Source organism: Eucyclogobius newberryi, unplaced genomic scaffold (assembly GCF_026437365.1).
Source record: "Eucyclogobius newberryi isolate DKJ021-1_F unplaced genomic scaffold, fEucNew1.0.hap1 SCAF_22, whole genome shotgun sequence".
NCBI classification, from domain to species: Eukaryota; Metazoa; Chordata; class Actinopteri; order Gobiiformes; family Gobiidae; genus Eucyclogobius; species Eucyclogobius newberryi.
In genome coordinates, this window is record NW_027315857.1 from 380,852 (window position 1) to 452,940 (window position 72,089).

The following is a 72,089-nucleotide window of genomic DNA, read 5'->3' on the forward strand; positions in this document are numbered from 1 at the left end:
TGTTACGGGACTGACGCATGACGCGATGATGTTACGGGACTGACGCATGACGCGATGATGTTACGGGACTGACGCGATGATGTTACGGGACTGACGCACGACGCGATGATGTTACGGGACTGACGCATGACGTGATGATGTTACGGGACTGAGGCATGACGCGATGATGTTACGGGACAGAGGCACGACGCGATGATGTTACGGGACTGACGCACGACGCGATGATGTTACGGGACTGACGCACGACGTGATGATGTTACGGGACTGACGCATGACGCGATGATGTTACGGGACTGACGCACGACGCGATGATGTTACGGGACTGACGCACGACGCGATGATGTTACGGGACTGACGCACGACGCGATGATGTTACGGGACTGACGCATGACGCGATGATGTTACGGGACTGACGCATGACGCGATAATGTTACGGGACTGACGCACGACCCGATGATGTTACGGGACTGACGCACGACGCGATGATGTAACGGGACTGACGCACGACGCGATGATGTTACGGGACTGACGCACGACGCGATGATGTTACGGGACTGACGCACGACGCGATGATCGATGATGTTACGGGACTGACGCACGACGCGATGATGTTACGGGACTGACGCACGACGCGATGATCTTACGGGACTGACGCGATGATGTTACGGGACTGAGGCATGACGCGATGATGTTACGGGACTGACGCATGACGCGATGATGTTACGGGACTGACGCGATGATGTTACGGGACTGACGCACGACGCGATGATGTTACGGGACTGACGCATGACGTGATGATGTTACGGGACTGAGGCATGACGCGATGATGTTACGGGACTGAGGCATGACGCGATGATGTTACGGGACTGACGCACGACGCGATGATGTTACGGGACTGACGCATGACGCGATGATGTTACTGACGCATGACGCGATGATGTTACGGGACTGACGCACGACGCGATGATGTTACGGGACTGACGCATGACGCGATGATGTTACGGGACTGACGCACGACACGATGATGTTACGGGACTGAGGCACGACGCGATGATGTAACGGGACTGACGCATGACGCGATAATGTTACGGGACTGACGCATGACGCGATGATGTAACGGGACTGACGCACGACGCGATGATGTAACGGGACTGACGCATGACGCGATAATGTTACGGGACTGACGCACGACGCGATGATGTTACGGGACTGACGCACGACGCGATGATGTTACGGGACTGTCGCACGACGCGATGATGTTACTGACGCATGACGCGATGATGTTACGGGACTGACGCACGACGCGATGATGTTACGGGACTGACGCGATGATGTTACGGGACTGACGCATGACGCGATGATGTTACGGGACTGACGCACGACGCGATGATGTTACGGGACTGACGCACGACGCGATGATGTTACGGGACTGACGCATGACGCGATGATGTTACGGGACTGACGCACGACGCGATGATGTTACGGGACTGAGGCACGACGCGATGATGTTACGGGACTGACGCACGACGCGATGATGTAACGGGACTGACGCATGACGCGATGATGTTACGGGACTGACGCACGACGCGATGATGTTACGGGACTGACGCACGACGCGATGATGTTACGGGACTGACGCAAGACGCGATGATGTTACGGGACTGAGGCACGACGCGATGATGTTACGGGACTGACGCACGACGCGATGATGTTACGGGACTGACGCACGACGCGATGATGTTACGGGACTGACGCGATGATGTTACAGGACTGACGCACGACACGATGATGTTACGGGACTGACGCACGACGCGATGATGTTACGGGACTGACGCGATGATGTTACGGGACTGACGCACGACACGATGATGTTACGGGACTGACGCATGACGCGATGATGTTACGGGACTGACGCATGACGCGATGATGTTACGGGACTGACGCATGACGCGATGATGTTACGGGACTGACGCGATGATGTTACGGGACTGACGCACGACGCGATGATGTTACGGGACTGACGCATGACGTGATGATGTTACGGGACTGAGGCATGACGCGATGATGTTACGGGACTGAGGCATGACGCGATGATGTTACGGGACTGACGCACGACGCGATGATGTTACGGGACTGACGCATGACGCGATGATGTTACTGACGCATGACGCGATGATGTTACGGGACTGACGCACGACGCGATGATGTTACGGGACTGACGCATGACGCGATGATGTTACGGGACTGACGCACGACACGATGATGTTACGGGACTGACGCACGACGCGATGATGTAACGGGACTGACGCATGACGCGATAATGTTACGGGACTGACGCACGACGCGATGATGTTACGGGACTGACGCACGACGCGATGATGTTACGGGACTGTCGCACGACGCGATGATGTTACGGGACTGACGCACGACGCGATGATGTTACGGGACTGACGCGATGATGTTACGGGACTGACGCACGACACGATGATGTTACGGGACTGACGCATGACGCGATGATGTTACGGGACTGACGCGATGATGTTACGGGACTGACGCACGACACGATGATGTTACGGGACTGACGCATGACGCGATGATGTTACGGGACTGACGCATGACGCGATGATGTTACGGGACTGACGCGATGATGTTACGGGACTGACGCACGACGCGATGATGTTACAGGACTGACGCACGAAACGATGATGTTAAGGGACTGACGCATGACGCGATGATGTTACGGGACTGACGCACAACGCGATGATGTTACGGGACTGACGCGATGATGTTACGGGACTGAGGCACGACGCGATGATGTTACGGGACTGACGCACGACGAGATGATGTTACGGGACTGACGCGATGATGTTACGGGACTGACGCATGACGCGATGATGTTACGGGACTGACGCATGACGCGATGATGTTACGGGACTGACGCACGACGCGATGATGTTACGGGACTGACGCACGACGCGATGATGTTACGGGACTGACGCATGACGCGATGATGTTACGGGACTGACGCATGACGCGATGATGTTACGGGACTGAGGCACGACGCGATGATGTTACGGGACTGACGCATGACGTGATGATGTCACGGGACTGACGCATGACGTGATGATGTTACGGGACTGACGCATGACGCGATGATGTTACGGGACTGACGCACGACGCGATGATGTTACGGGACTGACGCACGACACGATGATGTTACGGGACTAACGCACGACACGATGATGTTACGGGACTGACGCACGACGCGATGATGTTACGGGACTGACGCACGACGCGATGATGTTACGGGACTGTCGCACGACGCGATGATGTTACGGGACTGACGCACGACGCGATGATGTTACGGGACTGACGCGATGATGTTACGGGACTGACGCACGACACGATAATGTTACGGGACTGACGCATGACGCGATGATGTTACGGGACTGACGCGATGATGTTACGGGACTGACGCACGACGCGATGATGTTACTGACGCATGACGCGATGATGTTACGGGACTGACGCACGACGCGATGATGTTACGGGACTGACGCGATGATGTTACGGGACTGACGCATGACGCGATGATGTTACGGGACTGACGCACGACGCGATGATGTTACGGGACTGACGCACGACGCGATGATGTTACGGGACTGACGCATGACGCGATGATGTTACGGGACTGACGCACGACGCGATGATGTTACGGGACTGAGGCACGACGCGATGATGTTACGGGACTGACGCACGACGCGATGATGTAACGGGACTGACGCATGACGCGATGATGTTACGGGACTGACGCACGACGCGATGATGTTACGGGACTGACGCACGACGCGATGATGTTACGGGACTGACGCAAGACGCGATGATGTTACGGGACTGAGGCACGACGCGATGATGTTACGGGACTGACGCACGACGCGATGATGTTACGGGACTGACGCACGACGCGATGATGTTACGGGACTGACGCGATGATGTTACAGGACTGACGCACGACACGATGATGTTACGGGACTGACGCACGACGCGATGATGTTACGGGACTGACGCGATGATGTTACGGGACTGACGCACGACACGATGATGTTACGGGACTGACGCATGACGCGATGATGTTACGGGACTGACGCATGACGCGATGATGTTACGGGACTGACGCATGACGCGATGATGTTACGGGACTGACGCGATGATGTTACGGGACTGACGCACGACGCGATGATGTTACGGGACTGACGCATGACGTGATGATGTTACGGGACTGAGGCATGACGCGATGATGTTACGGGACTGAGGCATGACGCGATGATGTTACGGGACTGACGCACGACGCGATGATGTTACGGGACTGACGCATGACGCGATGATGTTACTGACGCATGACGCGATGATGTTACGGGACTGACGCACGACGCGATGATGTTACGGGACTGACGCATGACGCGATGATGTTACGGGACTGACGCACGACACGATGATGTTACGGGACTGACGCACGACGCGATGATGTAACGGGACTGACGCATGACGCGATAATGTTACGGGACTGACGCACGACGCGATGATGTTACGGGACTGACGCACGACGCGATGATGTTACGGGACTGTCGCACGACGCGATGATGTTACGGGACTGACGCACGACGCGATGATGTTACGGGACTGACGCGATGATGTTACGGGACTGACGCACGACACGATGATGTTACGGGACTGACGCATGACGCGATGATGTTACGGGACTGACGCATGACGCGATGATGTTACGGGACTGACGCATGACGCGATGATGTTACGGGACTGACGCGATGATGTTACGGGACTGACGCACGACGCGATGATGTTACAGGACTGACGCACGAAACGATGATGTTAAGGGACTGACGCATGACGCGATGATGTTACGGGACTGACGCACAACGCGATGATGTTACGGGACTGACGCGATGATGTTACGGGACTGAGGCACGACGCGATGATGTTACGGGACTGACGCACGACGAGATGATGTTACGGGACTGACGCGATGATGTTACGGGACTGACGCATGACGCGATGATGTTACGGGACTGACGCATGACGCGATGATGTTACGGGACTGACGCATGACGTGATGATGTTACGGGACTGACGCACGACGCGATGATGTTACGGGACTGACGCACGACGCGATGATGTTACGGGACTGACGCACGACGAGATGATGTTACGGGACTGACGCGATGATGTTACGGGACTGACGCATGACGCGATGATGTTACGGGACTGACGCATGACGCGATGATGTTACGGGACTGACGCATGACGCGATGATGTTACGGGACTGACGCACGACGCGATGATGTTACGGGACTGACGCACGACGCGATGATGTTACGGGACTGACGCATGACGCGATGATGTTACGGGACTGACGCATGACGCGATGATGTTACGGGACTGAGGCACGACGCGATGATGTTACGGGACTGACGCATGACGTGATGATGTCACGGGACTGACGCATGACGTGATGATGTTACGGGACTGACGCATGACGCGATGATGTTACGGGACTGACGCACGACGCGATGATGTTACGGGACTGACGCACGACACGATGATGTTACGGGACTAACGCACGACACGATGATGTTACGGGACTGACGCACGACGCGATGATGTTACGGGACTGACGCACGACGCGATGATGTTACGGGACTGTCGCACGACGCGATGATGTTACGGGACTGACGCACGACGCGATGATGTTACGGGACTGACGCGATGATGTTACGGGACTGACGCACGACACGATAATGTTACGGGACTGACGCATGACGCGATGATGTTACGGGACTGACGCGATGATGTTACGGGACTGACGCACGACACGATGATGTTACGGGACTGACGCATGACGCGATGATGTTACGGGACTGACGCATGACGCGATGATGTTACGGGACTGACGCGATGATGTTACGGGACTGACGCACGACGCGATGATGTTACAGGACTGACGCACGAAACGATGATGTTAAGGGACTGACGCATGACGCGATGATGTTACGGGACTGACGCACAACGCGATGATGTTACGGGACTGACGCGATGATGTTACGGGACTGAGGCACGACGCGATGATGTTACGGGACTGACGCACGACGAGATGATGTTACGGGACTGACGCGATGATGTTACGGGACTGACGCATGACGCGATGATGTTACGGGACTGACGCATGACGCGATGATGTTACGGGACTGACGCACGACGCGATGATGTTACGGGACTGACGCACGACGCGATGATGTTACGGGACTGACGCATGACGCGATGATGTTACGGGACTGACGCATGACGCGATGATGTTACGGGACTGAGGCATGACGCGATGATGTTACGGGACTGACGCATGACGTGATGATGTCACGGGACTGACGCATGACGTGATGATGTTACGGGACTGACGCATGACGCGATGATGTTACGGGACTGACGCATGACGCGATGATGTTACGGGACTGACGCACGACGCGATGATGTTACGGGACTGACGCACGACACGATGATGTTACGGGACTAACGCACGACACGATGATGTTACGGGACTGACGCACGACGCGATGATGTTACGGGACTGACGCACGACGCGATGATGTTACGGGACTGATGCACGACGCGATGATGTTACGGGACTGACGCACGACGCGATGATGTTACGGGACTGACGCACGACGCGATGATGTTACGGGACTGACGCACGACGCGATGATGTAACGGGACTGACGCATGACGCGATGATGTTACGGGACTGACGCACGACGCGATGATGTTACGGGACTGACGCACGACGCGATGATGTTACGGGACTGACGCACGACGCGATGATGTTACGGGACTGACGCACGACGCGATGATGTTACGGGACTGACGCGATGATGTTACAGGACTGACGCACGACACGATGATGTTACGGGACTGACGCACAACGCGATGATGTTACGGGACTGACGCGATGATGTTACGGGACTGACGCACGACACGATGATGTTACGGGACTGACGCATGACGCGATGATGTTACGGGACTGACGCATGACGCGATGATGTTACGGGACTGACGCGATGATGTTACGGGACTGACGCACGACGCGATGATGTTACGGGACTGACGCATGACGTGATGATGTTACGGGACTGAGGCATGACGCGATGATGTTACGGGACTGAGGCACGACGCGATGATGTTACGGGACTGACGCACGACGCGATGATGTTACGGGACTGACGCACGACGTGATGATGTTACGGGACTGACGCATGACGCGATGATGTTACGGGACTGACGCACGACGCGATGATGTTACGGGACTGACGCACGACGCGATGATGTTACGGGACTGACGCACGACGCGATGATGTTACGGGACTGACGCACGACGCGATGATGTTACGGGACTGACGCATGACGCGATGATGTTACGGGACTGACGCATGACGCGATAATGTTACGGGACTGACGCACGACCCGATGATGTTACGGGACTGACGCACGACGCGATGATGTAACGGGACTGACGCACGACGCGATGATGTTACGGGACTGACGCACGACGCGATGATGTTACGGGACTGACGCACGACGCGATGATCGATGATGTTACGGGACTGACGCACGACGCGATGATGTTACGGGACTGACGCACGACGCGATGATCTTACGGGACTGACGCGATGATGTTACGGGACTGACGCATGACGCGATGATGTTACGGGACTGACGCGATGATGTTACGGGACTGACGCATGACGCGATGATGTTACGGGACTGACTCATGACGCGATGATGTTACGGGACTGACTCATGACGCGATGATGTTACGGGACTGACGCATGACGCGATGATGTTACGGGACTGACGCACAACGCGATGATGTTACGGGACTGACGCATGACGCGATGATGTTACGGGACTGACGCGATGATGTTACGGGACTGACGCACGACACGATGATGTTATGGGACTGACGCATGACGCGATGATGTTACGGGACTGACGCGATGATGTTACGGGACTGACGCACGACGCGATGATGTTACGGGACTGACGCACGACGCGATGATGTTACGGGACTGACGCACGACGCGATGATGTTACGGGACTGACGCACGACGCGATGATGTTACGGGACTGACGCATGACGCGATGATGTTACGGGACTGACGCATGACGCGATGATGTTACGGGACTGACGCACGACGCGATGATGTTACGGGACTGACGCGATGATGTTACGGGACTGACGCACGACACGATGATGTTACGGGACTGACGCACGACGCGATGATGTTACGGGACTGACGCATGACGCGATGATGTTACGGGACTGACGCGATGATGTTACGGGACTGACGCATGACGCGATGATGTTACGGGACTGACTCATGACGCGATGATGTTACGGGACTGACTCATGACGCGATGATGTTACGGGACTGACGCATGACGCGATGATGTTACGGGACTGACGCACAACGCGATGATGTTACGGGACTGACGCATGACGCGATGATGTTACGGGACTGACGCGATGATGTTACGGGACTGACGCACGACACGATGATGTTACGGGACTGACGCGATGATGTTACGGGACTGACGCATGACGCGATGATGTTACGGGACTGACGCATGACGCGATGATGTTACGGGACTGACGCATGACGCGATGATGTTACGGGACTGACGCACGACGCGATGATGTTACGGGACTGACGCATGACGTGATGATGTTACGGGACTGACGCATGACGCGATGATGTTACGGGACTGACGCATGACGCGATGATGTTATGGGACTGACGCATGACGCGATGATGTTACGGGACTGACGCGATGATGTTACGGGACTGACGCATGACGCGATGATGTTACGGGACTGACGCACGACGCGATGATGTTACGGGACTGACGCATGACGCGATGATGTTACGGGACTGACGCGATGATGTTACGGGACTGACGCATGACGCGATGATGTTACGGGACTGACGCACGACGCGATGATGTTACAGGACTGACGCATGACGCGATGATGTTACGGGACTGACGCGATGATGTTACGGGACTGACGCATGACGCGATGATGTTACGGGACTGACGCATGACGCGATGATGTTACGGGACTGACGCACGACGCGATGATGTTACGGGACTGACGCACGACGCGATGATGTTACGGGACTGACGCATGACGCGATGATGTTACGGGACTGACGCGATGATGTTACGGGACTGACGCATGACGCGATGATGTTACGGGACTGACGCATGACGCGATGATGTTACGGGACTGACGCACGACGCGATGATGTTACGGGACTGACGCATGACGCGATGATGTTACGGGACTGACGCATGACGCTATGATGTTACGGGACTGACGCATGACGCGATGATGTTACGGGACTGACGCGATGATGTTACGGGACTGACGCATGACGCGATGATGTTACGGGACTGACGCACGACGCGATGATGTTACGGGACTGACGCACGACGCGATGATCTTACGGGACTGACGCGATGATGTTACGGGACTGACGCATGACGCGATGATGTTACGGGACTGACGCGATGATGTTACGGGACTGACGCATGACGCGATGATGTTACGGGACTGACTCATGACGCGATGATGTTACGGGACTGACTCATGACGCGATGATGTTACGGGACTGACGCATGACGCGATGATGTTACGGGACTGACGCACAACGCGATGATGTTACGGGACTGACGCATGACGCGATGATGTTACGGGACTGACGCGATGATGTTACGGGACTGACGCACGACACGATGATGTTATGGGACTGACGCATGACGCGATGATGTTACGGGACTGACGCGATGATGTTACGGGACTGACGCACGACGCGATGATGTTACGGGACTGACGCACGACGCGATGATGTTACGGGACTGACGCACGACGCGATGATATTACGGGACTGACGCACGACGCGATGATGTTACGGGACTGACGCATGACGCGATGATGTTACGGGACTGACGCACGACGCGATGATGTTACGGGACTGACGCACGACGCGATGATCTTACGGGACTGACGCGATGATGTTACGGGACTGACGCATGACGCGATGATGTTACGGGACTGACGCGATGATGTTACGGGACTGACGCATGACGCGATGATGTTACGGGACTGACTCATGACGCGATGATGTTACGGGACTGACTCATGACGCGATGATGTTACGGGACTGACGCATGACGCGATGATGTTACGGGACTGACGCACAACGCGATGATGTTACGGGACTGACGCATGACGCGATGATGTTACGGGACTGACGCGATGATGTTACGGGACTGACGCACGACACGATGATGTTATGGGACTGACGCATGACGCGATGATGTTACGGGACTGACGCGATGATGTTACGGGACTGACGCACGACGCGATGATGTTACGGGACTGACGCACGACGCGATGATGTTACGGGACTGACGCACGACGCGATGATGTTACGGGACTGACGCACGACGCGATGATGTTACGGGACTGACGCATGACGCGATGATGTTACGGGACTGACGCATGACGCGATGATGTTACGGGACTGACGCACGACGCGATGATGTTACGGGACTGACGCGATGATGTTACGGGACTGACGCACGACACGATGATGTTACGGGACTGACGCACGACGCGATGATGTTACGGGACTGACGCATGACGCGATGATGTTACGGGACTGACGCGATGATGTTACGGGACTGACGCATGACGCGATGATGTTACGGGACTGACTCATGACGCGATGATGTTACGGGACTGACTCACGACGCGATGATGTTACGGGACTGACGCATGACGCGATGATGTTACGGGACTGACGCACAACGCGATGATGTTACGGGACTGACGCATGACGCGATGATGTTACGGGACTGACGCGATGATGTTACGGGACTGACGCACGACACGATGATGTTACGGGACTGACGCGATGATGTTACGGGACTGACGCATGACGCGATGATGTTACGGGACTGACGCATGACGCGATGATGTTACGGGACTGACGCATGACGCGATGATGTTACGGGACTGACGCACGACGCGATGATGTTACGGGACTGACGCATGACGTGATGATGTTACGGGACTGACGCATGACGCGATGATGTTACGGGACTGACGCATGACGCGATGATGTTATGGGACTGACGCATGACGCGATGATGTTACGGGACTGACGCGATGATGTTACGGGACTGACGCATGACGCGATGATGTTACGGGACTGACGCACGACGCGATGATGTTACGGGACTGACGCATGACGCGATGATGTTACGGGACTGACGCGATGATGTTACGGGACTGACGCATGACGCGATGATGTTACGGGACTGACGCACGACGCGATGATGTTACAGGACTGACGCATGACGCGAATGTTACGGGACTGACGCGATGATGTTACGGGACTGACGCATGACGCGATGATGTTACGGGACTGACGCATGACGCGATGATGTTACGGGACTGACGCACGACGCGATGATGTTACGGGACTGACGCACGACGCGATGATGTTACGGGACTGACGCATGACGCGATGATGTTACGGGACTGACGCGATGATGTTACGGGACTGACGCATGACGCGATGATGTTACGGGACTGACGCATGACGCGATGATGTTACGGGACTGACGCACGACGCGATGATGTTACGGGACTGACGCATGACGCGATGATGTTACGGGACTGACGCATGACGCTATGATGTTACGGGACTGACGCATGACGCGATGATGTTACGGGACTGACGCGATGATGTTACGGGACTGACGCATGACGCGATGATGTTACGGGACTGACGCACGACGCGATGATGTTACGGGACTGACGCATGACGCGATGATGTTACGGGACTGACGCATGACGCGATGATGTTACGGGACTGACGCATGACGCGATGATGTTACGGGAGAGAGCGAGTGTGGGAGAGAGATCAAGGCAGTGGTTTTTAACCAGGGTTACATGTGTAACAGTGATCCAGCATGTTCTGCTCTCTGGTGGTTCTCCATTAGAGAAGCACTAGGTGCTTGTCGATCATGACACTCAACTGTTTGTATGATTCCACCTGTTTTATGTCAACATTATAAATAACTGTGGGAGCTGCAGATATGGATTTAGAGCTAAAAACAACTTCCTCTATTGTTTATCTCCAGAACCTTCTTTTTGCTCCATACCACAACCATGTCCACACCCTGCTGGTGCAACCCTGGACTGGACCCAGACAGGCAACCACTATCACGTGTTTTGGAACTGTCCTGTTGCTCAAAAATATTGGTTCTGAAATTAACAATACTCTGCAGACTGTTTTTGACATTGCCATCCTTTTTTGGGCCTCATAACTCCTGCCATGGACACCATATATGGATACATTTGGAACATACTTCTGGCAGCAGGAAAAAAGGCCATCACAAATAAATTAATGACACAAACATCACCAACAATCAAGGACTGGAATGACATAGTAATAGACAAATGGAAAAAATTACATTCAGATTTCATTTGAACATTTACAAATTTGATACATTTTGGCCTAAATGGGACTTAAATGTTGGATTTTTATGCTGTAATTTTATTTAGGTTTTGTCATTGTGCCGAGCACCACAAGTTGGTGAGAGGCCTATCAGATCTGTAAGGCCGTGCAAAGCACGGCTGCAAAAGTGCGCACAAAATCAAGCGGAAAGCGCTCGCCTAAAAACCCACTTACTCACTGCTCCACTCATGCATGTCCCGTGCATACTAATTAGTACTGGGAAAATCTAACATTATCTTTGTAAATGGACGAAGCCCGTGCCAAAGCGCTCGTTTGTGCTGAGTTGCTCATTAATGCGTTCCCAACTCATTTACGTTCCGTTCATGTAAACATATAATGCTAAATTTGAACATTAATATTGTATATAGGGCCAATAACGCATAGTAAAGCAAAGGGGAGAAGGCGATACCGCCACAGATTCAGCAGTAGGTGTATCAAAAATAGGAAGCAGGTTAGCGCCCCCTCTCCTTGCATTGTGGCAGCATTGCGCTGGCAGCGTGGAGAGGGACGATCATTGCTATATTTACTATTATTGCCTCGAGCCATAAAATGGAAATGGGATTGTTATTCACCGGTTCCTTATTATTATTATTCCACAACTTCCGCATTTTTGACCCCCTGGACATCGATGAAAAGTCCCACATGAGGTATAGACGCGATCGGCCCGGCATGAAATGTAATAAAATGAAGCTCACAGAACCCTCTGTTGCGAGCCAGCTAGACAGCACTGCCTATAGTAAAATAAAAAGCTTTTAAATGAGACGCGTCATATTTGGCCTATGGTTAGAGGTCCCTGTGACGACTAAAACACAAAACGGGCAGCATCGCTGTATGACGCACAGGAAGTCATGATGGATCTTTGATTTTATTTATTTATTTATTTTAAAGTACTTGTCCTAGGTTTTTTGTGCGATTGAGCTCAAAAGAACACTTTCCGCATCTAGAGACATTGAAAAATTGGCTGAATAATCAGCCGATTTTTTTTAATGTTCCTCACAGTCTCTGCGTGGTACGCCGTTGAAAAATGCCTTCATTTACTGTTTTTTGATGACATGTCATGGCCACATACATAGAGCTACTGAGCTCATTTCACTCACTAATGCATTTTTATGCCATGATTATAAATAACTCATACGCATAACCAAATTACTCTATAGCTCGCTCTACCTATTTTGCAAAAAGTTAATATTGTCTGATTTGTCTGAAACTTCGGGATTATATTCTCAAGACGCCATGAAAAATAGTGAATTTCTAATATCGTGTATTTTCACTATTGGCCAGCAGGAGCGCAATTAATGCTCACAAATCAGTCTTGCGCGAATACGCTTCATCTGATCGGGTTGAAATCTGAATCATTTGTACAACTTCTTACACTGATTACAATTTGTCAACCATTATGATTGGTAATCTAGCGCCACCTACAGGAATGCACAAACATTACAATGGGGGGAAGAAAATTACTTTAAGGGTGTACCCCGCCTAAGGCCCGAAGTCACTGGGATAGGCTCCAGTCACCCGCGACCCCGAAAGGGAACAAGCGGTAGAAAATGGATGGATGGATGGATGGTTACCCTTTTATTAGTGAAATTTTGCAGAGCATAAAAGGCAATCAGACCTATGTCCTATTTATTTACCGTTCGACCTCTGGGACAGGCATATTTCCTTTACAACTACTATCAGACTAGTCAGATCTATAAAGTCCAGGGGTGTCAAATATGCGGCCGCATCCAGCCCCCCCCCCCAGATGTTAGGGTTAATGTAGTTGGAGATGTAATCGCTAACTTGGGTTCGGGAGCAGGACCACGCCTCAACCTCTTACTTCCCCAGCAACCACACCTCCACTCTTTAACCACGCCTCTTATTACCCAGAAGGCCTATATATGCACAGGCCAATCCCAGCATCTCTTGTTGTCTCTGCTCTCTCGACAGAGAGACACTCAGTACAGCGCGTTCATTCAAACCAACCATGAGCCATTTCCTCAGATTCTGATCGTTCCAAATCCAAACAATTCAGTCTGAAACATTCAGTCGGTCAGTTCTCCAGAGGACTCACCCAGCGCAATTCCACAGCTCCAAACACCATCAGCTCCTCTGCACACATATATATGTATATATGTATATATATATATATATATATATATGTATATATATGTATATATATATATATACATATATATATATATATATATATATATATACACATATATATAGGGCTACGGATACCGACTCAGGAACGGAGCTACCATCAGTCACTTCCTCTACATGGATGACATCAAGGTGGATGCTAAGAGCGAGCGGGACATTGACTCCATGATCCACACCACCAGGATCTACAGCTCAGATATCGGAATGTCACAATGGACTAAAGAAGTGTGGTCCACACAGAGGGAAGGTGGTCCACACAGAGGGAAGGTGGTCCACACAGAGGGAAGGTGGTCCACACAGAGGGAAGGTGGTCCACACAGAGGGAAGGTGGTCCACACAGAGGGAAGGTGGTCCACACAGAGGGAAGGTGGTCCACACAGAGGGAAGGTTGTCCTCACAGAGGGAAGGTGGTCCACACAGAGGGAAGGTGGTCCACACAGAGGGAAGGTTGTCCTCACAGAGGGAAGGTGGTCCACACAGAGGGAAGGTGGTCCTCACAGAGGGAAGGTGGTCCACACAGAGGGGGCCAGAGCAGACATTGAGGACAGTTACAAGTACCTGGGAATCCCACAGGCAAATGGCAACCTCGAAGAGGTAACAAGGAAAGAGGCTACGGCCAAATACCTACAACGAGTGAGGCAAGTCCTCTGAAGCAGCTTAATGGCAAAAACAAATCCCGGGCAATAAACAGCTACGCCCTGCCAGTGAGCAGACCCCTGAGCCACGCCCTGCCAGTGATCAGACCCTGCAGGAATAATCAGTTGGCAAAAGGAGGAGATACAGACCACAGATGTTAAGACACGAAAGACTGTACACTAGCACCCTGAGACTGTACACTAGCACCCTGAGACTGTACACTAGCACCCTGAGACTGTACACTAGCACCCTGAGACTGTACACTAGCACCCTGAGACTGTACACTAGCACCCTGAGACTGTACACTAGCACCTTGAGACTGTACACTAGCCGTAAGGAACGAGGCCGAGGACTAGTGAGTGTGCGAGCTACTATCCAGGACGAAACGTCCAAGATCTATAAGTACATCAAGGACAAGGTGCCCACAGAGGACGTGCTCAGTGAATGTCTCAGACACTAGGGAACAGAGGATGATGAGGTGCTGGAGGGACCATCATGGGAGGACACGCCCCTACATGGAGGACACGCCCCTACATGGGATGTACCACCGGAACATAACTGATGTGGCTGATATCACGAAATCCTACCAATGGCTAGAAAGAGCCGGTCTGATGGACAGAGGCCCTGATCATGGCAGGACAGGAGCAAGACCTGAACACCAGATCAATAGAGGCCCAGATCTACCACACCAAAAAAGACCCAAGGTGTAGCTGTGCAAAGGGCCCTGAGACAATCCCGCACATAACTACAGGTGCAGAGGCTGCAGGGACATCACACATGGAGCTCCATCACCAGGAGCTGACATAGTGTAAGAAACATCTGTGCAGAGCACGGGCTGGAGACCCCAAGGACAAAGTGGAAACACCTCCAAAGGTGGTGGAGAACGACCGAGCCAAGGTCCTCTGGGACTTCCAGATACAGACAGACCGAATGGTAATGGAACCAACCGGACATAGTGGTGGTCTCAAGGGTCAGAGGAATGTCGTGGTGGTGGACATTGCAGTGCCTCATGGGATGGAAACATCCGCAATAAAAAACGCGAGAAACTAGAGAAATCCCAAGGCCTCAGAGAGGAGCTGGAGAAGGTCTGGAGCCTGAAGGTATCGGTGGTGCTGTAGTGACCGGAGCACTTGGGGCAGTGACCCCCAAACTGGAGGAATGACTTGGGCAGATCCCAGGAAGGACGTCAGAGATCTCGGTCCAGAAAAGTGCAGTGCAGGAACAGCAGAGATACTGCGCAGCGCCCTCAAGCTCCCAGGGGCCTCTAGTAGAGGGCCCGAGCGTGAGAGTGTGTGTGTATATATATATATATCCCTAACTATATCAACCACTTTAAAAATCAATTTGTATTTACGTATGGAATGGGTTAACTGAAGATATTATTCATTCATTTTCTACCACTTGTTCCCATTAGGGGTCACGGGTGACTAGATTCTTTCCCAGTGACTTTGGGCCTTTGGTGGGGTACATCCTGGAAAGGTGCCAACTCGTCGCAGGAAATTGAAAATGATCAAATTAAAAGTATTTTAAATCTTTTTAGGTGCAACTGTTTTCTTTTTATTCAATAGTATCCACCATTTTGGGGACTGGCTTGCAACAATGTTATTAGTAAGTTGGTCAAATTTTATTTGTTCACAAGTGAGTGAAGGATGGAGCGTGTGATTGACAGGTGGATCGGTGCAGCGGCTGCAGTGATGCAGTCGCTGCATCGACTGTTGTGGTGAAGATGGAGCCGAGTCGAAAAGCAAAGCTCTCTATTTACCGGTCGGTCTACGTTCTGACCTCACCTATGGGCATGAGCTTTGGGTAGTGACCGAAAGAACAAGATCGCGGATACAAGCGGTCGAAATGAGTTTCCTCCGCCGGGTGGCTGGGCGCTCCCTTAGAGATAAGGTGAGGAGCTCAGCCACACGGGGGAGCTCGGAGTAGAGCCGCTGCTCCTCCAGCTGAGGTGGCTCGGGCATCTGTTCCGGAGCCTTCTGGGCCCCTCCCTCGGGAGATGTTTCGGGTATGTCCCACCGGGAAGAATCCCCGGAGAAGACCCAGGACAAGCTGGAGGGATTATGTCTCTCGGCTGGCCTGGGAACGCCTCGCGATCCCCCGGAGGAGTTTGAAGAAATGTCTGGGGAGAGGGAAGTCTGCGAGTCCCTGCTTAGACTGCTGCCCCCGCAGAAGATGGATGGATGGATGTTTTGGCCATAGGAGGAGGTTTGTAAACTCACATTAAAGCACTCGCAGAGATCCTGTTATTTTATTGAATTATTTATTTTAAACAACAAAACCTATTCTCTGTAGTGGACTTCTTTTTGTTTTTTTGTGGTCATAAAACGGCCACTAGTAGAAGGAGAGAAATCCTCCTACTAGCGCCGCTATATAGAATAGTGGCACCTCCCTGCCATTACAGGTGCTAAGATACCTGAAGGGGCGGAGAGACCACCACCTGTGTGACATCGTACACATCTCAAATCTCAAATTGAATCTCATTAAATGGGAGTTCTTTATTTGAATACAAAATAATAAATTATTAAAATAATGTGAATATTTTAATATAATAACATTATACTAGCAGTATAATACTTTGATTGTTGTAATATGTATTGTACAATTGTTGCTTGGATTTGCATTTTTAATATATATTTTTAATTTCTAAGCTACTGTTTATGAGGGAAAAGAACAATAGTCTTTATTAGTAGAAGCCGCTAATGTACAGTAGCGGGTGGTAAAAAATAACATTTTAATGGTAAGATACTGTACACATGCATACGGTAAGAAGCAGTTCTTTTGTCCGCTGTAAGCTTAATGCAAATTGTCAGCATTCTACAGGCAAATACTGCTGCCTGTCTTTGACCCTATACAAACACATTTTGTTTCACAGTGAGGTGTGTACCAGGACTAACCCAGAAACAAATCAGGGCCAAACCAGGTTTAAACTGGTACCAACTCTGTGCGCTTTGGAGACCCATTTGGATACAATGGGAAAATTACGCACAATGTTTGGCTCTTTATGTTTTATTTCATTTTAACAAACAGAGTTCCAACAGTTGGATATAAACACGCCACAGTGATGTATGTCACGTATGTTAACGTATGTAGTCTAAATAAAAGGATTCACATGAACCACTCTTCAGATCAGACGCTCCAGACGCTCTGCTGCGTTAGCTCATGATGCGTGTGCACGTGCACTCTCTCGGGATCCTGACTTACAAACGCGGGAGCACGAGAAAGAGCCCTTTTTTTGAAAATATGCCAACGGCACTTTGTGTGCACAGTATGGGCTCAGAACTAGAGAGACCCGTCAGTTTGGGGGAAACTGACTTCAACTTGCTCTAACCCGGTGCCTCTGCTCTTCTTACTCGCTCTTATTTTGCTGGTGATAATAACAGTCAAACACCTGTTTAATCCTGTCAAGTGTTCCGTTCAAAAGCAGTGCTGTGTGAATGAGTCCACAGTGGACAGTTCAGCTGGAGCAGTGAATACACCACTGAACCAAGTGAACAAAAGGAGGGGGGTTTCATTGTCTTTTCAAGTCAGTGAGAGGATGGGGGGGGGCACTGTCAGAAAGGGGCGGGTGAGGGGGCTGACGGTGGCATCTCTCTGCAACAAGTGCGCTGCACCAGTCTCTCTCTGTCTGCTCCATGCACTGCTCCTCTCTGCGCTCTCATTACACACCTCACCTCACAAGCACTTTTTGGAAGGGAAACTTGACTAAAACAATGGCTAACTCCGGGATCCAGCTGCTGGGCTTCTTCATGTCACTGGTCGGGATCGTGGGTCTGATCGTCGGGACTATTTTGCCGCAGTGGAAGATGTCTGCGTACATCGGGGACAACATCATCACTGCCGTGGCCATGTACCAGGGGCTTTGGATGTCCTGCGCCTTCCAGAGCACGGGTCAGCTGCAGTGTAAGATCTACGACTCCATTCTGCAGCTCGACAGTGAGTACATTTCATCAAAAGTCAAGCGTGTAGTAGTTGGTTTACAAGTGACTAGGGACAAAGGTAAAAGTGCCGTGCTTAAGTATATATATATATATATATATATATATATATATATATATATATATATATATATATATATATATATATATATTAGTAAATATTGTTACAATGGATACTTTTTACTTCACATCATCTGAGAGTTTTAAAAATGTGTAGTCTACTTTTTGAACTTGTTTACTTTTACTTGAGTTTTTGGATGAGTACTATGTACTTCTTCTCTACTTCTACTTTACTCTTTGTTTTTATTCACCTTATCCCGGAAGCCCGAATGGGCGCCGCCGTACAGCGTAAGTTCTACACTGACTAAAAAGCCGTTTTCGGGCCGCCCAGGGAATCGGTGCTTTGTTGACTTGTCGGTCACATGAATATTAGATTTTACACAAAACTTTAGAGCATATTTTAACAACGAAACTTTTCCCATGTTCTACATTTCACTAGAAAGGACCACTCCATAACAGTGGAATATGAGAGAATATTTCTTGAGAATAGTGATGATGACATCAATGATGAATGCTGGGTTGAGACCCCGCCCCCCCAGCAGAGATAACCAGAGATGTTGGGATAGGTCTGTATAAATAGGGCTTCTGGGTAAATAAAGGTGTGGTTAAAGAGTGAACCTCAGTCAATGAGTAACAATCATTAACTACATTTAAACCAGCGGAGTTCCTGCTGGGCCAGAAGTGTCGGGAAAAAGAGGGAATATGGGCTGGGAATATTACTCTTATTTGAGCAAACGTTTTAGCTACTAAATCACCTTTTGTTTAATCAATTAATTCAAAGCATAAAGAAACATGACAGGATATTATGTTAGTTTTACCCTCATATCCTAGAATATGAGGCAGTACTAATAATCATACAGGATGTATCTACTAAATCTGTATTTTAAATAATCAAATCTATAGCATTATTGTGAGGCTTATAGTCTATAAGTAACTTAGTCCTCTACATGTTTGATTTATTGTTTTGTGGAAAGAGAAAAGAAAAAAAAAGAAACACTTATTTGTGCTGAATTACTTTTTGTACATAAAATAGATTGAATTGCTGTAATGGCTGTGGCGCTTTGTAACTTTGCTGGTGGAGAGTACACAACCTGCTGTCTCCACAATATGACACACACACAGGACACACACACGGGACACACACACACGGGACACACACACAGGACACACACACACGGGACACACACACAGGACACACACACACGGGACACACACACAGGACACACACACACGGGACACACACACACGGGACACACACACAGGACACACACACACGGGACACACACACACGGGACACACACACAGGACACACACACACGGGACACACACACAGGACACACACACACCGGACACACACACCGGACACACACACCGGACACACACCGGACACACACACAGGACACACGCACGGGACACACACACAGGACACACACGGGACACACACACCGGACACACACACACGGGACACACACACAGGACACACACACAGGACACACGCACGGGACACACACACAGGACACACACGGGACACACACACCGGACACACACACACGGGACACACACACAGGACACACACGGGACACACACAGGACACACGCACGGGACACACACACAGGACACACACGGGACACACACACCGGACACACACACACGGGACACACACACAGGACACACACACAGGACACACACACCGGACACACACACCGGACACACACACCGGATACACACACAGGACACACACACCGGATACACACACAGGACACACACACCGGACACACACACCGGACACACACACCGGACACACACGGGACACACACATGGGACACACACAGGACACAGACACAGGACACACACGGGACACACACACAGGACACACACACGGGACACACACACGGGAAACAAAAAAGAGAGAAAGAGAGGGAGAAAAAAAGATGGTGGAGAGAAACAAGGCAAAGAAAGTTTATTTGTCGAGCACAATTCATACACAAGACAATTCACCTGAACTTTGTCATTAAAGAATAATGCAAACTCATTACACTTGGATGTGGAAATGAGTTCTAACGGCAGCTGAGCTGGAGGGTTTGTTCATCTGTTACTGTGGCAACAGGACACATGAGTTGTTACTGCAGCTTCCAATTATTTCAGAGAAATATCTTTCCCTAGTTCTCCATAAAATGAGGTTGTACATGTTCAGCTTCTCTTTGTAAATCTCTTTTTGAACCTGGAGCTTTGACTTGCGCCATTTCCGTTCGGCCCTGCGGCACTCCCTTTTCTGTGTCCTGACCCAATCATCATTTCTCCATGGCAACTTCTGCTTATTTTTAACCATTTTAGCCTTCATAGGGGCGATGGTGTCCAGAACATTCAAAACACTAGCTGTGGGTGGGGCCACTCTGCTGTGGGTGGGGCCACTATGCTGTGGGTGGGGCCACTCTGCTGTGGGGGGGGGGGCACTCTGCTGTGGGTGGGGCCACTAAAGTGCTAAGTAAGACTGAAGGTTTCAAGGACAGCATCAAGCTCTTTAGCGTTTCTGTCACAAATATTTTCAACATTCACATTGAAATCACCTGTAATGACCAAACCATCAAAGTCTGTGCATACGACTGAAACATCTCAGTAAAATCAATAAAACCAATAAAACGTTGGCAGTGCCGGAGAGGCTTGTATAAAACAATGAAGAGAATGGATGGCTGTTTTAGCTCCATTTTAAAGGAGACATATTCAAATGATGAAAACACCCCAAAGGACAACCTGTGGGTTATATTTAATCTCTAAAGACAGCACAGACTCCGCCCCCTCATTTGTTTTCTCTTGTTTCAGATTGAAACTTAAAGTTAGGTGGACCAGATTCTATCAGAACTACATTTCCTGTGTTTTTTGTCAGGCCATGTTTCAGTTCAAAACATAAAATCAAGATTATAAGAAATTAAATTATTAATTAAGAGTGATTTGTTACATAAGGATCTGACGTTTAGCACAGCAAGTTTCAGACTAGTTTCAGTGGGACTGGGCTTTATCTTCTAAGTCCCGGCAACGCTGAGACCCAAGGCATCCTATCTATGTCAGGTGAAAAGGATAGGTGGTGGGGCTTTTGTTGGTGTAGCAGCAGGCTCTGGCTTCAGCCTACACCTTTTTGGGTGATTTTGTTTTATGTCAAGTCATGTTTAGAGTAATCTGTTTTACCCAACCGAAATGAACTAGAACAATTTTTTTAAAAAGTCTTGTAAAGTGACCATTCATTTTCAGTTTCAATTAAATTTGCTCGCTCCAGCTTGCTATCGCTGCTTCCCTTATTTATTTAGCTTTTTAATCAGTTTTTGACCAAGGATTTTAAGACCATTTTTACAGTTTTAAAAACATATCTGACGAGCCAGCAACATGTCCGGGAGAAGAAGGGAAACAGACTTGTGAACGCTGTCGGAAATATCAACATGAAATCAATGAGCTGAAAACACAGATATTTGTTTTGGAATCTGAAAAAGGACTCAAGATACAATTCCAGTGTCATCCAGTGGTAAGAAGTCCACATTTTTTACAAGAGAAAACGCTACTTCAACCTAAACTGAAGTGACTCTGTGTCGTTCCCAAAGCTGTCTAAAGACCAGAAAGACCAGGATGTGTCTTGGAACAAACTCGATACAAAGCCTCGATCAGGTTTTTTTTGCCCCAATCCGATTCAGAGTCAACTGCTTTGGATTATCTGCCAATACTGAGTCCCAACCCGATACTTTTGTAACACATTAAAAAAATGCACAAATGCAACATAAACAGGTTGTCCCCAGTTTTTATTTTATTTCTTAACACTTTAACAGTGAAACCTTTCTTTGATGTAGCTTGAATAAGAAATACTAGTGCAAAATTTGAATTAAATAAAAATAGCAGCTCAACTTAAAATACCCAGCAGCCATGTAAACAAATAAACAATGTGCGTATTAAGTTAAAGTGCAACAGTGTCATAAAATGAGGCCATAATGTGCTTTTCAGAACTGCACTCTTAATTCTCTTCTGGATTAAATAATACAATTTATGTTTTTCTTGATGAAAACCAACATCTGATTTGAGCCTGTTCCTATTCTCATCAAGGATATTTGACACAGAACAAAGACCCTCTCACTCTCTACAGAGCTGCACAGAGATACTGGACTGTGCAAAAGTAGCTGAGCAGGACTGTCCGGCAGGCGGAAGCTACAAGAGGAAGATGGAGGATCTGCTGCAGCAGCAGAACATTCAGGGAGTCCCCCCTGCCCAGACAGAGGGAGATCTACAGTGGGTGAATGAGCTAAATACTCATTTCCTGATCTTTTATAAACACCCACCCAGCTGGACAATGGCCCACACCCGGTCCTCCTCACACCTTTGCCTCGGCCCATCAGCTCCCCACTTCACCTGGACTCACCCATCCCCCCATCACACCCCCTGACATCCACTGACTGTCACAATAGCACAGGTGAGGAGAGAGCTGAAGAGGATTAAAGTGAGGAAGGCAGCAGGACCTGAGGCATCAGCCCCAGGCTCCTTAAGTCCTGCAGATGAACTGTGTGGAGTTGTGGAGCATGTCTTCAACATGAGCCTGAAGCTGAGGGTGGTACCACAGGTCTGAAGACCTCCTGTCTGGTACCTGTGCCCAAGACACCGTGCCCCAAAGACCTCAACAGCTTCAGGCCGGTGGCTCTCACGTCCCACCTGATGAAGACACTGGAGCGGCTGGTCCTGGACCACCTCCGCTCCACCGTGAGCTCAGCCATGGACCCGCTGCAGTCTGTATACCGGCCTGGCATCGGAGTGGAGGACGCCGTCATCTCCTGCTGCACCGCTCTCTTTCTCACCTGGAGAAGCCTGGCAGCTCTGTGAGGATCCTGTTCTTTGATCTTTTCAGCGCCTTCAACACCATCAGCTCCTGAGGGACAAGCTGGAGACGGCTGGTGTAGAGTATGACCTGCAGAGTGGATCCTGGACTACCTCACAGACCGACCCCGGTTTGTGAGAGCCCGGGACTGTGTGTCTGACACTCGGACCTGCAGTGTGAGGGACCTGCCGTGTGGGGGACCTGCAGTGTGAGGGACCTGCAGTGTGAGGGACCTGCAGTGTGAGGGACCTGCAGTGTGGGGGTACTGTCCTCGCGCCCTTTCTCTTCACCCTCTACACTGCAGACCTCAGACACGACACGGATAGCTGTGTCCTGCAGAAGTTCTCTGACCACTCTGCCATCATCGGACTCATCACGGACGACGATGATGCGGAGGACAGAGGACTGGAGCAGGACTTTGTGGACTGGTGTCAGCGGAATCACCTGCTCATCAACGCGGGGAAGACCAAGGAGATGGCCTGAAGACCTTCTCTGACTCTGTGGTGCATCAGCTCCTGTAGGTGTGGTCTGCTGGAGCAGCAGCATCACAGAGGGAGAGGAAGAAGCTGGACAAAGCTCCGTCCTGGACTGTCCTCTGGACTCTGTGCAGGAGGTGGGGGACAGAAGGGTCCTGGCTAAACTCACATCTATGCTGGACCATGAGTGTCGCCCCCTGCAGGACACTCAGCTTCAGTGACTGATCCACCCTCGCTGTGTGAAGGAGACGTTTCACAGTCTTTCCTTCTGCTGTTGTCAGACTTTATAACAAACACTGCCCTGAACATGTGCAATACTGAACTAATGTGCAATACCGTCGCATTCATGTGCATATAACTGATGTAAATAAGAGTGTTTATTTTACCATCATTATTAGTATTATTTTGTCTTACGCTGTTTTATTTTATCTTTATTTTCCCCTCCATTCCTTATTAAGAAATGAGAGGTTCTGTCTATAGAAGTTTTTGTTTATAAGAGTTTTTGTTCATAAGAGTTCTTCTATTAAGAGTGTTTTTTAAACTTCCTATAAGTCAGGGGTATTCAATTAAAAGTCACTCAGGTCCAGTTATTCAATTTCGTTCAAGTTGAAGGTCCGAACCGAAGTCCAGCTCGTGTCGACATTTTCATCTGGTTTCAATAATACTTATTGTTCATTTCCACTGCAGGAAATGAACTGGGTGCATAACTATCTCTTTTACCATAAATAAAAGTCGTCCCAGGCAAATAAATTCAAGGCCTTTATTTGAGATTAAAGAAAACAAAAATAATTAAAATGATTAAAAAAGTTCAAAGTGGAATAACTAATTGTTCTCTTAAATAACTTATAAAAACTAAAATGTGTAAACAGAGCATTGACTTAACATTCTCTCATCTTTGTTCTTAAAATAAGGAGGTCCCAGCCCAAACAAAATGAAGGCCGACTTTTCCAGAAAAAAAGTCCAAATCTTCAGAAAACAAGTGGCTTTTTAGGGGGAGAAATCTTCTTTTCTCTGACCTTTTCTCTTTTAATTATTTTCTTTTACTTTTCTTATAGGCTCCTGGACCTTTAATGAGAAACTCTCAGAAACAGTCTGTAACCAGAAAGTAGCAGGGTCAGTTGTCTCAATCGGCCGTGGCTACAGAGCCGCGGCGCGGTCATAAATATATAAGTCTATTGTATAATTAACATTAGTTTTATTAAGGCGGTAGTAGACCCTTTGTTGATCTGAAGTTCTATCATTTTGTCACTCACTCAGCGGAGCTGACAGTTGTTCAGCCCCGTGCAGGTGCTGAACCCCGGGCGGCGTGTCAATATAGCCACGGCCGTACACAAAAAAAATGCTCCATGAAAATGACTTTATCTTGTGAATTTACCACCGGTCACAGGTGCTAACTTTGGGCTTGCTTTCCCAAAACTTGAGTTTACTGCTGTAAAGCCCCTGCGCTTTACAACGGGAAAATGTTGTGTTCTATTCATGCATTATACGGAGGTGCACGGTGGCAAAGGCGTTGGGTTCAATTCCCGGACCAGACCAACATCACATGATCTCTCTGGGTGGACCACTGCACAGAGCCATATTACAACGCACATCTCACTGTTATTGCACTTAGGTCACACTTTTGTTATTGCACTGTTGTTATTGCACTTAGGTCACACTGTTGTTATTGCACTTGGGTCACACTGTTGCTATTGCACTGTTATTGCACTTAGGTCACACTGTTGTTATTGCACTTGGGTCACACTGTTGCTATTGCACTGTTGTTATTGCACTTAGGTCACACTTTTGTTATTGCACTGTTGTTATTGCACTTAGGTCACACTGTTGTTATTGCACTTGGGTCACACTGTTGCTATTGCACTGTTATTGCACTTAGGTCACACTGTTGTTATTGCACTTGGGTCACACTTTTGCTATTACACTGTTGTTATTGCACTTAGGTCACACTGTTGTTATTGCACTGTTGTTATTGCACTTAGGTCACACTGTTGTTATTGTTCTTAGGTCACACTGTTGTTATTGCACTTGGGTCACACTGTTGTTATTGCACTTGGGTCACATTGTTGTTATTGCACTTGGGTCACACTGTTGTTATTGCACTTAGGTCACACTGTTGTTATTGCTCTTAGGTCACACTGTTGTTATTGCACTTAGGTCACACTGTTGTTATTGCACTTAGGTCACACTGTTGTTATTGTTCTTAGGTCACACTGTTGTTATTGCACTTGGGTCACACTGTTGTTATTGCTCTTAGGTCACACTGTTGTTATTGCACTTGGGTCACACTGTTGTTATTGCACTTGGGTCACACTGTTGTTATTACACTTAGGTCACACTGTTGTTATTGCACTTAGGTCACACTGTTGTTATTGCACTTGGGTCACACTGTTGCTATTGCACTGTTGTTATTGCACTTAGGTCACTGTTGTTATTGCACTTGGGTCACACTGTTGTTATTGCACTTAGGTCACACTGTTGTTATTGCACTTAGGTCACACTGTTGTTATTGCACTGTTGTTATTACACTTAGGTCACACTGTTGTTATTGCTCTTAGGTCACACTGTTGTTATTGCACTTGGGTCACACTGTTGCTATTGCACTGTTGTTATTGCACTTAGGTCACACTGTTGTTATTGCACTTAGGTCACACTGTTGTTATTGCACTTAGGTCACACTGTTGTTATTGCACTGTTGTTATTGCACTTAGGTCACACTGTTGTTATTGCACTTAGGTCACACTGTTGTTATTGTTCCTAGGTCACACTGTTGTTATTGCACTTAGGTCACACTGTTGTTATTGCACTTGGGTCACACTGTTGCTATTGCACTGCTATTGCACTTAGGTCACACTGTTGTTATTGCACTTGGGTCACACTGTTGCTATTGCACTGTTGTTATTGCACTTAGGTCACACTGTTGTTATTGCACTGTTGTTATTGCACTTAGGTCACACTGTTGTTATTGTTCTTAGGTCACACTGTTGTTATTGCACTTGGGTCACAATGTTGTTATTGCACTTAGGTCACACTGTTGTTATTGCACTTAGGTCACTTAACTCTAAATTGGCCCAATGGACAGGTGTTGAAAATGAGCATATTCTGATACATACACTTAAAACATTGCATCTGGTTCGTCCAATGTAAATGCTATGTTCATAAATAAATACAAATAAAAGTGAGAGACTTCTACTGATGTATTCATGTCTAATAATCAGCCTGAAATGTATAGCGCTGATCAAACTAATAAGAGTAAAATTTATATCTGATCACTGATCGGGATACAACATCCGATTTTGATCAAGTCTGAAACAACGTAATCAGGCCTGATTTCCGATTATGTTATCGGAACGGGACATCCCTTATACAAAGATAGCATAAAGTCATCTAAAATACAGCTTACAGATTTTTACCACTTTCAGAGACTGAAAATAAATGAACAAAGTTAAAATGTAATACATGACTTGGCCAAAAAGGCAGCAGACAGAGAGAATCTGTGTCAAATGACAAGGTCACGGATACGTCTGTCCTGAGTGGAGATTCTGCAATACGGCATGTGACGCATAGAAAGATCAACACGGATTGTTTTCCCAGCACCATTGTTTCTGAGATAACGTCACTCCTTCCTAATGTTTTGGCCAAACATCGAGGACTTAAACAGCTGATTGTGCTCGTGGTGCAGTCGACATGCGGCGAGAACAGACTGAAGTTTAGAAAAGAGACTCAAAACATTCATAAGTGGACCTCTTCTAAACATCGACAGGAAGATAAACAAGTTTAGCTGCTTCAGCTGAACACATGGCTGTCCAAATAGTGTGCACCTAGAGCAGGGATCCCCAACCACCGGTACCGGTCCGCAATGCGTTTGCTACCGGGCCGCACAAAAAAATAATCTGGAATGGAAATAATCTCTCAGTGACAGCATCTTCTCCGAAGTAACTCTCGCCTGTCACTCATGACACTGATGAGAACCCTAACCCTGTGGATATATCATGAAAAGCCTTATAGGAAATTGCCAATGGAATCCATTAAATATAATGGAAGTATATTATATCTCTGCTCTTGTCCTGCGTGAGAACATCACTGATACTGTATTATACATGTATAATACATGTATTATACATGTATAATACATGTATAATACATGTATTATACATGTATTATACATGACACGCCATCGCGGATGCGTCGCATCAAACGCGCTGCCCAAAAGTAGAACCACAAGTCAACGAAAATGAGTAAAAAACTAAAGTCTTTGGAGAACGTTTTTGCAAAGGGGAAAAGCCCAAGTGAGGAGCAGACGAGGAGCAGACGAGGAGCAGACGAGGAGCAGACGAGGAGCAGACGAGGGTTTTGGAGGACAAGTCTCCTGGGCCAGAATTCTGCAACTCTTACGCGATCACCTGATTACACCTGTTTTTACTTTTACAAGAGTTTGATCTGCTTCACGTGCGCAAAAGATCCAACTGCACGTGATGGATCGACGACCCATTAAACCGGGCGAATCGAGCATGTGCAACAAGAGGATGAGGGGCATGTGCAACAAGAGGATGAGGAGCATGTGCAACAAGAGGATGAGGAGCATGTGCAACAAGAGGATCAGGAGCATGTGCAACAAGAGGATGAGGAGCATGTGCAACAAGAGGATGAGGGGCATGTGCAACAAGAGGATGAGGAGCATGTGCAACAAGAGGATGAGGAGCATGTGCAACAAGAGGATCAGGAGCATGTGCAACAAGAGGATGAGGAGCATGTGCAACAAGAGGATGAGGAGCATGTGCAACAAGAGGATCAGGAGCATGTGCAACAAGAGGATGAGGAGTATGTGCAACAAGAGGATGAGGAGCATGTGCAACAAGAGGATCAGCTGCACATTCTGGATGAAAATCCAGCCAGAAAACCCTGACATCAAGAGCACTAAAACCTTACTACTATCTCCAACATCCTCTGTGTGAAACGGCTTTTCTGCTGCTACGGCAACAAGACAAAACTAGAAACACACTGCAGGTGTCATTGTTCTCCCTGAGTCCTGATGGGACCATCTCATGCACAGAAACGTGCAGGGCCCCCACTGATACGTGCTGAGCTTCAGAAGAACAGTGAGGACACGTGGAACTGTCCCTTGTGTTACTCACATTCACATCTTTTGGAATAAAACACTTATTAATGAACAAACGCGTCTTTTGAGAACATTTCGTCTTCTGAGCTGAATCGAATGGAAGCCTAAGCCCCGCCCACTTCCGTGCAAGTTACCCTGAGCACGACATGAACTGGCACACCGGTCGGTGAAAATAAAACCTACATTATTCCGGTCCCTGGTGCAAAAAAGCTTGGGGACCCCTGACCTAGAGGACTGCACTACATTGAGAACTTCTATCTATTCTGGAAACAAGAGGACCTGTTTAAGAGAAATGGCCCCCACATATGCAGAGGTGGAGTGAGGGTGCAGAGGTGGAGTGAGGGTGCAGAGGTGGAGCGAGGGTGCAGAGGAGGAGCGAGGGTGCAGAGGTGGAGCGAGGGTGCAGCGGTGGAGCGAGGGTGCAGAGGAGGAGCGAGGGTGCAGAGGAGGAGCGAGGGTGCAGAGGTGGAGCGAGGGTGCAGAGGTGGAGCGAGGGTGCAGAGGTGGAGCGAGGGTGCAGAGGTGGAGCGAGGGTGCAGAGGTGGAGTGAGGGTGCTGACAGAGAACCTGCTCCACGCTCTGAGGTATTGGACTGGGCCTGGACAGGGTCCTGAGCAGATAGTTAGAGAAGAGAGGAATGAGAGAAGAATTCCTGCTCCATCAGCGAGAGACCGAGACCACAACCACAGCCTCCACCAAAGGATTCATCAGCAGCCGCTCCACAATCACCTCCACCGCCTCCAGTGAAGGATTCATCAGCAACAGCACCACAACAATCTTCAAAGGCCTTGGACCCATCTGTGACAGGCTCGACAACATCCCTGTCATCGTTATATCAAGTTATATCAACTCTTCCCCGCACAAGCCGACTACACCAACAAAAGCCCCACCACCCATCCCCCCTCGCCTTTCACCTGGTATCTCCCATAGAGAGGATGCACTGGGTCTCAGCGTTGCTGGGACTTATTGTCATATTAAAGATCATACCCGGGGCCCTATGTAAAAATAGCCCCCCCTAGTGCTATTTCACATCACACAGATGGAAAAACAAAATCCGAATAATGTGATTCATATTCCCTGTGAAAAGATAAGGCCCAGTCCCACTGAAACTCTTAATTAACTATTTTATTCTTCTTATAATCTTGATTTTATGTTTTTAGCCTTAAAATGGCTAGACAAAAACACAGGAAATTTAGTTCTAATAGAATCTGCTCCACCCGGATTAAATAATTACCCGCAGGTTGTCTTTTGGGGTGTTTTCATCATTTGAATATGTCTCCTTTAAAATGGAGCTAAAACAGTCTCATTCTCTTCATTGTTTTATACAAGCCTCTCCAGCACTGCCAACGTTTTATTGATGATTTTACTGAGATGTTTCAGTCGTATGCACAGACTTTGATGGTTTGGTCATTACAGGTGGTTTCAATGTGCATGTTGATAATATTTGTGGCAGAAACGCTAAAGAGCTTGATGCTGTCCTTGAAACCTTCAGTCTTACTCAGCATGTGAGAGGCCCCACCCACAGCAGAGTGGCCCCACCCACAGCAGAGTGGCCCCACCCACAGCAGAGTGGCCCCACCCACAGCAGAGTGGCTCCACCCACAGCAGAGTGGCCCCACCCACAGCAGAGTGGCTCCACCCACAGCAGAGTGGCCCCACCTACAGCAGAGGGCACAGTCTAGATCTCATAATTACAAAGGGGGAAATATTTCAAATGGCATTGTGGTCGATGCTGCTCTGTCTGATCATTTCTGTGTCTTCTTTGACATGTCTGTTTTTCCCAAACCACCGGTTGGTCCTGCAGTTGTTCAGAGGAGACACATAAATGATGGCACATGTGCACTGTTTATGGAAATGATAAACTTTGAAAATGTCTCATGTTCTAATGTAAATGATTTGTTGAACTCTGTTACATCAAGTGTTTTGAATGTTCTGGACACCATCGCCCCTATAAAGGCTAAAATGGTTAGAAATAAGCAGAAGGCGCCGTGGAGAAATGATGATTGGGTCAGGGCACAGAAAAGGGAGTGCTGCCGGGCCGAACAGAAATCGAGCAGCTCCAGGTTCAAAAAGAGATTTATAGAGAGAAGTTGAAAATGTAAAACCTCATTTTATGTAGAACTAGGGAAAGATCCATCCATCAATCCATTTTCTACCGCTTGTTCCCTTTTGTCTGCTGCTGTGGCTTAGTTGTCCAGTTTGCTATTCTTGGATTTCAAATTACACATTTCTGCCAGTGCTGTGTCTATCTTTGCCTCTACTGCTTTTGTAATCCATCCATCCATCTTCTTCCGCTTTATCCGGGGCCGGGTCGTGGGGGCAGCAGTCTGAGCAGGGACTCCCAGACTTCCTCCTCCCCAGACACTTCCTCTAACTCCTCCGAGGGGATCCCGAGGCATTCCCAGGCCAGCTGAGAGACATAGTCTCTCCAGCGTGTCCTGGGTCTTCCCCTGGGCCTCTTCCCAGTGGGACATGCCTGAAACACCTCCCGAGGGAGGCGCCCAGGAGGCTCCGGAACAGATGCCCGAGCCACCTCAGCTGGGCTCCCCCCGTGTGGCCGAGCTCCTCACCTTATCTCTAAGGGAGCGCCCAGCCACCCGGCGGAGGAAACTCATTTCGACCGCTTGTATCCGCGATCTTGTTCTTTCGGTCACTACCCAAAGCTCATGACCATAGGTGAGGTCAGAACGTAGACCGACCGGTAAATCGAGAGCATTGTCTTTCGGGTCAGCTCCTTCTTTACTACAACCGTCGATGCAGCGACTGCATCACTGCAGCTGCTGCACCGATCCACCTGTCAATCTCACACTCCATCCTTCCCTCACTCGTGAACAAGACCCCAAAATACTTGAACTCCTCCACTTGGGGCAAGGACTCCCCATCCATCTGAAGAGGGCAAGCCACCTTTTTCCGGTCGAGAACTATGACCTCGGATTTGGAGGTGCTGATTCTCATCCCAGCCGCTTCACACTCGGCTGCAAACCGTCCCAGTGCATGTTGCAGGTCCGGGTTTGATGGAGCCATCAAGACAACATCGTCTGCAAACAGCAGAGATGGAATCCTGTGGTCCCCAAACCGGACACTCTCCGACCCCTGACTGCGCCTAGAAATTCTGTCCATAAAAATTATGAACAGAACCGGTGACAAAGGGCAGCCCTGGCGGAGTCCAACATGCACTGGGAACAGGTCTGACTTACTGCCGGCAATGCGAACACAGCTCCTGCTCCGGTCATACAGGGACCGGACAGCCCTGAGTAAAGGGCCCCGGACCCCTTACTCCCGGAGCACCCCCCAAAGGACACCCCGAGGGACACGGTCGAAAGCCCTCTCCAGATCCACAAAGCACATGTGGACCGGTTGGGCAAATTCCCATGAACCCTCGAGCACCCGATGGAGGGTATAGAGCTGGTCCAGTGTTCCACGACCGGGACGAAAACCACTCTGCTCCTCCTGAATCCGAGGTTCGACTATCGGTCGGATTCTCCTCTCCAGTACCTTGGAATAGACCTTACCTGGGAGGCTGAGGAGTGTGATCCCTCTGTAGTTGGAACACACCCTCCGGTCCCCCTTCTTGAACAGAGGGACCACCACCCCGGTATGCCAGTCTAGAGGCACGGTCCCCGTAAATCTATATTTAAATAATTAAATCAACTGAATCGTCCGCAGCCCGACAGACACAACCAAGCTAGGCAGCCATAATCCCAGATATCTTCAGTAAGAGAGAAGATGTGAGACAGACCTCACTGACAATGTTAAAATCTTCGGTAAATAGAGTAATTTGATTACAAAAAAGCTTTGATTATTAATTCATTGCCTACATGATTCGTTCAAAGGTGAAGGGACAATTTTTTGGCACAAATCTAAGTCTTATTTCCTCGTGGCGTGGACTGCCGATTAGTCCTGCCACGTATCAATCTTAAACGCACCTACCGCTCACCTGTAGCCGCGTGTTGCTCGTCCCCGCGTTTCCGCGTGTCTAAGCACATGGATTTATCATAATATAGTCCCCTCAGTGTACGGGACAAAATGAAGACGGAGAAAGACAGTTCGAGCTGACACAGAAGTGGACAGAAATCTACGGGAGACGAGAAATGTGATGTGCTCCGTTGCGCTAATAAACAAACGCACGTGTGTGTTGTATCAGTCCGCACGGGGGAGTGCACATGCGCACTTCCGCCTGCGTTCTCAAATCGCCGAAAAATCGTCCATACCGCCTTTAATTTACATATTTATGTCAGGAGTCACAAAATGGCAGGCAAGAACCCAAATGCACGACACAGGAAACAGTTCAGGTTTAGGGTATTTATTACCAGCAGAGACGGAAACAAGGTTGGAACACGCGGCAGACAAATCCAGAATGGGGCAAAAGAGATGGTCCAAAGTCCAAAAAGGCAGGTTAAAACAGGAACAGGCAGGATCAGAATCAGGATGACAGGTGCTGGGAGCTACGGTAACACACAAGACAATCTGGCAGGGAACAGAGGGAAATGGAGCGGTCCATATACTGAAGTGGGGCAGGCCAGGGGAATGTGATCAGTAATTAGTGGAGAGCAGGAGAGGGTGGCAGAGTCTGCCCTGATTGGTTAGAGTGGCACTGAAGGGGATTGACCAATGGAGAAACAACTAAAGCCTAGCTGAAGTTGTGACAATTTAATTAAAAACACGCGCACAGAACGACTTGTGGAACTCTTGTTTCCCACTGAGCTTGTTCCGTTCGGACCTGCAGCACCTGAAGCACAACCAGGGGCACCGCAGAGCGAGAGCGGCGTGTTTTAAACTCACCAGTGACTTGGAAGAGTTTTGTTGTGTGAAAGAGCACGGTGTCCCGCGCTGCCACTCTAACCACCACAACTAGCTGCGCCCGCCTCAGCCCCCGCGTCTTGGCCCCGCCACCGTGGACCCCCACGCTCCCCCACACAACAACTCACCCCCCAGTCACACTCTCCTCTGCTGCGCCTTGAAACAGCTGATACATCCGCGGAAACAGCACGAGGACCGCGACCATGTTATAATGATCCGTCTGCGGCGACACAAAGGCCAAAGTGACCGTCACATGGAGCCAACGCCGCAAAATGCAAAGTGCAGAGCCACGGCTCAAAACACCAGGAATCACTGGTCCCATCCAAAATGAAGTTTTACAACCAAATGTCTCTTTTTAAGTTATGTGAGATAAACGCTAATTAATTCATATCTACTGTAACTGTTTACAGTCTGGTGACAAGTGAATTAGTCCTTTATATATTCTTTATATACAAACAGAACGGTTTGAACTTTTGCTGTTTTGGGGACAAATTTATGTGAAATTAAGAATAAATATGTTTTTTTAAGCAGTAACTCAATTAGTTATTTGTTCATTACTATGAACTATGCTTTTAAATGGTTAACAGAATGTACGAAGTGCGTATGACTGAAGGAATTTAATCTGCACTCTTTTCATCTAAAGTAAAGTAAGATTGTGTATGTATTTATCCTGCATTTGGGATTCTAATGCTCAAAGTGTTTCTGTTGTGAAAAGCACTTTGAATTACTTTTTGTACAAATTGTGCTCTACAAAGAAACTTGCGTTGCCTTCCCATGAAATTGACTTATTTGACTTATTTATGTTTTGTATTAGCACAATTTGTGAACATATTTCTCTGGTATTGGTGAGAATATTCCGTTTTAATCATCAATCCCTATTGTGCTGCAGTGAGTTTATGGTGTGACCGTTTCTACAGCGACGCTCATGTTTGGCATGAACTGATTCTAGGTGGACACAGTACAGAGACAAATGGGGATGTGCTCATTGATGGGTTTAGAACATGAGGAGGGGGTGACATATGGCCCCTGACAGAAGGGGCCCCGGGCTCTGTGTGTCTCTCTGTCTCCAGGTTTTCTCTTCCAGGAAAGACACACATTTTCCAGCTTCTGTCCGCCTGATGAACCGCCCTCCTTTGGTTCCTCTCTTCTCTAGTGTGACTTCTGATTTTTTGTGTGTTCACAGGTTCTCTCCAGGCCACCCGAGCGCTCATGATTGTGGGCATCATCGTGTCTGTCACAGGCCTGGGTGTTGCCTGTATGGGCATGAAGTGCACTACATGTGGAAGCAGTGACAAGATCCGCAAGTCCAGAGTGGCCATGACGGGAGGCATCATCCTGCTGGTGGGAGGTGGGTCTGAACATATTGTACCACAAGATGACTTTTCTGACACATGTTTCCTTGAGAAAGAATGAGCTTAATCAGATGCACTTCACATACCCTCCATTTCCATACGTCTATCAGGGATCGACAATACCCCCATTTTTTGTATCGATACTGATACTGAATACAAGTCTAACCTTATAGGTGAAGGCATTTCAAGAACTATGTGTGTAAAGGGGTTTCAAATAGGCCCTAAAGGACAAACGGATCTGACACGGATGGAGGAGGTCAGTATGAAGGTGGGTGAGGGGTTTGACAGTATATTGATACTGCAATACTAATATCCCTCGCAAGAAAATGAAAAGAAATAAGACAAATGGAAAACATTTCACATCTGCTGCACCAGAAGAAGTTGCCTCCTTCTGGTTGTATTATTTTGCATAGTTGCCTTCAACATTATAAGATAAGATATTCCTTTATTGTCCCACATGGGGAAATTTCATTGTTGCAACGCAGGTAGATACAGAGGTAGATCCAGAAGAACAGATCACTTATAGGAAGTTTGAAAAACACTCTCAGTAGAAGATCTCCTATAAACAAAAACTCCCATAGACAAAACCTCCCATTTCCCAACAAGGGATGGAGGGAAAATAATAAAGATAAAATAAATAAATAAATACCATTGCATGTGATCACGACAGTAATTGCACATGAATATGTAATTATATCCAACTTAATGTAGCTTTTTCTCCCTTTTTTTCTTTTTTTACGAGGCCATGGCTATAATTTTTCCTCTCAAGAAGCATCCCAGAGGATGGAGGGACAAGTTTCCCCAGTATAATATATATCACATTAGTCCTGTTCTCAGGTCTCTGCACTGCCCCCTGTGGCTCAGAGAAGAGACTTTAAAGCAGCTCTGCTTGTGGACAAGTCTCTCCATGGCCTAGCACCAAAGTACATCTCAGACATGTTAGTGCCATATGAACCATCTCAGACTCTGAGAACCTCAGGGACCGGCCTCCTGCTGGTGCCAGAGTCAGGACTAAACATGGACCGGCCTCCTGCTGGTGCCGGAGTCAGAACTAAACATGGACCGGCCTCCTGCTGGTGCCAGAGTCAGGACTAAACATGGACCGGCCTCCTGCTGGTGCCGGAGTCAGAACTAAACATGGACCGGCCTCCTGCTGGTGCCAGAGTCAGGACTAAACATGGACCGGCCTCCTGCTGGTGCCAGAGTCAGGACTAAATATGGACCGGCCTCCTGCTGGTGCCAGAGTCAGGACTAAACATGGACCGGCCTCCTGCTGGTGCCAGAGTCAGGACTAAACATGGACCGGCCTCCTGCTGGTGCCAGAGTCAGGACTAAACATGGACCGGCCTCCTGCTGGTGCCAGAGTCAGGACTAAACATGGGCCGGCCTCCTGCTGGTGCCAGAGTCAGGACTAAACATGGACCGGCCTCCTGCTGGTGCCAGAGTCAGGACTAAACATGGACCGGCCTCCTGTTGGTGCCAGAGTCAGGACTAAACATGGACCGGCCTCCTGCTGGTGCCAGAGTCAGGACTAAACATGGGCCGGCCTCCTGCTGGTGCCAGAGTCAGGACTAAACATGGACCGGCCTCCTGCTGGTGCCAGAGTCAGGACTAAACATGGAGCGGCCTCCTGCTGGTGCCAGAGTCAGGACTAAACATGGAGCGGCCTCCTGCTGGTGCCAGAGTCAGGACTAAACATGGACCGGCCTCCTGCTGGTGCCAGAGTCAGGACTAAACATGGACCGGCCTCCTGCTGGTGCCAGAGTCAGGACTAAACATGGAGCGGCCTCCTGCTGGTGCCAGAGTCAGGACTAAACATGGACCGGCCTCCTGCTGGTGCCAGAGTCAGGACTAAACATGGACCGGCCTCCTGCTGGTGCCAGAGTCAGGACTAAACATGGAGCGGCCTCCTGCTGGTGCCAGAGTCAGGACTAAACATGGACCGGCCTCCTGCTGGTGCCTGAGTCAGGACTAAACATGGACCGGCCTCCTGCTGGTGCCAGAGTCAGGACTAAACATGGAGCGGCCTCCTGCTGGTGCCAGAGTCAGGACTAAACATGGACCGGCCTCCTGCTGGTGCCAGAGTCAGGACTAAACATGGAGCGGCCTCCTGCTGGTGCCAGAGTCAGGACTAAACATGGACCGGCCTCCTGCTGGTGCCAGAGTCAGGACTAAACATGGAGAATCCAGTTCTATGGGGCAAAGGTCTGGAACAGCCTTCCCGAGGTTGTGAGACAGGCTCCGCCCCCGGCCGTGTTTAAGCTAAAGCTGTATTGTTTATGACTGAAATACTTTTACCTGGGTTTTAATATTTTAAATACCACATGAATTTGTTTGTATCTATTTTGACATAGACTGTTTTATATTTGTATAAACTACATTGTGTTTTTATTTCACTTTTTTAAATGTGTCTTAACATTATAAAACACTTTGAATTGCGCTTTGTACAAATTGTGCTCTATAAATAAATTTGATTTGATAATTTTCCTCCAGATAAGTCTAAATTTTGTTTGACATTTTTTCCTTAAAGGGTCATTAAGCAGCTGCATTGAACCTCCAACTGTGTTTTTAGTCTTTCCTCCAGGTCAACAGTAATGTAGACAGGAGCATGGTCACTTCAATCTATTGTGCCTATAACTGCTTCAGTGATTTTACATCTGTCTTTATTGAGAATAAAGAAATAGTCTATTCTAGAATAGATTGTATGTGGAAAAATGTGTCGTGCCCTAGGGTTTATTTCCTTCCAGATGTCAATCAATCCGATATTCTTCATTTATTTAACGTAACTCCTCATTTATCGTTCTTCCAGTGCCTCTTGAGTTTGACACATCTAATGTGTCGCCACTAAGGTCAGGGTTCCCTCAGAGTGGTTCAGGGTCAGGTCCATGACATCAGCATAGAAAGAGATATCGCCCCCTGGTGGAGCAGACACATTTAAAAGAGTGAACGCCTTTCCAGTAATATTCCCTTAAACCAGTTCGTGTTCTTCTCTGTCCTTACATTCAAAACTATGTTCAAAGCCATTCGGTTTGAAATCAATATTGCAACTCGGTGTTTGCCTTTCTATGGTGAATAGTAAGATTTGTTATAACAGCATTTAGTTTTTGATGTTCGGTGACATTCAAATGTGTCTCTTTTGTCATTTCTGTTAACATTGTGTTTGTTGGATTGGGTTTAGTAGACCAATCACATTGAAGGATGCGACCTGTAACTCTTCCGATGCCATTGGGTTGATTGGTCGAACCGTTGTTCATTTTTCAATGTTTTTAATCTCTCTGGTCAAACACAACAGACACACAAGAACCATAAGAACACAAAACAGCTGAAAAGATAAAATAAAAAACAAAAGTGATCCCAAAACCTGATCAAGAAAATGACTGTAAAGGAGAGGGAAGACCATACCTAATGAAGGCTCCGCCCGAAAAACTCTCCGGACTCTCCTGACAATCCTTGCAAAGAGCTGGATATTTTACCGCCCCAGCTTACCACACCCCCGCTGCACACTGCATGTATTTTCCATTTAAAAAAAACTGAAACACGTTTTCCATAAACTAGACTAGACTTAGTCTAGTTATTTTTTGCACATTTTTAATAAAAGTGTTTTTTTGACATGAAGTACTTTCAATTTCTTTATCTACCCAGTATTTGAACAGGACTTTAATTACAAACTCAAGAGGCCTAGATTCTAGTCTTAGGAACTGGCAGCCAAATGAGGCTTGAGAAATAGAAAGAACAATGGAAAATGATGATATTAAAAATGTGGTCATTAGGCTGCCCCAAATAAATGGTCTGTTTGCTGTAACCCGAGTCAACCAGGGGTCAGGCTTCCACAGTCCAGGGGTCAGGCTTCCACAGTCCAGGGGTCAGGCTTCAACAGTCCAGGGGTCGGGCTTCAACAGTCCAGGGGTCAGGCTTCAACAGTCCAGGGGTCAGGCTTCAACAGTCCAGGGGTCAGGCTTCCACAGTCCAGGGGTCAGGTTTCAACAGTCCAGGGGTCGGGCTTCAACAGTCCAGGGGTCAGGCTTCAACAGTCCAAGGGTCAGGCTTCAACAGTCCAGGGGTCAGGCTTCAACAGTCCAGGGGTCGGGCTTCAACAGTCCAGGGGTCAGGCTTCAACAGTCCAGGGGTCAGGCTTCAACAGTCCAGGGGTCAGGCTTCAACGGTCCAGGGGTCAGACTTCAACAGTCCAGGGGTCAGGTTTCAACAGTCCAGGGGTCAGGCTTCAACAGTTCAGGGGTCGGGCTTCAACAGTCCAGGGGTCAGGCTTCAACAGTCCAAGGGTCAGACTTCAACAGTCCAGGGGTCAGGCTTCAACAGTCCAGGGGTCGGGCTTCAACAGTCCAGGGGTCAGGCTTCAACAGTCCAGGGGTCAGGCTTCAACAGTCCAGGGGTCGGGCTTCAACAGTCCAGGGGTCAGGCTTCAACAGTCCAGCGGTCAGGCTTCAACAGTCCAGGGGTCGGGCTTCAACAGTCCAGGGGTCAGGCTTCAACAGTCCAAGGGTCAGGCTTCAACAGTCCAGGGGTCAGGCTTCAACAGTCCAGGGGTCAGGCTTCAACAGTCCAGGGGTCAGGCTTCCACAGTCCAGGGGTCAGGTTTCAACAGTCCAGGGGTCGGGCTTCAACAGTCCAGGGGTCAGGCTTCAACAGTCCAAGGGTCAGGCTTCAACAGTCCAGGGGTCAGGTTTCAACAGTCCAGGGGTCGGGCTTCAACAGTCCAGGGGTCAGGCTTCAACGGTCCAGGGGTCAGGCTTCAACGGTCCAGGGGTCAGGCTTCAACGGTCCAGGGGTCAGACTTCAACAGTCCAGGGGTCAGGCTTCAACAGTCCAGGGGTCAGGCTTCAACAGTCCAGGGGTCAGGCTTCAACAGTCCAGGGGTCAGGCTTCAACAGTCCAAGGGTCAAGCTTCAACAGTTCAGGGGTCGGGCTTCAATAGTCCAGGGGTCAGGCTTCAACAGTCCAGGGGTCAGGCTTCAACAGTCCAGGGGTCAGGCTTCAACAGTCCAGGGGTCAGGCTTCCACAGTCCAGGGGTCAGGTTTCAACAGTCCAGGGGTCGGGCTTCAACAGTCCAGGGGTCAGGCTTCAACAGTCCAAGGGTCAGGCTTCAACAGTCCAGGGGTCAGGCTTCAACAGTCCAGGGGTCGGGCTTCAACAGTCCAGGGGTCAGGCTTCAACAGTCCAGGGGTCAGGCTTCAACAGTCCAGGGGTCAGGCTTCAACGGTCCAGGGGTCAGACTTCAACAGTCCAGGGGTCAGGTTTCAACAGTCCAGGGGTCAGGCTTCAACAGTTCAGGGGTCGGGCTTCAACAGTCCAGGGGTCAGGCTTCAACAGTCCAAGGGTCAGACTTCAACAGTCCAGGGGTCAGGCTTCAACAGTCCAGGGGTCGGGCTTCAACAGTCCAGGGGTCAGGCTTCAACAGTCCAGGGGTCAGGCTTCAACAGTCCAGGGGTCGGGCTTCAACAGTCCAGGGGTCAGGCTTCAACAGTCCAGCGGTCAGGCTTCAACAGTCCAGGGGTCGGGCTTCAACAGTCCAGGGGTCAGGCTTCAACAGTCCAAGGGTCAGGCTTCAACAGTCCAGGGGTCAGGCTTCAACAGTCCAGGGGTCAGGCTTCAACAGTCCAGGGGTCAGGCTTCCACAGTCCAGGGGTCAGGTTTCAACAGTCCAGGGGTCGGGCTTCAACAGTCCAGGGGTCAGGCTTCAACAGTCCAAGGGTCAGGCTTCAACAGTCCAGGGGTCAGGTTTCAACAGTCCAGGGGTCGGGCTTCAACAGTCCAGGGGTCAGGCTTCAACGGTCCAGGGGTCAGGCTTCAACGGTCCAGGGGTCAGGCTTCAACGGTCCAGGGGTCAGACTTCAACAGTCCAGGGGTCAGGCTTCAACAGTCCAGGGGTCAGGCTTCAACAGTCCAGGGGTCAGGCTTCAACAGTCCAGGGGTCAGGCTTCAACAGTCCAAGGGTCAAGCTTCAACAGTTCAGGGGTCGGGCTTCAATAGTCCAGGGGTCAGGCTTCAACAGTCCAAGGGTCAGGCTTCAACAGTCCAGGGGTCAGGCTTCAACAGTCCAGGGGTCAGGCTTCAACAGTCCAGGGGTCAGACTTCAACAGTCCAGGGGTCAGGCTTCAACAGTCCAGGGGTCAGACTTCAACAGTCCAGGGGTCAGGCTTCAACAGTCCAGGGGTCAGGCTTCAACAGTCCAGGGGTCAGGCTTCAACAGTCCAGGGGTCAGGCTTCAACAGTCCAAGGGTCAGGCTTCAACAGTCCAGGGGTCGGGCTTCAACAGTCCAGGGGTCAGGCTTCCACAGTCAAGGGGTCAGACTTCAACAGTCCAGGGGTCAGGCTTCAACAGTCCAGGGGTCAGGCTTCAACAGTCCAGGGGTCAGGCTACCACAGTCCAGGGGTCAGACTTCAACAGTCCAGGGTTCAGGCTTCAACAGTCCAGGGGTCAGGCTTCAACAGTCAATGACGGAAAACGTCTCGATCAACCCGATCGGGAGACTAAATCTCCAGATTTAAATCGACCTTTTGTACGCCGCTATCCTTTATTTTGGTAGCGAATGTGAGCAGGGGGGAACATGCGGGGGACACGGACCCCGCCATGTTTGTTGTGATGACGCTGCTGGGCGTGTTTCAATCCCAGAATGCATAGCGTAAGTCAAATTTCACACCGCGATAGAGTGCGACATGTACTATGGAGACCTCAGTGGCGCCGACAGAGGCAAACCAACTTGTAAAAGGCAATATAACAAGACTTTTTTGCTTTTTGTTTTGTTACAAACGCATGTGGAGGACTGAACATGATGACGCACATGCGTTGCGCAATGCGTTATCAGTCCTTTGAGATGAAAGAAAGGTTTACCAACGTGATAAAAATGTTTGACATAGGGATGTGTACCGCTACGACGGTGTTACCCACCAAATTTCTAAAGTCTGTGCTGAACAGTTTGTTAGCACCATTCACTCACATAGTTAACATGTCGCTTCAATCTGGAACATTCCCAATGTCTTTGAAAACTGCGATCATATAGCCTCTCCTAAAGAAGAGCAGTCTTGATGCCGCAGTACTGAGTCATTACCGGCCCATCTCTAATCTGCCATTTTGGGGCAAAGTCCTTGAAAAGGTTGTTTACCAACAGCTCACAGATTTCCTCTTAATAAACAACTCATTTGATGTTTTTCAGTCAGGTTTTAGACCTCATCACAGCACTGAGACTGCTCTTGTCAAGGTGACAAATGACATCCGCCTGAACACCAACACGGGCAAAGCCTCAGTCTTAATTCTGTTAGATCTGATGCTGCTTTTGACACTGTCGATCATGGGATCCTCTTACAGAGACTAGAGGACTGGGTGGGCATCACTGGCACTGCCCTTAACTGGTTAAGGTCCTATCTGGAAGACAGGAAGTACTTTGTTGAAATTGGTAGCTGTGTCTCAGACCACATGACCCTGACTTGTGGAGTGCCCCAAGGGTCAGTCCTGGGTCCCCTTCTGTTCAACCTCTACATGATACGCAGTGAAAATGTGTCCTATCACAATTATGCAGACGACACTCAGATCTATGTTTCACTATCGGCAGGTGACTATGGACCAGTAAATTCACTCTGTCACTGCATCCAACAGATCAGTGTGTGGAGGCAAAACAACTTTCTCCAGCTGAACTCAGACAAGACTGAAATAATCGTTTTTGGCCCACAGAAACAAAGAGAAAGTGTTAGCGGTCACCTCCAGAGTCTCGCTCTAAAACCTACAAACCAAATTAGAAATCTGGGGGTAATAATGGACTCAGACTTGAACTTTAACAGCCACGTCAAATCAATAACATCAGCAGCTTTTTACCATCTAAAAAACATTGCCAAAATCAAAAATATAGTGTCAAAACCAGATTTAGAGAGACTTATCCATGCGTTTGTCTCCAGTAGATTAGACTACTGTAACGGCCTGCTCACTGGCCTCTCCAAACGAGCTGTAAAACAGCTGCAGTACATCCAGAACGCTGCTGCTCGGGTCCTGACCAGAACCAGGAAGTATGATCACATTAGTCCTGTTCTCAGGTCTCTGCACTGCCCCCTGTGGCTCAGAGAATAGACTTTAAAGCAGCTCTGCTTGTGTACAAGTCTCTCCATGGCCTAGCACCAAAGTACATCTTGGATATGTTAGTGCCATATGAACCATCTCGGACTCTGAGGACCTCAGGGACCGGCCTCCTGCTGGTGCCCAGAGTCAGGACTAAACATGGGGAATCTGCGTTTCAGTTTTATGCAGCTAAAATCTGGAACATTCTTCCTGAAGATGTGAGACAGGTTCTACTCTGACAATGTTCAAATCTAAGCTAAAAACAGTTTTGTTTAGCTGTGTTTGACTGAAAGGATTTTTTCTTTGCACTCTTGTGGGGTTAGGGTTAGACTTTTGTTTGTGATTTTATTAGTTTAGAAAATCAGTTGGATTGATAATTTTTAATTTAGTTAATTTTATTGTAGTTAATTTTTATCTTTGCACTCTTCTCTAATGTTTTTGATTTTATTAGTTTAGAAAATCAGTTGGATTGATAATTTTTAATTTAGTTAATTTTATTGTATTTCTGTAATTTCTTTGTGATTTGAATGCATTTTCCCTGCTGTGTGAAGCACTTTGAATTGCCTTGTGTATGAAATGTGCTCTACAAATAAACTTGCCTTGCCTTGCCTACGACGGACCGGATCTGGACTTGTAAAAACGTTTTGGTTCAGGTCCAAAAAAAACGAAACGCGGTGATTCAGTTCTGGACTCATATAAAATCTAGCACTCACATACTATATCCTTTTTGTTCTAGAATCTAGACCATCTTAAACCTTCCATTGATCGCGAAATTCACGTTGGAAACGATGTAAACACTGCCATGCGCCGCTGTCAACGGCGCACACGGACCCTAATTAGCGACGCACGCGTCTTCCGGGCATAAGTTGAAGCCGGCGAAATAAGTTTAAAGATGCGAGATACAGCGCGGAACCGTGTGTCCACACGTGAACATTGAAGCCGGTGAGATCGCTGGCTTTATTTCAACTGTTGTTGTTTATGGATTGCGTGCGTCGTGGCGTGTTAAAGGGGCGGGGTCAGTGTGGTCTGGGTTTAGATATCAATAAAATAACTTCAGTGTTATGTTGTGGTGTGATGTATTTGGTAAGTACTAAGTCAAAGTAATATTGCTTAATTGCTGCATTCATTAATTGGAGCTTATATTTTGTAATAGTATTTGTATTCTACAGTTGTTAAATATGGTCTGGTGTTTAATGCTGCTAATGTGATGTATTATTTTGATGTGTTGTGTAAAATATTTTCATATTCTATTTTTGATACTGCTAAGTTGATGCTTTATAGTGATTCAAGTTGACTTTTATGCTAGTTTTTGTAACTCTGTTATTTTACACTGACTTAATTATTTACACTGGTGTTTTGTGTTTGAAGGTTTTTACTTGAGTTTTGATGCCAATGGATCTGTAACATTAAAGAGTGAAATGTGTCTAAAGACAAAACATAGTATCAGATGAAACAGCTGCTTTGACCCTTGACCCAGACTGACCCTGTCAACAATACTCAACATGCTCTTGTTGTTGAGTTGAGTCTTGAGTTGTTCCTCAAGTAAAACATATGAATGTGTGTTAGCAGCTCGTAGCTTGTGATTTGTAAGTTGTAACTTCTGTTAATAAACAGTGAATAAAGCAGACAAGTTGAGTTTATTTCACTCGCAGTTAAGCCTTGTGTTTGATAGTTGTCCTTGTTCAAGTGTCTTCAACTTAATTGAGCCAAGTAGCTGGTGTTATGCTGTTATAACATTATGCAAATATGGCATGAGTTCAGCCGGACTCATTAGGTCCGGACCTGAACCTAAACCTCTGGATTCGAATCCGGACTTGAACCTGAACGTGGGTTTAGGTATGCATCCCTAGTTCGACACAGCAGTTTTGGAAAGACCGGTCGGTGAGTCGGCGAAATAATTGAAAAATAAAAGATTTTGACGTTTTTCAACAAAATTTTTATTTCAGTCGGCTAGTTTCATACCGGGTCGGTCGGGTTACGGCAAACAGACAGATTGTTTTGCTCAGCCTTATATGCAATATTTTTGTAAGATGAAATCACTATTACAGCTGTTGTTAGTAATTAGCAATATTAGATAGAACTAAATATTGTAGATTTACATTTACAAGACAGTTTATTAAGCATCCCTTTTCGGATCATTGTTTCCTGCCAGGGTACCATCCCCTGGTAGCATGCAAAATCTTTTAAAGAAATTTCTTGCAGATGTTGCAGCCCGAGATGCTCTCCAAGGTCCAGGATGTTGCTCTCTCCTGCCACAATTCTCCTCCATTCTCCACTCTCAATCTCACATTAGAATTACTAGAGTCCACAAACATTGGGGGGATATATCTGGTTTAGAATCAGAATCGGAATCAGAAAAAGGTTTATTGCCATTGCCAATGAACAGAATTCACAAACATAGGAACTTGCTTTGGTGATTTGGTGCAACATAAAACAATGAACAAAACAATAAAACAACATATATGAAATCAAAATGGCATACGGAAGTCAGTGCTCCCCCTGCAGGTGGAGTGAAGCATGTTGAGCTGGGAGAGCTTGTCCTGGAGCAGAGCAGGAGGTGGTGTTGATGCAGAGCTGAAGTCCACAAACAGGATCCTGACGTAGGTTCCCAGGGAGTCCAGATGCTTCAAGATGAAATGTAGAGCCTGGTTGATTGCATAATTTACAGACCTGTTGGCTCTGGAGGTGAACTTCAGGGGGTCAAGCAAGGGGGAGGTGAAGGACTTGAGGTGGGGCAGGACAAGGCGCTCAAATAACTTCATGACTACTGACGTCAGCGCCACATTGCACGCATTGGCCTCACAAGGGCATTGAACTCCTCATTGTCTTGTCGGCATTGGTTGAGTGGGCGTGGACCATCTCCGTTCATTTCTCCTGCTCAGCAGCAGCTGCAAACATTAAAGTTCCTCCTCTTCTTCCAAGAGTGTGCAGTTTGTCGTCACCATATTGTCGAGAGTATGCTACAACTTCCTCCAATGTGTTGCAAATCAAACTACAAATAGTACACCGCGCTCTAAAGATTTGGGGGAAATTGGTTTTAGCCCGCGGACAAGCCGCACAGACCATAGATGCTTTTGTCGTTGACATCCTGGTACGAGAAAGTATAATCCAGCCTTTACATGGCTGGATTATACTTATACTTACCCCCTCCTCCTCTCAGTGACTTTGTGTGCGTAAGGTCCTACACCAGGCGGGTTATAAGGAGATCATCTGGAGGAGATTGTATCATTTCCTTCAGGAAGATGGCCTTTAGTTTATCAGAGCTCCAAAGGACTAGCTAACTCCTTGGCTAGCTCTGGCATATCATACAGTTGTACTGTTGGTCAATATGCCCTGTTCTTATAATGAATACATTTATTTTAAAAAATAAGATGGCAGTAGAAGCAAGTGTGTCACGTCACTTCAGACACATAAGTATAATGTAATTTATTTAACTTGTGTGTTAAACAAAATGAATGCATGGCAGTTAGCTATGGAATTCTCATTGACCGTGGTATAAGGCCTGTGTCTCAGATGTGGTTCCAGAGTGTAGGAGGATGTCTTGTGTTCTCTGAAGTTTCCTCTCCTTTCTGCTCCCTCAAACACAAGAACAGGCTCTTTGTAACTGGTGCTTTCTTCTCTTCACAGGCATGTGCTGTATAGTGGCCTGCTCCTGGTTTGCCCACAATGTGATCCGGGCATTCTATAACCCTTACACTCCAGTCAACACCAAGTAAGTGTTCACAACACTTCAGATCTCACATACCCACTCTGTTTAAAAAGGCAGAACAAATATTTTAGAGAGCAATTGTGTAATGTAAAATACAACTCAAGCTCATTCCTACTCTAGCGTTCGGGATCCAACTTTGGGTTCTTAGAGTAGACCTCCAAACAATATTGTGTAAATTTAATGAAGAGGGGTGGCATGTTAATAGATTCTAGTATTTTATATTCCTTATTTTGTGTAAAATTTGTATTACCTAGAAATAAATATATTGGGTATGACGCTAACGTAAATGCGCATTCACATAAATCTTGAAAAACACAGTTTGACCCCCAAAATTCCAAGAGGAGCAAGAGATGACCAAACCAGGAAAACACAAGACTGGCAACGGCACGGGAAGTAAAAAATAAAGCTGACGGTCCACGGCTCCAGTGGAAAACCGCCCGCCTAGCAAGCTAACATGGCTTGTGGGCCCAAGGCTAACATGGCTAGCAGGCCCGACGCAGGGTTAGCTGTGTCCCCGAAGTCGGGTTTCCAAGCTTGTAGTTGTTCGAAGGTGGAGGGGAGATCACCTTACACCGATTGGCCCATATGATGCATAAAATTAAACTTGAAATGCAGCGTGACATGGCGGCGCTGAGGGCGGAAATGTGATCAGAGCTTGATACGGTCCGATTTGAACAACTAGAATCTGATATAAAGGAGCTAAAAGAGACGGTTCAGATGGAGCACACAATAGAGACAATACAGACCAGCTGCAGCTTCATATTCATAACATTTCATTGCTCGTGGGTTTTGTGTCTTGTGGCCACATTTGAAGTGTTTTGCCAAAGATGCCAAAAGTACGACGAGGTGCACTTTGGCATACAGGAAGTCGGCCAAATTGATCCAATATGGCCGACTTTCTATATGACTTAGCGTGGGGTCATAATATCATTTTTTACATGTCCTCACATTAACTGTTTTTTGGAGTGAGCGTCAACATTTTTGCTGCGACTTTTTTTGGCGTCGGGCTCCCATTGGCCCCATGTTAAGTTGAGTCCTTCGGCTCAGGCCTAAAAATAAGATCCTGGATTTGGAGTTCAGATCATAAAGACCAGACATCAGACTTGTGGGCCTCCCAGAAGGAGAAGAGGGAGAAGATACTGAAAGTTTTCTGGAGAAGATTATACCTGAGCTCATCTCAGACGCTGGAGTTAAGGTCCCCCAATCATTGCCTGGGCAAACCAAGACCATCGTCTGATAAACCATGAGGCCTGATGGTAAAATATAGGGGGAGGTAAAATATCCAGTTCTTTCTGAGGATTGGAGTCAGTTGTGCCTGGGGAGTTCTTTGTGGGAACCTTCATGGTTTTGGGTTCGGTACTTGTTTCTATTTTCTTCTATTTTATCTTTTCATTTGTTCTGTGTTCTTATGGTGCTTGTACTACTACTAGCGTCCTGCTTCCGAAGAGTGCAGACGCTTTCCTGCTTGCTTATGACTTTTTCAAGTAAACCAAGGATTTTAAGAACATTCTTACAGTTCAAACGACATATCTGACGCCAGCGACATGTCCGGGAGAACAAGGGGAAAAGAATGTGAACGCTGTCGGAAATATCAACAAGAAATTAATGAGCTGAATAGACGGATATTTGCTTTAGAATCTGCAAAAGGACTCCACGATACAATTCCACTGTCATCCAGTGGTAAGAAGTCCACATTTTTTACAAGAAAAACAGCTCCTTTCAACCTAAACCGAAGTGACTCTGTGTCGTTTCCAAAACTGTCTAAAGACCAGAAAGACCAAACAAACTCGGTGCAAAGCCTAAACGATACAAAGGTAACGTAAAGTCACCTAAAATACAGCTCACAAAAAGATTTATACCACTTTCAGAGATGGAATAAAATGGACAAAGGAAAAAGGTAATACATGTCGTGGCAGCAGACAGTGGGACGATTTGAGCCCTTATTTGAGGTCACAGAGACTGCTCTGATGGCGCAATGAGTCACACGACGCATGAAAAGATCAACAAACATTCTTTTCCCAGCACCATTGTTTCTGAGATAACGTCACTCCTTCCTAATGTTTTGGCCAAACATGGAGGAGTGAAACAGCTGATTGTGCTCGTGGTGCAGTCGACATGCAGCGAGAACAGACAGAAGTTTAGAAAAGAGACTTCTTGAAGTTATTCCACGTGCTGATGAAATGAAAATCAAACATTCATAAGAACTGTTCTAAACATCGACAGGAAGATAAGCAAGTTTAGCTGCTTCAGCTGAACACATGGCTGTCCAAAGAGTGTGCACCTAGAGGACTGCACTACATTGAGAACTTCTATCTATTCTGGAACCGAGAGGGGCCCCCACCTATGCAGAGGTGGAGTGAGGGTGTAGAGGTGGAGTGAGGGTGCAGAGGTGGAGTGAGGGTGCTGAGGTGGAGTGAGGGTGCAGAGGTGGAGTGAGGGTGCAGAGGTGGAGTGAGGGTGCAGAGGTGGAGTGAGGGTGCAGAGGTGGAGTGAGGGTGCAGAGGTGGAGCGAGGGTGCAGAGGTGGAGCGAGGGTGCAGAGGTGGAGCGAGGGTGCTGACAGAGAACCTGCTCCACGCTCTGAGGTATTGGACTGGGCCTGGACAGGGTCCTGAGCAGATAGTTAGAGAAGAGAGGAATGAGAGAAGAATTCCTGCTCCATCAGCCAGAGACGGAGCCAATGTTTCAACATCAACAGCACCACAACCTCAGCCTCCACCAAAGGATTCATCCGGAATCGCTCCACCACCACCAGCAAAGGATTCAGCTCCAGCTGCCCCACAACAATCTTCAAAGGCCTTGGACCCATCTGTGACACTCGACGGCATCCCTGTCATCGCCCCTGCCTTCAGAGCAGCCCTGGGTCTCCCCTACAACATCTACTCCCACTAAAGATTCCTCATTCTCCTTCTCATCTCCACCCTCACCCAGGGGCCTTGAATGTCTGATCAAATTAGGCCTTAAGATGGCAAGATCAAGGGTTATGTCAATACTTATCAACTCTTCCCCACACAAGCCTAGTACACCAACAAAAGCCCCACCACCCATCCCCCCTCGTCCTTCACCTGGTTTCTCCCATAAATAGGATGCACTGGGTCTCAGCGTTGCCGGGACTTATAGTCAAATTAAAATTCAAACCAACCCGGGGCCCTATGTAAAAATAGCCCCCCCTAGTGCTATTTCTGTGTCACATCACACAGATGGGAAAACAGAATTCGAGTCAGGCGGCCCGATCTGAGCAACGTGATTTATATTCCCTGTGAAAAGATAAGGTCCAGTCCCACTGAAACTAGTCTGAAACTTGCTAAACTAAATGTCAGATCCTTATGTAACAAATCACTCTTAATTGATAATTGTATTTCTTCTTATAATCTTGATTTTATGTTTTTAACTGAAACATGGCTTATCAATAACCCAGGAAATGTAGTTCTGATAGAATCTTCTCCACCCAAATTTAGGTTTGAATCTGAAACACGGGAAAACAAAAAGTGGGTGGAGTCCGTGCAATCTTTAGAGATTAAATAATTACCCACAGGTTGTCCTTTGGGGTGTTTTCATCCTTTGAGTATGTATCCTTTAAAATGGAGCTAAAACAGTCTCATTCTCTTCATTGTTTTATACAAGCCTCCCCAGCACTGCCAACGTTTTATTGATGATTTTACTGAGATGTTTCAGTCGTATGCACAGACTTTGATGGTTTGGTCATTACAGGTGGTTTCAATGTGCATGTTGATAATATTTGTGGCAGAAACGCTAAAGAGCTTGATGCTGTCCTTGAAACCTTCAGTCCTACTCAGCATGTGAGAGGCCCCACCCACAGCAGAGTGGCCCCACCCACAGCAGAGTGGCCCCACCCACAGCAGAGTGGCCCCACCCACAGCAAAGGACACACTCTAGATCTCATAATTACAAAGAGGGTGAATATTTCAAATGTTAATGTGGTCGATGCTGCTCTGTCTGATCATTTCTGTGTCTTCTTTGACATGTTTGTTTTTCCCAAACCACCAGCTGGTCCTGCAGCTGTTCAGAGGCTGGTCCTGCAGTTGTTCAGAGGCTGGTCCTGCAGCATTTCAGAGGCTGGTCCAGCAGCTGTTCAGAGGCTGGTCCTGCAGCTGTTCAGAGGCTGGTCCAGCAGCTGTTCAGAGGCTGGTCCAGCAGCTGTTCAGAGGCTGGTCCTGCAGCTGTTCAGAGGCTGGTCCTGCAGCTGTTCAGAGGCTGGTCCTGCAGCTGTTCAGAGGCTGGTCCTGCAGCTGTTCAGAGGCTGGTCCTGCAGTTGTTCAGAGGAGACACATAAATGATGGCACAGGTGCACTGTTTATGGAAATGAAAAACTTTGAAAATGTCTCATGTTTTAATGTAAATGATTTGTTGAACTCTGTTACATCTAGTGTTTAGAATGTTCTGGACACCATATATATATATATATATAACATTTATAAATGCATTCATTTTCTGACTGGAGCTTATCTCTGTGACTTTGGGCATTAGGCGGGGTAACACATGCATGTCTTTAGACAGTGGGAGGAGCCGGTAAACCCAGAGAGAACCTTCGGTAACAAGGGGAGGACATACAGACTCCACCCAGAGAGATCATGTGATTTTGGTTTGGCCCGGGAATCGAACTTAATTCTGTTAGATCTGATGCTGCTTTTGACACTGCCGATCATTGGATCCTCTTACAGAGACTAGAGGACTGGGTGGGCCTCACTGGTCTCTCCAAACGAGCTGTAAAACAGCTGCAGTTCATCCAGAACGCTACTGCTCGGGTCCTGACTAGAACCAGGAAGTATGATCACATTAGTCCTGTTCTCAGGTCTCTGCACTGCCCCCTGTGGCTCAGAGAAGACTTTAAAGCAGCTCTGCTTGTGTACAAGTCTCTCCATGGCCTAAACATGGAGTATCTGTGTTTCAGTTTTATGCAGCTAAAATGTGGAACATTCTGTCTGAAGATGTGAGACACGTTCTACTCTGACAATGTTCAAATCTAAGCTAAAAACAGTTTTGTTTAGCTGTGTTTATGACTGAAAGGATTTTCTTTGGACTCTTCTATTTTCTGTCTTAAACTGTTTTGTGATTTCTGTCATTTCTTTGAGATTTTCTTTCTTTATGCATGTTTTCCTTTGAATTGCCTTGTGTATGAAAATGTGCTCTCCAAATAAACTTGCCTTGCCACGAGTGTCACGTCGCCTTAATGCTTGTCGATTATGTTCAATTCAATTCAATGTATTTTGTAATACCCAAAATCACAAGAGCAGTTGCCTTGAGGCGCGACAGTGACTCCATCGAGGGGCTCCGTCCTGGGCTGTCCTCTGGACTCGGTGCAGGAGGTGGAGGACAGAAGGGTCCTGGCTAAACTCACATCTATGCTGGACCATGAGTGTCGCCCCCTGCAGGACACTCTGTCCCCTGCAGGACACTCTGTCCCCTGCAGGACACTCTGTCCACTCTGGAGAGCAGCTTCAGAGACTGATCCACCCTCGCTGTGAAGGAGAGGTTTCGCAGGTCTTTCCTTCTGCCAGACTTTATAACAAACACTGTTAGTCCTACTGTGCAATTACTGTGCAATTCATGTGCAATTACTGTGCAATTCATGTGCATTTACTGTCGTGATCACATGCAATGGTATTTATTTATTTATTTTATCTTTATTATTTCCCCCTCCATCCCTTGTTGGGAAATGGGAGGTTTTGTCTATGGGAGTTTTTGTTTATAGGAGATCTTCTACTGAGAGTGTTTTTCAAACTTCCTATAAGTGATCTGTTCTTTTCCTCTGTATCTACCTCTGTATCTACCTGTGTTGCAACAATGAAATTTCCCCATGTATGACAATAAAGGAATATCTTATCTTATCTTACAGACATCAAAACTTTCTCCTCTGCTGCAGGTTTGAGTTTGGCGTGGCCATTTTCGTGGCGTGGGGCGGTTCTCTCCTGGACGTTCTGGGTGGGACCATGCTGGCCTCCTCCTGTCCCCGAAAGAAGCAGGTGTCCAAGTACCCTGCCCCCATCAGTGCAAGGTCTGGACCCCCAAGCAGCGCCAAGGAGTATGTCTGAGAGCGCCCCCTACTGCTGTGGGCTTGTACAAACATGCATATGGGACTGTTTGTTTGATGGAGGGCAGGGGCCAACCACATTCTATGGGTCAGGGAAAAAAGTGTGAGAAATCTGCAAGAGAATCTCAGTCATTGTTCAATTGTTGATATTCTTTTGTTAGGCATTGTTCCATAGTATCCTTAATTCTGTCTTGTTTTATCTTTAAAAATAGATTCAATCAATTCAATCATATGTTTAGGCTCAAGTTTCACATCATAACAACAAATGTTTTGAAATGAATGTTTGAACAGGTTTAAGGTCTTTTGAACAGTTATGGTTCAAGACAAAAAAAATGACTGCTAGTATTTAAGTTGAGACAATTTGAAATAAAGCAGAGTCTAGTGAATGTGCGTGGATTTTAAAAACACAGAGGAGCAGCTCCAGCAGAGATGTAACACTCCAGAGGCGGTGAGGACGTGTAACTTGAACATAATGACATGTTTGTGAAGACCATGAGCTGCTCAGATTCATTTCTTTGCGTATGTTCATGCAGAAAAGCCAAAGTACAATAAAGTAAACAATTATGAATTATAATAGCAGTACTCCCAGTAGTACATTTCAACATATCTCAAACAGGAATGTGAAGAAGTGTAAATGATCAAATCTTTCCCTTGATCAAACTACAACTATAACGTGCTTCCGTTTGAACAATAGTTTCTTAACTCCTTCTTTATCTGGATTCACATTGACAAAGATTGAACAGTAAAGACTCATTTGGACTCAGATTTGTCCCATGTGACTTGGACCCTGACTTGACTGTGACTCGACTAAAACAATGGAAATGACAGAGATCCATGGTTGATCATAGACTCTTCCCAGCAAACCGTTTTATCAAGACCATGTAATATAATACTTTCTCCGATTGTTGACTACTTTCCCTCACAATGATGTTATAATTGGATGACCCGACCAGATGGACAAGTGCTCCGGACCGCTCTCACCCCTTTGCTAAAGCTAGCCTCGATTAGCATTTGCCATGTCATTGACAGTAATCAATTCACCACTGCTGTTTTCTATGTGGTGTTGTTGGTAAAAATAGTGCTGGTGCTGAGTGGGGTGCGACTTCACACCCAGACCTCATGGAGCAGAGGGGCGATGTGCCACAGGACGTCCCGCCTCAGAGCACCTGACAGCGGCCACAGCTCCTCGCACCTGCCTGCTACAAACCCGCCTCACATATGAAATATTTTATAATCCAGTCATCCGCCATTATCACCCCACCATCTGACACGCGCCATTTATTCTGAGCAATTTAGCTCCGGTGAAGACGTTTGCTCTGGTCTGTGCAAACTGCTGTTATAAGTGAACTTTGTGATATCAATTGACACATTAGTGTTGCCAAAGTATCGGAAATCAGATACAAATGTGTACTTAAAGTAGTATCAAAAGTACATTACAAGTGGCTACACAAAATAACATCACACAAAAAGGACAAAATGTGATTTTCCGGAACAGTTTTAAAATGAGACCATTTTAGACCAAGAAAGTCCTGTTCTTTTCAGATGAAAGTGACAGTTGATTGTTATAAAAGATGTTTTAAATTGGATCATTGTGGTTAAGACTATTCATGAGCATCAAAGCAGAGGCTAACATCTGTGCATCAAGACAACACTGCTACACATGTTTTAAAAATACATGTTACCAATGTCATAAATGTATTAAAATGTAGTCAACATTTGGTTTGTTAACCTATAAACTCCTTTGATATTTATGTTTCTTGTGTATGTTTCCATGAAGGCCCAACACTCCATGTAAGAGACACTAACAACTCCATGTACTCGTTCAGTACTCGTTCAGTACTCGTTCAGTACTTATGCCTATTACCTTTGTTTCTATAGTTGTGTTTTACCTTTAGTTTTTCAATGCCACAGCATAAACTGTTTTGTACGGCTGTCGAGATGACACATGTTCTATGTACTGCATTTACACTTATGTACTATAATATATTACATTTTTATACATTTTCTCATTTTGACAATTTGTATTAAATATATCAAATATATAAAAAAGCATGAATTTGTCCTTGAATTTTGAAGCTCCTTCTGGATTTAGTTTGGTCCTGCACTAGTCCCTATTTATTCCTGGTTTAGTCCAGGTTTAGTTGTGGGTTTAGTCCAGGTTTAGTCCAGGTTTAGTTGGGACAGGTTCACACGGATCTGAATGATTGATTTGATTGAACTTTTGGTTCTAAAACATGTTTTCTACAGTAAGGGTAAAGTAAGTAAAGTAAGGGTAAAGTACGGGTAAAGTAAGGGTAAAGTAAGGGTAAAATAAGGGTAAAGTAAGGGTAAAGTAAGGGTAAAGTAAGGGTAAAATAAGGGTAAAGTAAGGTTAAAGTAAAGTAAGGATAAAGTAAGGATAAAGTAAGGGTAAAGTAAAGTAAAGTAAGGGTAAAGTAAAGGTAAAGTAAGGGTAAAGTAAAGTAAGGGTAAAGTAAAGGTAAAGTAAGGGTAAAGTAAAGTAAGGGTAAAGTAAGGGTAAAGTAAAGTAAGGGTAAAGTAAAGGTAAAGTAAGGGTAAAGTAAAGTAAGGGTAAAGTAAGGGTAAAGTAAAGTAAGGGTAAAGTAAGGGTAAAGTAAAGGTAAAGTAAGGGTAAAGTAAAGGTAAAGTAAGGGTAAAGTAAAGTAAGGGTAAAGTAAGGGTAAAGTAAAGTAAAGGTAAAGTAAAGGTAAAGTAAGGGTAAAGTAAAGTAAGGGTAAAGTAAGGGTAAAGTAAAGTAAGGGTAAAGTAAGGGTAAAGTAAAGGTAAAGTAAGGGTAAAGTAAAGGTAAAGTAAGGGTAAAGTAAAGTAAGGGTAAAGTAAGGGTAAAGTAAAGTAAGGGTAAAGTAAAGGTAAAGTAAGGGTAAAGTAAAGTAAGGGTAAAGTAAGGGTAAAGTAAGTAAAGTAAGGGTAAAGTAAGTAAAGTAAGGGTAAAGTAAGGGTAAAGTAAGGGTAAAGTAAGGGTAAAGTAAGGGTAAAGTAAAGTAAGGGTAAAGTAAGGGTAAAGTAAAGTAAGGGTAAAGTAAGGGTAAAGTAAGTAAAGTAAGGGTAAAGTAAGTAAAGTAAGGGTAAAGTAAGGGTAAAGTAAAGGTAAAGTAAGGGTAAAGTAAGGGTAAAGTAAAGTAAGGGTAAAGTAAGGGTAAAGTAAGGGTAAAGTAAGGGTAAAGTAAAGTAAGGGTAAAGTAAGGGTAAAGTAAAGTAAGGGTAAAGTAAGGGTAAAGTAAGGGTAAAGTAAGGGTAAAGTAAAGGTAAAGTAAGGGTAAAGTAAGGGTAAAGTAAAGGTAAAGTAAGGGTAAAGTAAAGTAAGGGTAAAGTAAGGGTAAAGTAAGTAAAGTAAGGGTAAAGTAAGTAAAGTAAGGGTAAAGTAAGGGTAAAGTAAGGGTAAAGTAAGGGTAAAGTAAGGGTAAAGTAAGGGTAAAGTAAAGTAAGGGTAAAGTAAGGGTAAAGTAAAGTAAGGGTAAAGTAAGGGTAAAGTAAGTAAAGTAAGGGTAAAGTAAGTAAAGTAAGGGTAAAGTAAGGGTAAAGTAAGGGTAAAGTAAGGGTAAAGTAAAGGTAAAGTAAGGGTAAAGTAAGGGTAAAGTAAAGTAAGGGTAAAGTAAGGGTAAAGTAAGGGTAAAGTAAGGGTAAAGTAAAGGTAAAGTAAGGGTAAAGTAAGGGTAAAGTAAAGTAAGGGTAAAGTAAGGGTAAAGTAAGGGTAAAGTAAGGGTAAAGTAAAGGTAAAGTAAGGGTAAAGTAAGGGTAAAGTAAAGTAAGGGTAAAGTAAGGGTAAAGTAAGGGTAAAGTAAAGTAAAGTAAGGGTAAAGTAAAGTAAGGGTAAAGACTTGTTGCTGTGCGGATGAAGCACATCCAGCTCTGATTCATTATTGTAGAACATTTCAAATAATATATCAACAGAATGTTCACCATTGGAACTGGAGGCCAGAACATAAAACATGCTCTAAGATGAGCTACTGGTTTGAAGTCTTTGCAAAGAAGAAACACTTTTGAATAACCAGGTCAGAAATGACAGCTTTTTTGAATGATTTTTGTCCCGTAGGTTTGATTAGAGCGGACAGCTTGGAGAGAGAGAAGGGAGGCCATGAAGTCAACATATGGAGACTGGCATATGTGCTGTGCCTTAACCACTCCACCACCGGGCAGCACACTTATTTGCTTTTCTATTAAAAAGGATAGAAATAAAATACACATTTCTAGCCTTTAAACGTATTTGAGCTTGACACAAGAATAATTAGTGGTAAAGTATGAAATATCAGATGCTAAAATGAAAAACAAATCAACAAAGTGTCTTATTATTTTTCTTTACATTTTCTATGGAACAATGAATAAACAAGAAATAAACGGTAAAACAAAATAAGAGCAAAATCAGTAGAAATAAATAGACAAATAGAAAAGAGGCTCATGTTAAATTGTTGCACTTTGTCTGTCAAATGTGTCCATGTTTCAAATTGAGTGTGAATGTGATTTTTCCCATTTTGTGAATGTTTTGTACGATGTCCGTCCAGTCAATGATGGTCAGAGCACTTTCTGCCACAGGAGGGCGCTCCAGAGTCTATCATAACCATCCGATGAAATACACAAGTCATGTAGAGCACAATCGTAAATGTATCTGAGAGCTATTTACATAGTCTATAATGATGTGGTCAGCATGTGGTCAGCAGGATGAAGCACGAGCAAATGGGTCATCACATGGTCCTGTTCGCAGTGAGATAGTGGCGCCACCTGGTGTAAAGCAGCAGAAAGACAAAAAGGGCTGCGCTGTATTCACAACATTCTGAATTCAAGTCTTCAATGTGGACTTTGTGACCTGCTTGTCTCCATGAAGATGATGATTAGCCCTGAACATGTGACAGTATCTCCATGGAGACCAGTAGGTTACGAGTCAGGTCATCTTCACTTATTCTAAGATCTTTGTCTGTATTTTGCATCTTTAGTTTAGTTTATTTATTCATTTATTGAGAAAGGGACAGTGCAAAATATATGTGACTCTTATCAGGAGAGATGCTTTGTACCAGGTTGTAGCTCAAGTGTCCCGGGGCAGGGTGATGGTACCGTCCCGGGGCAGGGTGATCCGTTCCGTGATGGTACTGTCCCGGGGCAGGGTGATGGTACCGTCCCGGGGCAGGGTGATGGTACCGTCCCGGGGCAGGGTGATCCGTTCCGTGATGGTACTGTCCCGGGGCAGGGTGATGGTACCGTCCCGGGGCAGGGTGATGGTACCGTCCCGGGGCAGGGTGATCCGTTCCGTGATGGTACTGTCCCGGGGCAGGGTGATGGTACCGTCCCGGGGCAGGGTGATGGTACCGTCCCGGGGCAGGGTGATCCGTTCCGTGATGGTACTGTCCCGGGGCAGGGTGATGTTACCGTCCCGGGGCAGGGTGATGTTACCGTCCCGGGGCAGGGTGATGGTACCGTCCCGGGGCAGGGTGATGGTACCGTCCCGGGGCAGGGTGTCCCACTGAGATGTAGCATGTCTTTCCATGTGAACAGACTGAATCACCAAGACAAGTTCCTATGTTTGTGAATTTTGTTCATTGACAATGGCAATAAATCCTTTCTGATTCTGATTCTGATTCTTTACGACTGTCATCGAGGACGTTTCACCTCATTTCACCTCATTTCTGTCTCTATGGCGTTTTTTCTGAGTCTCGCTATAATGCAGGAAGTGGACTGAGAGCTCTGGGTGGATGTCACTGACAACAGCTAAACTTTACAAGAAAGAAGACGTTTTTTGTGCTAATGTTAATTTCAGAACCTAAAAATTACTAAAAAATAACGTAACATAGTACTGTAGGAGGTAGAGCGTTTAGCTCCCAAGCTCCTGTGTTATGGAATCAGCTCCCGACCCATGGTAAATATGCTGACACAGTCTCTTCATTTAAGTCCAGGCTTAAAACGTTCCTCTTCGAAATCGCTTATGGTCAGACTAGTTAGGAACAGAAAGATAAACCCACAGCTTTAGCTACGCTGCCCTAGGAGTAACTGTGCTGGGGGAAGTATGACAGCTTGAGCACTATCCTCTTCTTCTGACTACTTATGCTATCAAACAATATTCATTTTTTAATTCCACTTGCAAACTGTTCACCGCCTTCTTTTTCTTTCTCTCACTCCTGAGGACCTGTGGACCCAGATGCCCCTCTCCTGGTGAAGTGGTCCCTGCCCTGTGTGGACGGTCCCTCATCTGCCTGAAGAGTGGGTCCAGCTCGCCTCAGTCGGTCCCTCATCTGCCTGAAGAGTGGGTCCAGCTCGCCTCAGTCGGTCCCTCATCTGCCTGAAGAGTGGGTCCAGCTCGACTCAGACGGTCCCTCATCTGCCTGAAGAGTGGGTCCAGTTCGCCTCAGTCGGTCCCTCTTCTGCCTGAAGAGTGGGTCCAGCTCCAGTCTCCCTCGTGTCCGTCTGTCCGTCTGTGAGAGTGGGATCTCTCCTTCACTGGAACTCCTCCAGGTTTCTACGCTTTTTTCCCAAAGAGGTTTTTTTTTTGTAGTTTTTCCTGGCCGAGAAGGAGAGTCTAAGGACAGAGGACCCTGGGACATCGTCCCTCGCCACCACAGACATTGTTGATTCGGCCTCAGAGGCGACTGTTGTTGTGATTTTGGGCCTTACAAAAATAAATTGATTTGATTTGAACATTGCAATCTGAAATAATCTACGCATAAAAACATTCGGGTAATCTTTACAATTTAGGGCCTAAACTTGACCTGCAAGAGCAATATTGTATACTTAAAATTTTTAGGGAAAAGTTAAAGATCAATTAGTAAACAATAACGAATATGCAAGTACTGTAAATACTATCAACAATTAGATTTCAGTGAGATCTAAGTTTGAGTTTTAAAAAAATGGATGTAAACGGCAGCTCTAGGAGCATCATGCTGGGGACTGGCTCAGTCAGGTCTTTATCACGAGTTCACCTGGAGAGATTTCATATAGAAAATGTCTAAGAAACAAACAAGAAGAAAATGACCACCGATAGCCAGGCTAGCAATGCTACAGCTAAGCCAACCAGCCCCGCCCCCGCAACGGCTCTGAAACAGGCAATGCTCCGGAGGAGACCAGGAGCAAGATAGACCCAGTGATTATCGTGGCAACCTATGGATTGTCGGAATTCCAGAGGACACTTAAGGTAAAGATGTGGTCAAGTTTATGGACAACTGCATCCCAGAATATCTAGAACTTTCAATGAACATTGCTCCCTGGCTTTTAGCATCAGCTCTTTTTTTTCATTTTGTTTGTTCCATTATGTCCAGTTGTGGTTCCAGTGTTTGTGTTTGACCAGAGAACTGTGTAAGGCAAGGCAGGTTTATTTGTGTCGCACATTTCATACACAAGGCAATTCAAAGCTTCACAGCAGGAAACATGCATTAAAATCACAAAGAAATGACAGAAACAGAATACAATAAAATTAACTAAAGTGGAGGAGTTCAAGTATCTCGGGGTCTTGTTCACGAGTGAGGGAAGGATGGAGCGTGAGATCGACAGGCGGATCGGTGCAGCGGCTGCAGTGATGCAGTCGCTGCATCGGACCGTTGTAGTAAAGAGGGAGCTGAGCCGAAAGGCAAAGCTCTCGATTTACCGGTCGGTCTACGTTCTGACCTCACCTATGGTCATGAGCTTTGGGTAGTGACCGAAAGAACAAGATCGCAAATACAAGCGGTCGAAATGAGTTTCCTCCGCCGTGTGGCTGGGCGCTCCCTTAGAGATAAGGTGAGGAGCTCGGCCACACGGGGGGAGCTCGGAGTAGAGCCGCTGCTCCTCCAGCTGAGGTGGCTCGGGCATCTGTTCCGGATGCCTCCTGGGCGCCTCCCTGGGGAGGTGTTTCGGGCATGTCCCACCGGGAAGAGGCCCCGGGGAAGACCCAGGACAAGCTGGAGGGACTATGTCTCTCGACTGGCCTGGGAACGCCTCGGGATCCCCCCGGAGGAGTTAGAGGAAGTGTCTGGGGAGGAGGAAGTCTGGGAGTCCCTGCTCAGACTGCTGCCCCCGCGACCCGGCCCCGGATAAAGCGGTAGAAGATGGATGGATGAATAAAAAATAAAAACAAAAAACACCTAGCCACAAAGGGTAACGTGTTTTCGGAGTTTTTAAATCAGTCCAACTGATTGTCTAAACTAATGAAATCACATAAAAGAGAAGAGTGCAAAGAAACATTCTTTCAGTCACAAACACATCTAAACAAAACAGTTTTTAGCTTAGATTTGAACATTGTCAGAGTAGAACCTGTCTCACATCTTCAGAGAGAATGTTCCAGATTTTACTAAATCAGATTTACAAGAATGATTTCAACAGGGTAAATACAATGGCATCTGAAAAATTATGAATAGCATATTTTAATGGCATGTTAATGGCATATTGGAATCAGAATCAGAAAAGGTTTATTGCCATTGTCAATGGACAAACTTCACAAGCATAGGAACTTGCTGTGATGCGTGGCACTCCTGGGCACAGCACTCTCGGGCCGTGAGAGCTGGGAAGGCGCACCGGGTGGGGAGATGACGGGGCAGTTAGGACGCACCGTCACATCATAAATACACCTCAAAAATTAACTTGATTTGGTTAAAACGGACTTTACAACTCTTCATAGAGGGGCAAACAAAGTGTTGGTCAAAGTAGGTACATACGAATGATCCCAGGAGCCATGATGTTGGGGGCTTTAAGCCCCTGGTAGCGTCTCCCAAGGCAAACAGGTCCTAGGTGACGGGTCAGACAAAGAGCGGTTCAGAAGCCCATTATGATGCATACAACAAGGCCAGTTACGTCGCCTGGCTCGGCGTCAGAGGGGCCCTATCCTGGCGCCAGGCCTGGGGTGGGTGCTCAACGGCGAGCGGCTGGTAGCTGGGTCTTTCGCCACAAGGCCCGGCCGGGCACAGCCCGAAAGAGCAACGTGGGGCCGTCCTACCATGGGCCCACCACCTGCAGGAGGATACATAAGGGGCCGGTGCAAAGGGATCTAGGCGGCAGTCGACGGCAGGGGCCTCGGCGACCAGATTTCCGTATACTTAAGCTAACTCTGGGGACATGGAATGTCACCTCGCTGGGGGGGAAGAGCCTGAGCTTGTGCGGGAGGTTGAGCGATACCGACTAGATATAGTCGGCCTCACCTCCAGCACAGTTTGGGCTCTGGAACCATCTCCTCGAGAGAGGCTGGACGCTCCACTTCTCTGGTGTTGCCCGCGGGGAGAGACGGGGCTGGTGTGGGCTTATAGCCCCTCAGCTCAGCCGCCACGTGTTGAAGTTCACCCAGGTGGACGAGAGGGTCGCGTCCCTCCACCTTCAGGCGGGGGACAGGTCTCTCACTGTTGTGTTGGCCTACGGGCCGAACAGCAGTGCAGAGTACCTGGCCTTCTTGGAGCTAGCTCGTGCTGTCGCAGAGGCAAAACCCCGGGCCTGGGAGGAGTTCGGGGAGGCCATGGAGGAGGACTATCGGTCGGCCCCACGGAAATTCTGGCAAACCGTCCAGCGCCTCAGGAGGGGGAAGCAGTGCTTCACCAACACCGTTTACGGTGCGGGTGGAGGCCTGCTGACCTCGACTGGGGGATGTCGTCGGACGGTGGAAGGAATACTTTGAGGATCTCCTTAATCCCTCAGTCACGTCTTCCGAAGAGGAAGTAGAGACCGGGGACTCGGAGGCTGACTCGTCCATCACCCAAGCTGAAGTTACTGAGGTTGTTGGCAACCTCCTGTGGCTCCGGGGGTGGATGAGATCCGCCCTGAGTACCTAAAGTATCTGGATGTTGTAGAACTGTCTTGGCTGACATGTCTCTGCTGCTGTACAGAGGAGCGGTCACCTGTGTGTATACAACCACCACGTGTCCAGTCAGTGTTACTGGATTCATGCATCTGACCACATCATATTATTTTGTGTCAAAAAGTGATTGAAGGGTTTTCATTAAATGTTGATATTCCAAGTTATAATTGTATTAATTAAGGAGGAAACAGTCATATATCTGACCTTTTATATTTTATATAACACACAACCTGTATCATCTCATACAGCGAGGGCAACAAGCATTTTGAATAAGGCAAATATTTCTGACCCGAGGGTGGACGTGGACCTCCCGGAGCAGACGCCTCGACTGGACAAGCTAAAAACAGACTTCTCCTTCATTATTGTCATGAGGTTTGTTGCATTAGATCACAAATCTGCAGTAGTTTATCTTTCTCCTACTTATATATTGCTTTAAATCATAAGACGGTCACATGGGCGTGGCTTAGGTGGTGATTGACAGTTGTCGCACAACTTCGATCGATGGTATTGGTTTGTGTCGCGAGATGAGAGCAATTTCTGTAAACGTTGTTAAACGCAGTCCAGCGGAAGACGGACACAGGCGGGACAGCGCTCCTGCAGGACGGGACGGCGCTCCTGCAGGACGGGACGGCGCTCCTGCAGGACGGGACGGCGCTCCTGCAGGACGGGACGGCGCTCCTGCAGGACGGGACGGCGCTCCTGGTAGTGAGGAGTGGTAGTGCGCCTCTAGACCATTCTGACAGACCTATCAAAGGAACTGATTGTGACATGATAAGACTCCAAGATGGCGCCGCTGAATGCTGCCCCGGCGTTTCGGTGCTCTTTGTTATGTCTCTTTTTGTTAGTTAATTGTGTGTCTGCTCTTACACCTGTGAAGAGCTCCTATCCATCCGGACCACAACTCCTATGGATACAGTTCCAGTTTTATTATTATCTGCAGCAGAAATAGCTAGTATTTTGGCTAAAACCGTGCAACGCCGCAGAAGAGGAAGACGGGCTGGCACGCTTGTAAGTCTGAGAAAGCGAGACACACGAACGCCTTTACCTGGACGAACTGGCATTGCTGATGAGACAAAAGAGACATTTCTCTTCTTCCCTCCCCCATGTTGAGCTTCACGGAGACGTGGCTCCGCGGATCCGTCCCGGATTGCCCCGTGGAGCTAGAGGGCTTTTGGCTGCTCCGAGCAGACAAGCTTAGAGATCTCTCCGGGAAGCGCCGCGGTGGTGGAGTTTGCTTCTATATTAACAACACCTGGGCTTCAGATGTGACTGTGATCTCCAAATACTACTTTCCTGCTCTGGAAATTTTATTTTCATCAACTGCAAACTATTTTACTCTCCACGTGAGTTTGCCTCGTTTATTCTGGCCTCTGTTTACATCCCGCTGAGCGCGTGCACGCAGGAGGCGGTGGGGAAGTGTGGAGCGGACCTTCCCAGACTCCTTGTGTATCATCCTGTGCGATTTTAACAAGAGGAATCTCAGCCACGAACTACCAAAGTACAAACAGTTTATTACAGCGCCGACCAGAGAGCAGAACACGCTGGATCACTCCTACACAAGTCAGCGCCTTCTGCGCCATGGCCCACGTCATGGTTCACCTGATCCTCACGTACAGACAGAGGCTGAAGCTCTGCAAACCTGTAGTTAGGACTTCTAAGAGGTGGACCAATGAGGCAGAGGAGGAGGAGCTACGTGTGTGTTTGGACGTTACAGATTGGGAGGTTTTCAGAGCTGCCACAGATGGTCTGGATGAGGACACAGACACTGTGACGTCATACATTCTGTGAGGACAGTATTATACAAACACACACCAAAGTCATCTACAACAATGACAAACCCTGGTTCACACCCAAACTGAGGCAGTAGAGGCGGCAGCAGGAGGCAGCGCACAGGGCTTGTGACAGAGAGCCCTACAAAGATGCAAAGTACGGATTCAGCAGAGAGGTATTGAGTGCAAGATCCCAGTACAATACGCGTCTGAAACAGCGGGTCTCAAACAACAACCCCGCCTCTGTGTGGAGTGGGCTCCGGCTTCTCACCAACTACAAGCCCAGAGCCCCCCTTCTACAGATGGCCACCTTGGCCAACCCAACCCCGCCCCTCTCACAGTTCAAGAACAGGAGGTAAGCAGACTATTTTGGAAATCCAACCCTCTAAAAGCTGCTGGACCAGATGGTGTCACCCCGGCCACTGTGCAGGCGAGCTGGTCCCTGTCTTCACAGGCATTTTTAACACCTGGAGTTATGCCATGTCCCAGCTTCAAGTCGTCCATCATTGTCCCTGTCCCCAAATGCCCCGGATCACTGGACTTAATGACTACAGACCCGTGACACTGACGTCTTTAGTCATGAAGTAATTTGAGCGCCTGGTCCTGCCCCACCTCAAGCCCCTCACCTCCCCCCTGCTGGACCCCCTGCAGGACGCCATCAACCTGGATGCACCACTTCACCCTGCAGCATCTGGACTCCCCAGGAACCTACGCGGAGCACTGACTTCCTGACGGATCAGAGGCAGTGTGTGCGGCTGGGGAAGAATGTCTCGGACACGCGGACAATCAGCACAGGACTCCACAGGGCTGTGTACTTTCTCCCCTGCTCTTCTCCCTGTACACAAACTGCTGCACCTCCAGCCACAACTCAGGAAAACTGATTACGTTTGCGGACCACACCAGCCTCATCACCATGACGACACCAGCCTCATCGGGCTTATCTCGGGAGATGAGTCTGTCTACAGGAGGTGGAGCAGCTGGTGTCCTGGTGCAGCGGTAACAACCTGTAGTTCAATGCCCAGAAGACAGTGGATATGATCGTGGACTTCAGGAAAGTCACAGCCCCCCAGTCCCTCCCCTCACCATCACAGACTCCCCCATCTCCACTATGGACTCCCTCCACCTCCTCTGCACCACCATCACCAGGACCTCAAGTGGGAGCCCACCATCAACTCCCTCACCAAGAAGGCCCAGCAGAGGATGTACTTCCTGCAGCAGCTGAGGAAAGACAAGCTGATGATGGTGCAGTTCTACTCGGCCATCATTGAGTCCATCCTCACCTCCTCCATCACCTCCTCCATCACCGTGTGGTACGCTGGAGCCACAGCCAGGGACAAACAGAGACTACAGCGCCCTCTGATGAGAAGGTGATCGGCTGCAGACTTCATCTCTGCAGGACCTGTACGTCTCCAGGGTTCTGGGACGTGCAGGTCTGATCACAGCCGACCCTTCTCACCCTGGACATGGACTATTTGAGCCACTCCCCTCAGGCAGGAGGCCACTCCCCTCAGGCAGGCGGCCACTCCCATCAGGCAGGAGGCCACGCCCCTCAGGCAGGAGGCCACTCCCCTCAGGCAGGAGGCCACGCCCCATCCGGACCAGAACCTGAACTAATACTCCTGCATATTTATATGAAATGTAATGTAGACTTCTGGTCACTGGTTTTGAGTTGAGTAAGCGATAAAAAGTGACAACTTGTTTTTTTGTTTTAATTGCCTTACTTAGACAAAAAACAAGTATAAATATGTACAGTATACATCAACAACTAACAACGTTCTACATTTTAGCTGTACAAACTGCTTGAATCAAGTAACTCATGTATTTCTTTTTTTACAGTGTAGACATGCTCACAGTTCAGAGAAATCTTCATTTTCAACTTAAATAATATATTATCAAAAATTCTAAAAGGCAAAAAGGACTCAGCAAGCGTTTAGCCCTTAAGGACACATGGGTTTATCATGCACTCACCACACAAAAGTGCACCATGTGGGACAACAACAAACCCTAAAATATGCTTAAGATCCATTCAATAAAAAGACATAAAGGCATTACAATATAAAGTGATAATAATAATAGTAGTAGTGGTAGTAGTCATAATAAATTATTTGAAAAGTTAAGTGATTGCATTTGCATTGAGAAAAAGAGAAGTCAGTGCATAACCAAAAACTTAAATTAGGAAAATATCTTTAAACACTTGATAAAGTCACAATTCATAGGAATAGTTCCCAAAGATGACATATATTTTAAGTTTGACATAATTATGATATGAGCAAAATGTGTTTCTTCAAAGTAAAATCTTTGTTTGTCACAAATCCACACTAATATGTCAGTGTTGGAATCGCGAAAATCTGGAAAGTTTGATAAATAATTCCCAACAGTGGCACAAAGTCCTGTCCCGGAATAAGTAACCATAGCAACATCATTTAATCATTCACTCCAGTGCAACTTTTAGCCCTTTTTAGACTTCCAAACATAGTGCAGAAGTCCATTAAGTCCAACGGGTGAGGTCCAGTACGAGAGAGGCCCCTCTGCGGTACGAGAGAGGCCCCTCTGCGGTACGAGAGAGGCCCCTCTGCGGTACGAGAGAGGCCCCTCTGCAGTACGAGAGAGTGCAGTACGAGAGAGGCCCCTCTGCGGTACGAGAGAGGCCCCTCTGCGGTACGAGAGAGGCCCCTCTGCGGTACGAGAGAGGCCCCTCTGCAGTACGAGAGAGGCCCCTCTGCAGTACGAGAGAGGCCCCTCTGCAGTACGAGAGAGTGCAGTACGAGAGAGGCCCCTCTGCAGTACGAGAGAGGCCCCTCTGCAGTATGAGAGAGGCCCCTCTGCAGTACGCGAGAGTGCAGTACGAGAGAGGCCCCTCTGCGGTACGCGAGAGTGCAGTACGAGAGAGGCCCCTCTGCGGTACGAGAGAGGCCCCTCTGCGGTACGAGAGCGGCCCCTCTGCGGTACGAGAGCGGCCCCTCTGCGGTACGAGAGAGGCCCCTCTGCGGTACGAGAGAGGCCCCTCTGCGGTACGAGAGAGGCCCCTCTGCGGTACGAGAGAGGCCCCTCTGCAGTACGAGAGAGTGCAGTACGAGAGAGGCCCCTCTGCGGTACGAGAGAGGCCCCTCTGCAGTACGAGAGAGGCCCCTCTGCAGTACGAGAGAGGCCCCTCTGCAGTACGAGAGAGGCCCCTCTGCAGTACGAGAAAGGCCCCTCTGCAGTCATCGTACTCAAACACTATGTAGTCAGCCACTTTTGTGTTGTCGTGGAGACCGTGGGAAGGCCGTCACTAAGACACTTGAAGAATGCTGGCGTCAGGGCAGATTTGGCGTCCTGTAGAGTTAGGGTGGCATGATCTGTTGGCACCTATGAGGGCGGGGTTTAGGAGACAGGCAACAAGGTCACAGGACACTGGTTGTTGTTGTTGTTGTTCATGATGTCGTCCAGGTCTTGGTCCTCCAAGTCCACTGTGAAGGAAAGGACACATGGTTACAACCTTCCAGAACACTAAGTATATCCTAGAGAGACTGTTTGTTGTCCCATATGCTGCGCTCTACTGTCCCTCCACTGTCTTATGTTTTATGAACTGTAAATGTAATAACGATATTTAATATGGATTACAAAATACCTCAACTGGATGCACATTTGGACTGATTTGAGAACTTTCCTGGTTTTTAAACTCTGAGCAAACATCACTCTCAGGTATGAGTTATGACTTTGTAACCCTGAGGTCCACACTACACGACTGGACTGAGTGTGATTATAGAGTCTGAGGTCCACACTACACGACTGGACTGAGTGTGATTATAGAGTCTGAGGTCCACACTACACGACTGGACTGAGTGTGATTATAGAGTCTGAGGTCCACACTACACGACTGGACTGAGTGTGATTATAGAGAGTCTGAGGTCCACACTACACGACTGGACTGAGTGTGATTATAGAGTCTGAGGTCCACACTACACGACTGGACTGAGTGTGATTATAGAGAGTCTGAGGTCCACACTACACGACTGGACTGAGTGTGATTATAGAGTCTGAGGCCCACACTACACGACTGGACTGAGTGTGATTATAGAGTCTGAGGTCCACACTACACGACTGGACTGAGTGTGATTATAGAGTCTGAGGTCCACACTACACGACTGGACTGAGTGTGATTATAGAGTCTGAGGTCCACACTACACGACTGGACTGAGTGTGATTATAGAGTCTGAGGTCCACACTACACGACTGGACTCAGTGTGATTATAGAGTCTGAGGTCCACACTACACGACTGGACTGAGTGTGATTATAGAGTCTGAGGTCCACACTACACGACTGGACTGAGTGTGATTATAGAGTCTGAGGTCCACACTACACGACTGGACTGAGTGTGATTATAGAGTCTGAGGTCCACACTACACGACTGGACTGAGTGTGATTATAGAGTCTGAGGTCCACACTACACGACTGGACTGAGTGTGATTATAGAGTCTGAGGCCCACACTACACGACTGGACTGAGTGTGATTATAGAGTCTGAGGTCCACACTACACGACTGGACTGAGTGTGATTATAGAGTCTGAGGTCCACACTACACGACTGGACTGAGTGTGATTATAGAGTCTGAGGTCCACACTACACGACTGGACTGAGTGTGATTATAGAGTCTGAGGTCCACACTACACGACTGGACTGAGTGTGATTATAGAGTCTGAGGTCCACACTACACGACTGGACTGAGTGTGATTATAGAGTCTGAGGTCCACACTACACGACTGGACTGAGTGTGATTATAGAGTCTGAGGTCCACACTACACGACTGGACTGAGTGTGATTATAGAGTCTGAGGTCCACACTACACGACTGGACTGAGTGTGATTATAGAGTCTGAGGCCCACACTACACGACTGGACTGAGTGTGATTATAGAGTCTGAGGTCCACACTACACGACTGGACTGAGTGTGATTATAGAGTCTGAGGTCCACACTACACGACTGGACTGAGTGTGATTATAGAGTCTGAGGTCCACACTACACGACTGGACTGAGTGTGATGGTGCCCCCTGAGGAACGGGAGAAAACGTTTCAGTGAAACAACCACTGCCATAAGCTCTTGGTAGTTTATGTGAGCGTGACGGAGGCGAGGGCTTCAAACGCCGTTCACAGGTCTGCTCTTGAACACACCGCCCCAGCCTGAGAGGCAGGCATCTGTCGTAACCACCTTCCTGGTTGACACAGTGCCCAGGCTCACCCCCCCACGGTTAAAAAAACAAATCCTAAGTCCTGCAGGTGAGCGAGTGCGATCTGTGTGTGAGCGACAGCCTCCTGCTGTAACCGTGCCAGTAGGAGCCAATCGTCCAGATAAGTGGGCAGGCGGATGCCCTGCTCTCTGAGCGGGGCCAGCGCCGCATCTGTGCATTTGACAAACACTCTCAACTCAAAGAGAGGCCGAAAGTGAGCACCGTATACATGTACGCCATGCCTTGGAACAGAAACCTTAAAAAGTTTAAGTGAGGGGTATATATTGGGATATGAAAATACGTATCTTTCAGATCGATTGACGTGAAACAGTCGTCCAGACGGATCAAGCGAATCAGAGCGAGTGCGTGAGCATTCGAAACTTGTATCTCCTGAGATATTAATTCAATGCTCTCAGATCCAGAATACCATCTTTGTGACAAGGAAATACCTGGAATAGAAGCCACTCCGCTTCTGATCCGTTGGTACTATCTGTATCGCCTTTTTGTCCAGCAGAGAGGATCCTAGGATTACGGCAGAGTTCCCTTGAGCTTGACAAGGAATCAGGCCATTGAATGTGGGAGGCGCAGTGGCGAACTGAAGCCTGTAGCCTCAGGTTACGGTCTTCAGCACCCACTTTGATTCTGTGCATTTTCTCCAGCTTTCTGCTCTCAGAGACAGAGGGTAGCGGAACACTGAATGTCATCCGCGATCCTCTGCTGCCCTCTGCTGGCTGAGGATTGCTGGTGGGGCAGGGAAGGACTGCGCATGCGTGGCCTGATAGTGCGGGGACAATGTGCCGGGGTCCCAGAGGAAAAATTGCAGCTCCCCCTGGTGGCCAGGGGTGGGACTGCAGTGTGCCTCGCAAAACAAAGGCTTTTGTACCTGGATGCATCAGTGAAGATTTTATTTTATTTTTTGACAAATGTGTGTGCTTATGAGACTGGCAAGGAACACTTCCAACACTCGAGCCGAATCTCTCTCCCTCTTGGCTGGGGCCGCAGAATGCGCACCAGGTCCAGGCTGGGTCGAGGGGGGCAGAAAACACCAGGGGAAACCACCTGTGGCACACTGGTAACGACAGGGACTGGCGAACTCAGAACTGTGCCGTCCTTGTCCAAAAACAGTAAAAGTGGACTGCTAGAGCCCCTTCTTCCTCCTCCGCGGCTCCTTCAACCCACTCAGAGGCGGTGGCGGTGCCGTAGCCTTCTTTGGCCACGCACGTCTGACCACCTGGGGGCCAGTCGGCGTTGTGGCAGGGGGATGTGGAAGGTAATGTTAAAGTCAGGCCTGGGACCCGCTCGAGGTGTGTTTGACCTTCCGAGAGCTTTGGATGAAGATGGGCCGCCACTATGGGCTCGGTGTGAGGCAAACGGGCCATGCCGAGCTTGTCCATATTAACAAAATACAGGGAAGAAGCCGCCAATATGGGGTTCTTGCTGGAGTTAGGGTGGTCCTTCCAGGAGACTGACCGCCCCCCCCCCCCCCCCGAGAAGCTCCAGG

At 47.9% G+C, this 72,089-nt stretch overlaps 2 protein-coding genes across 2 annotated transcripts in view; one reads left to right on the forward strand and one right to left on the reverse strand.

Annotated features, from left to right (window-relative positions):
• Window positions 1–19,083: 19,083 nt before the first annotated feature.
• On the forward strand, window positions 19,084–54,119 carry cldn7a (claudin 7a). The gene is made up of 4 exons (XM_072459124.1): window positions 19,084–19,376; window positions 35,860–36,024; window positions 47,722–47,806; window positions 53,687–54,119. The coding sequence occupies exons 1-4, from the start codon at window positions 19,154–19,156 to the stop codon at window positions 53,853–53,855; spliced, it is 642 nt and encodes a 213-aa protein (XP_072315225.1). The 5' UTR covers window positions 19,084–19,153; the 3' UTR covers window positions 53,856–54,119.
• Window positions 54,120–68,586: 14,467 nt separating this feature from the next.
• Window positions 68,587–72,089, reverse strand: part of LOC140371742 (uncharacterized) — a 13,440-nt gene continuing 9,937 nt past the window's right edge. The window contains exon 2 of the mRNA XM_072458950.1: window positions 68,587–68,829. Within this exon, the coding sequence (XP_072315051.1) occupies window positions 68,744–68,829 (86 nt within the window). The 3' untranslated portion in view covers window positions 68,587–68,743. The remainder of the gene's footprint in view (window positions 68,830–72,089) is intronic.

Bases quoted from the DNA above. Each gene is read 5' to 3' on its own strand.
- cldn7a (XM_072459124.1), top strand. From the start codon at position 19,154: ATGGCTAACTCCGGGATCCAGCTGCTGGGCTTCTTCATGTCACTGGTC. The intron at 19,377-35,859 runs GTGAGTACATTT...GTGTGTTCACAG, and splicing joins CTCCATTCTGCAGCTCGACA to GTTCTCTCCAGGCCACCCGA. The intron at 36,025-47,721 runs GTGGGTCTGAAC...TTCTCTTCACAG, and splicing joins CATCATCCTGCTGGTGGGAG to GCATGTGCTGTATAGTGGCC.